General features: G+C 41.1%; 4 protein-coding genes across 4 annotated transcripts in view; 2 read left to right on the top strand and 2 right to left on the bottom strand.

Annotated features, from left to right (window-relative positions):
- Positions 1 to 833, bottom strand: part of LOC308265624 (specifically androgen-regulated gene protein) — a gene marked incomplete at both ends in the record, with an annotated part of 6,262 nt that extends 5,429 nt beyond the window's left edge. The window contains one exon of the mRNA XM_080699418.1: positions 729 to 833. Within this exon, the coding sequence (XP_080555544.1) occupies positions 729 to 833 (105 nt within the window). The remainder of the gene's footprint in view (positions 1 to 728) is intronic.
- A 23,625-nt stretch (positions 834 to 24,458) lies between these two features.
- On the bottom strand, positions 24,459 to 26,497 carry YOD1 (YOD1 deubiquitinase; the record flags this gene model as incomplete). Its single annotated transcript, XM_080699419.1, has 2 exons — positions 24,459 to 25,162; positions 26,155 to 26,497. 2 exons carry the CDS (start codon positions 26,495 to 26,497, stop codon positions 24,459 to 24,461), a joined length of 1,047 nt encoding a protein of 348 aa, XP_080555545.1.
- A 3,155-nt stretch (positions 26,498 to 29,652) lies between these two features.
- Positions 29,653 to 52,788, top strand: PFKFB2 (6-phosphofructo-2-kinase/fructose-2,6-biphosphatase 2; the record flags this gene model as incomplete). The annotated part of the gene is made up of 16 exons (XM_080698977.1): positions 29,653 to 29,743; positions 36,304 to 36,429; positions 37,775 to 37,871; positions 38,265 to 38,331; positions 38,471 to 38,545; positions 38,902 to 38,958; positions 39,891 to 40,015; positions 41,728 to 41,935; positions 42,312 to 42,458; positions 43,212 to 43,316; positions 44,086 to 44,215; positions 44,975 to 45,037; positions 45,498 to 45,562; positions 46,189 to 46,380; positions 46,989 to 47,057; positions 52,723 to 52,788. 16 exons carry the CDS (start codon positions 29,653 to 29,655, stop codon positions 52,786 to 52,788), a joined length of 1,683 nt encoding a protein of 560 aa, XP_080555103.1.
- Positions 52,789 to 53,769: 981 nt separating this feature from the next.
- Positions 53,770 to 71,761, top strand: C4BPB (complement component 4 binding protein beta; the record flags this gene model as incomplete). The annotated part of the gene is given in 7 exon segments (XM_080698721.1): positions 53,770 to 53,860; positions 62,405 to 62,578; positions 63,765 to 63,898; positions 63,902 to 63,941; positions 68,788 to 68,881; positions 70,676 to 70,802; positions 71,618 to 71,761. Coding segments are annotated over 7 exon segments (804 nt in total).
- Between the last annotated feature and the right edge of the window lie 328 nt (positions 71,762 to 72,089).

Here is a 72,089-nt window from a genome sequence, read left to right as displayed (position 1 = left end):
AAGTGCTAATATTATCCCCATTTTATTTTTATTTATTTATTTATTTATTTTGGTGGTACTGGGGTTCCTGGAAGCCCTTCTACCTCCGGGCTACACTCCCAGACCTATTTTTACATTTTTTTTTTGGAAACAGGGTCTCCTAAGCCAGCGCGCGCAGCTGGCTTCGAACCTGCGCGATCCTCCTGTCTCTGCCTCCCAAGCGCGGGGATTACAAGCGTGCGCCACCACGCCCGGCATATTATCCCCATTTTAAAATGGAGGAGATTGAAGCTTAGAGAAATTATGTAATTTGCCCAAGGACATATATGGCTTATAAGTAGAGAGCAACTGTTTCTTAGGCTGTAGAACTTACGCTCAAGATTTTTCTAAATTAGATCTCTGTAAAAGACCGAAGTAATGCTGCTCATCTCAGAGAATTTCATGAATTCACCTGCCACAAGGATCTAGGTTCTAGCAGTCTCCATGACTTCAGGTCAGAGGCCTGCTCTCTGGCAACTCAAGCCCTCAACCTCGACAGACAGCCGAGGGGAAAGTCTCCTTGGTCCCATCTCTCCCTGAGGCCATCCCGCCCTGTGCTCTACAGAACCTGGGGTGACTCAGGCAGGAAGCGCCCACTGCTGTTGTGATTCACTGGCTGACAAGCAAGATGAAAGAGAAGGTGCAGTGAGGGATGGTGGGTGAAGCGCAGGGTGTGGCAGGTGTGCAGCGAGCGGGCCAGGAGTACATACAGATCCAGAGCGGGTGGAGGTGGCGCTCATCATGCTGTCGCAGCTGCTGATGCGGGTCACAGGTTCCAAGCCAGGCCTCGCTGGCCACGGCTCCCTCTCGGGCATTGCCCGAAGCAAGGTGCAGGAGTGGTGAAAGGGACTCCCAGAGGGGAAGTGAAGGGAAGCGAAGAATGTCCCAAGCTGGGCCTGAAAAGAGAAGAATCAGAGCTACGTGTGAGCCCAGGCTTCAGCAAAGCTCTGCCCAGGCCCGGGGCAGCATGACAGCAAAGACACCGAGCAAGCAGAGAGCTGGAAGGGGCCTCGCACAGCCATGGCTCGAGCCCCCGACCTGCAGGGAGGACACAAAAGCTGGCTCAAATACATGCAGAAGGACAGGCTCGGGGGTGGAGAGGCCGTCTGGTCAGAAAGGAGCATCTATCACTTTTCTTGGTTACTTTTTTTCCCCTCTGAACCAGGGAGTTCTACCTCTATTTTTGTTACTATAAACAATAGCCAGACGTGGTGGCACCCACTTGTAATCCCAGCATTTGGGAGACTGAGACAAGAGAATCGCGGTTCACGGACAGCCTCAGCTACTTAGCGAGGCCCTCTGCAACTCAGTGAGATGCTGTTTCAAAATAAAGACTAAAAATAGGGCTGGGGGTGTAGCTTGGAGGTAGAATGCCCCTGGGTTCCATCCTCAGTACCACACACACACACACACACACACACACACACACACACACAACAATAAATATTACGGGAGTTAATAAATTAGATTCTGAAGGTAGTTGAGTCTGTTTTCAAATCCTAGTTGAGCCATTTACAGTTATTTGACTTGAAGCAAATTACTGAGTCTGTTTTTCCTTATTAACTAAGGTCCATGGAAGGAGTAAATGAGAGAACAGCACAGTTCCGTTGGTAGTAAATACTCAAACACTTAAGGAATAAAATTTAAAAAAACTACTATTGTTCTTGTCATAATAAAAAAACAAGATCTGTCTAAGACCAAACTAAATTGAAGCAAAGGAGACAAGAATTCAGAAAAGAAGTGTTCTAGCCGGGCGTGGTGGCGCACGCTTGTAATCCCAGCATTTGGGAGGCTGAGACTGGAGGATCGCGGTTCACAGCCAGCCTCAGCTATTTAGTGAGGCCCTCTGCAACTTAGTGAGACCCTGTTTCAAAATAAAGAATAAAAAATAGGGCAGGGGGTGTAGCTCGGAGGTTGAATTCCCCAGGTTCCATCTCCAGGATAGAAAAAAAAAAAGAGAGAGAAAGAAAGAAAGAAAAGAAAAGAAGAATTGTGGTTAAATGAGACTATAGGCTTCAGAGAACAAATAGGGCCCTTAATTGTACTTACTTTTTAGAGTTAGTATGAAAATATAAGACAATGAAAATACTTTATGCAGTGGATGGCTCAGGAACAATCAACTGCTACAGCACCATCAGACAACTCCTGAGGACCATCCCCATACCCCTAGACTGTAAGACATGAACACCCACACCTACAGGGACTAACATAGACCCCGTTTCCCTCCTGGGCATCACCTCCTCTACTGGTGCATGTACTCCTAACAAAGTTCTCTAGCCTGTGTCATATAAGCAATATAAATGTGCTGTGTATCTTCTTTCCAACTCCTGTTCTTTAGGGGAAAACATTTCAAGGTCATTGGGACTACTGTGGTTTCAAAGGAAGGCAGTGCTACCTTCCCACTGCAAGTCCCAAGGACTTTCATAACTCTGCTTGTGGCAAATACTCCATAAGACTGGGGCAGGCCAAGAATGACACTATCTAAAGTGAAATTCTAGCAGGGCATGGTGATACATGCTTGTTATCCAAGTTCTTGGGAGGCTGAGACAGAAGGGTCACTGGTTGGAGGGCAGCCTCAGCAAGTCTCTCATTAACCTAGTGAGACCCTGTTTCAAATTTAAAAAAAATAGGGGTGAGGTTATAGCTTGGAGCCCCCTGTGCTCAATCTCTAGTACCATATATATTAATAAATTAATCATTGATTTCTACAAGAATTATGACCAAAAGACAGTTTCAAGGATAAACAGAATGTTGGGGGAGAGCTAGAATTTCAATAAAGTCTCTCTGATTCTGAATCCATATTTTTCCCATCACACCACACTATATTTTAACTATCTCCTCTACTTTACCAAAAGAACCCTAGAAATATGTGCTCTATTTGAGAGCTGTCTTTTTTTTTTTTTTTTAGAGCTGGGGCTTTGGGGATTGAATATTCCTTTAGCTTCTGCCAATAGTTGCTTCCAGTGCCAATTTCGGGTTTGGACTAGGTTGGGTGAGTCAGCCTTCCAGCCCTATGGAGCTTGGCCAAGATACGGCATGATGGAGCCACTCTTCTCTTGGGAGGAGCCCTTCAAATGGGTCAAGGCAGAGAGGTACAGGACACTGGAGAAAGAAAATGGAAGATCCCTAGTGAGCCAGACACAGTTCCTAAGGGTCCGGGGCCTCTCAGAAGATAAGGGCATCAGAGGTGACCAAAGAGACACCAAAGAAACCCCATGATATATTAACATTGGGTGTGAAAGCTCAAAGAGCATGAGAATTCATGTCAGTCATCTTGGCTATGCATCCCACAAGCCACAAATGACTGTCCAGGTTCAGAGAGTACTAACCGCTCCTCACATTCTGGAGGGTTGAGGCCAACACAGCAAAGGGCACTCATCTCTCCTAAGCTTAGGCACACAGAAGACACTCAGTACATGTTCATCTTATAGCTTGGAGGTAGAATGCCCCTGGGTTCAATCCCTACTACCACATCTTCTGTTCTAGCCATCTACTGGGTTGGGCTGTTAGGCTTCTTCTTGACTCTCATCTATTACTGTGAGACTGTTCTTAAATATTTTATTTCCCAGAGAATATATAACTCAGTAAAATCTGGGCACTGTTTTCAGTTAAGGTAAAAGGTATGAGCTCCTAATAGTCACTTGGGGCTATAAAACTGTATAAGACAAAGGCATTGTTTTAAAATATATATATATAGATAGATTAGATAGATAAATAGATAGATAGATAGATAGATAGATAGATAGATAGATAGATAGATCCAAGAGTCTAGTTTGGGGCTCCAGTTTTCTTATATGTAAAATTAGGGCAATAAATACAGACTTACTATAATTAATGTAATATTCTGTCTGAATGGATGAGCAGAAGCTTCCTCTTACTTTCAGAGAAAAATTGCTACTCCTGTTCCTCCAAGTCTGCTTCAGGATTTACAGTGGGTTGCTAGCCTCTCCTGCCGGGGAACCCACTCACACTCTCATCGTGGAACCCAAGGCAGCTAGAAGAGATACAAGAGGAGCATCTTCACTTGACAGAAGCACAGGAGTGCTGTCTCTTTCAAAGTGCTCTCAGATGTGCTAATCAGGTCTTCAGAATAGCCTGGTAACAGCGAGACTGTGACATTTTCTTCCTTTTACAGACGAGAAAGCTGGATCTCTTCCCATCATGTCTCTCTAAAGAAAAGGGGAGGGATAACTTTCACCTGCATATACAGTGCAGCCTATGGCTCTGGGCCCCTCCAGAGGGCATCTCAGAGGCCGCTGAGATGCGAGAGGATGTATGCTTAAAGAAGGGTCACTGGCCGCCCCCGATAAAATACTAACAGCCTGAAGATCACCCTCATCTTCTGCTTTATACTTTAAACCCTGGGAATTATCTGGTTCAGGCTTACATTTCCAGGCCAGTGTATTGACCCAACAACAGATACATATTTCCAGAGTAAAGAAATGACACCAAATGCCATCGAAGAGCGTGTCATCAGGCACCGTGTGATCACCGCAGAGATGACTCTGAACCTGACCCCAGCTGAGTGAGCACCTCGTCGCCACACCCAATTTTCTCACCCAAAGAGTTGAAAGAGGAAATAAATCTTCTTTCTACTTTTCCACTCTCTCAACCTGCATGCCATGTTTCCTTCTACCAACTTTACAACCTTGAAACTTGGGGGCTCCATCAGGGCAGCCATCGAAACCAGAAGTATTTTTGCTTGATAAGAAATCTGAGAAATGAGCAAAGCAGTCAAGGTGAGAGTTTGGTATCTTTTCACCCTTGACCTCTTTGCGGGCCTTAAGAGGAGGAGGGAGTGGGCTAAGAAATTTACAGGGCCTATAGTCAAGGCCACCCATCTACAGAGACATTAAATATTAACTACGCCTCTGAAGCTAGCCAAGACTTAGAAGAGAGTAAATAAACAGCATGTGGAATTCAGGCCTCTGAAGTGGGTGGGGTAGGGAAAGGGCTGGCCACATTCTAGGTTAGCTGGAACAGACCTTCTGATCAGACCCAGAGCCCCCTCCCCCTCATCATCCTGCTCTCATGAGCCCACCCTCATATCTTCCAAGAACTCAGTCTCTTTTCCCATAGTCAGAGAGGTTTTGCTCAAAAGTCTGCCTTGGGCTGGAGAACATCCTAAGAGAAATGCCAGAAAGATTGAAATTTGTACTGTATGCCTATCGCTCTCCACAGGCACATGAGCAAGTTTCTGTGTGTGTGTTTGGGCACTGCTATAAGTTCTCCTTAACCAGTGGTTTGAGAGATTAGATGAATAGAAATACCCTCTGCACAGAAGAGCTGCCCTATTAGATACTGCAGATGACTTTCGTTGCTGCCGAGGTCTCCCTCTCTGCCAGCCCTCTGGCAGTGAGTGTAGTGGGCCAGTTCTGTGTGATGAGGAAAGCTAATTTCTAAAGTTCTAGCTGCCACTGGAAACTGATATATTATTTCAGGGTTGTGTGTACCAGGCCCTGATTTCTTTCCACTGTCCCCTTCTCTGGAGCTGGAGGTAAAAGGGCAACATTAGGGTCTTGAGGGTTAATCTCCAAGATGGACAGCCAGGAGTTGGCTTGCTACTCTGACTTGGCTTCTACATCCACCTAGGACACCTAAGGAACAGGAAACAGAACCTCTGCCTTGGGCTGCTTCTCCTCTCCTTGGACTTTACCACACCACCTTGGTCAGAGCCCTACTTGGAACTCTGATCAGACTCAACATGTTGCTGCGAAGTATTAACACGGGTGAGTCCCGGCATAGCCCCAGAGCTTTCTGTATGCCAGTGTCTTAACCTACTAATAGGCAGTCACAAAATTAATGAGTTGAAACCACATAGACTTGACTTTGTAGCTAGTTTATCAGTGAGTTTTCCCAAGACAAACTGGTAGTACAAGTTAGAGTGTTCCCAATGTGCTCAAACCCCACATCTTACAAACAACCTCATACAGTTCACACCTTACACACCTATCCAGAGAGAGCTCATTATCAATCAGCATAATCGAACATACACACGCTGAACCTTTTATTTAAATAAAGATAGACAGTGAGCTGATAAAGTCATGGGAGAATTTCCTGTTACAAATGCAGTGGGAAACCAAAGCACTCTACTCGCCTGGGCAAGCCCCTTTCTGCTCTAAGTGTCCTCTTTAAAATCTAAGTGTCCTCTTTAAAAACTAATCTCAGTTGCTCAGAGATGGACATTTCCAGAACAAGCCCATTTTCTTTTCTTGTACAATATGCTTACCCGACCTAAATAGGTGAATGAAAAAGAAGATGTTTTTTCCAGTTCTGATCTCCATAAAAATAAAACTACCATCCAGGTTTGATCCCAGGCCGGACTCAAGAGAATTGAGAAACAGACAAGAAAGCCCCCAGCTGGGGTGTAAGGACACACCCATTCTACCCAAACCCTGTAGCTCTGACTTCCCCAGAAGGCCCCTCCTCTTGCTGCAGAATAAACAATAGTTGGCTAGTAATTAACTCACCTTCCTGGGTTGGGGAGCTGAAGAGAGGAACGGAATACCCTTTTCTTTCAAAGGGTAGAGATGGAGACAGAGACTGCTTCTCCGCCTCTTACTGCTTTCTTCTTTTGACCTCCTCCTGACTTACCTAGGCAGGTAAATGCTTCCTCCCAGTGCCTCACCACTCCCTCCACGGACTCTCGGCCAATCCCAGCTCCCCTCCCTACCTCTCGCTCCAGCTGTTCCTCCAGGAGGGAGTGGGAGGGGAATGATCGGGTGGCACTGTTCTCACTTAGCCAATAGCCTCCTGCCCTCCCCTTCCAACCATTTAGAGCCAATAAAGATCCCCTCACCCCGGAAAAAAAGGAGGTCTGGAACACAAAGGATCCCATCTAGAGCTACTTTAAGTTGAGAATGAAGGAAAGAACAGAGGGCTGTCAGGGAATAAGCCAAAGATATATTATTTATTTATTTATTTATTTATTTATTTATTTATTTATTTAGTGGTACTGGGGATGAAACCTAGGGGCCTTCTACCTCCTAGCCACACCCCCAACTCCATTTTTTAAATTCTTTATTTGGAAACAGCGTCTAACGAAGTTACAGAAAGCCTCACCAAATAGCTGAAGCTGGCCCTGAACCTGTGATCCTCCTGTCTCAGTCTCCCAAGTACAGGGATTACTAGCGTGCCACTATGCCTGGCTTTATTTTTAATTTTGATGTAAATGAACACAGTCCCCCTAGGAAGTGTCCTTTGTTATGGGCTTGTTTGAAACTTGATGCCCCCTCTAGAATAATTTTCCACTTGGAATAAAGTATTTCCCTGAATTCTCCAAGTGAAAAGGCTTTGTGGCCACTTTTCCAACCAGCTTTTTTAGCTGTTCGGAATAACTTTCATTGCAGGCCTTTACCAAGCAGTCCAGAACCCCATGACTCCCTGGATATCCATGGAGGAGGGTGTCCTAAGGCCAGGGATATTGTCCTTGAGAATGGGCCTCAATGCCTGCCATCGACCTTCATTTATTTCTGTGTGTGTGTGTGTGTGTGTGTGTGTGTGTGTGTGTGTGTGTGTGTGTGTGTTACTGGGGATGGAACCCTGGGACATTCTGAGCTACACCTCCAGCCCCCTTTTTATTTAATTTTTATTCTTTATTTTGAAACAGGGTCTTACTAAGTTGCGGAGGGCCTCATAAATTGCTGAGGCTGGCCTCGAAGCTGCAATCCTCCTGTTGCAGCCTCCCAAAGTACTGGGGATTACAAATGTATGCCACCACACCCTGGCTCAACCTTCATATATTTCTGAGGGAAACAAAACTATTTTTTTCCCTTAAGAAGTCCCTGTCCTGATGAAAAAGCGATCCGCAGCCTGGAAGGAGAGAACTTGAACTCTGTTAATTGGGTCTCTGATCTGTCTTAGCTGTACACGGAAGGTGGTAATGAATATGAAATAAAAACAAAACAAACTACCAACCAGTTGAGCAACTGTCTCTTCATGGGCAGATTTTTGGCATCTGTAGGAAGACTAAAGTAGATAGAAGAAACCACTGCTTTCAGGAAGAAGTCTTCCTCCAGGTGTGAAGGCCACTCTTGCCAGATAGGATTTTTATTTGGAAGTTAATTTTCCTTGAGTCTAGGTTACCCTACACTATCTATCAAGTGTGTGTGTGTGTGTGTGTGTGTGTGTGTGTGTGTGTGTGTGTGGTCCTGGGGATGGAACTCAGGGCATTCTACCTCCAAGCTAAAACCCCAGCCCTAATTTTTTATTCTTTATTTTTAAATTTTATTTATTTATTTACAGGTCTGGGGATGAAACCCAGGGGCATTCAACCGCCGAGCTACAGCCCCTGCCCTATTTTTGTTCTTTATTTTTTAAAACAGGGTCTCACTAAGTTACGGAGGGCCTCACTAAATAGCTGAGGCTGTCCGTGAACTGCTACGCTCCTGTCTCAGCCTCCCAAATGCTGGGATTACAAGTGTATTCTACCAGGCCAGGCTTATCTATCAAATTTTTTTTTTTCTTTTTTGGTACTGAAGATGGAACCCAGGGGCCTTCTACCTCCGGGCTACACTCCCAGACCTACTTTATATTTTATTTGGAAACAGGGTCTCATACTAAGTTGCTGAGAGCCTCACTATGCTGCTGAGGCTGGCTTCGAACCTGTGATCCTCCCATCTCAGCCTCCCAAGTACTGGGATTACAAGTGTGCACCACCATGCCCAGCTCTCAATCAATTTTTAAGGTATTACATTTACTAGCATTAATAAAAGAGCAGGACAAAAAACTAAAATCAAAACACATAATAATCGCCTGCTATGTGCTAGGTAATGTTCTAAGCATTTTCATGTAACATTTAATTTTTATTTCAACTTCAAAAGATAGGCAGTTTGACTAAATTTTACAGGGAAGCCAGGTGTGGTGGACCATACCTGTGATCACAGTGCTTGGGATGCTAAGACAGGAGGACCCCTGGTTCAAGACCAACCTCAGCAACTTAGCGAGACTCTCAGCAACCTACCAAGATTGTTTCAAAAAATTTTTTTTAAAGGCTGGAAGTCTAGCTCAGAGGTAGAATGCCTCTGGGTTCAATTCCCAGTAACACACACATGTACACACACACTAAAAATAAATTTCACAGGGAGGTTATGTAACTTGCCCAAGATCTTGTCCCAGAAGTGGCAAAGAAGGGATTTTAATTCGGGCAGTATGATCTCCAGGTTGTCATGTATTAGCATGATGCCAATCTGTCTCAATTTTAGAGAAGTATGGTATCACAGACAATTGGTAGGTTTAATAGTAGCAATTATATTCGCCCTTTCCCATTTCATTTCTGACTTGGCTATTCATATGTTTTATAAGAAGATGACACATGGCTTTCATCTTTTCTCTTTCTGTGATCATTGTGCAGGAAATAAAAAGTGCAGTGATCCTGGGCCAAGGTGAGGAAGAGGTGGGGCAGGGCTAGTGAGTAGGAAGGAAGTCTGAAGATAACCCAGCACTGTACTGGCAGCAGATGGATAGCAGAGCTGACTGAGTCCTTCAGGGCTGTAGCCTCTCTTCCTGATGTGTCATTCAAACATATGTGATGTCATAATACTAACAAGACAGGAAGGGCATCTCTAAATCAGAAGCCCAATGCAACTAGAGTGACACCCGAGGATGGAGTCACTGAAGTGGATCCGGCTTCATAGGTGTGTGATTAGAACATTTGCTAAAAATTGAATTGACTTATGGGCATTAACCTAAAAGGGGAGAATGGGCGCAGTCTTGTCTTAAATAGACGCAGTTCTTCAGTTTATAAGACAGGATAACAGGAAGGGCTCCTATCTTTTTCCAAGTAGAAGTGAGACTTAGAAAAAATCATCCTTCTCTTTTTCTTTTCAGACATTTCATCTTGAAAATTACAAAATATTTCAGATGTCTTGGCCTCATGCCACTGTACTTCACACCCAGTTCAAGAAATAGAACATTAACAGGGCCTTACAAGCCTCAGCTCCTCTTCCTGCCCTTTAAAGCACACATATTTCCTAGCTGAAATAAATCACTGTCCTGACTTTAGGGCTTTCTACTCTCCACATCTTTGAGTGTTTTACCTGGAATTGACCTTGGTTTTTCTTTGCTTTATTTTTGCTTTTAAAAACTAAGTCTGAAAGGTTTCAAGAGGATTGGGAAAGGTGGCCTGGACTAAAGAAAAGACAGGATTCCCTAAGTCAGAGATACCTAAAATAATAATAATAATAAGACCCCTTTCGTGATGTAGGTCATCAGTTGGGGGGGGCAGTGTGTGTTGCTCTTTGTATATGAATTGTTGTTTGATGACCTGACTCTGAAATCTAATTACATACTAAGCTGCTGCTCACCTGACTCATCTGTTTCCACACTCCTGTCCTTCATTGCATACTTTTGGTGTGCAGTCATCTCTTTTATTGTCAGAGGCTGCTTTACTATTTCTTTTTCGTGTGATGTCCCCAGTGTGGCACTCATTTCTGCTACACACACACAACTCTAAAACCAAAATACACAAGACAGTCATTGGTCAATCTTTCCTCCTTACAAAATTGGAGCCTGAAAAATTGTTGTGGTTATCTCCATTCAAAGCATTCATGATAAGTATTCACCATACAGTTGCATTTATCAGTGTCTTTATTCTCTCTTTCCTCCTCAAAGAAAAAATGTAGTTACTTTGAACATATGCTATCACCATTCTAGGCAATACTTAGTGCCATGTTCATGATTCTATATGCTGGGGCTTTAAGTGTGACCTCTAAAATACTGGGGGACAGGAAGTTTTTATTATTCAAGTAGGAGCTAGGGAACCAAGAGATTGATTCCAAGAGAACATAGCTAGGGAAGGATTCAGATGAGGGGAATTATAATTTGTCTAAAAATCATAAGATTGATAAACCAGATTAAGACATCCGATAGATGACCAAATTCTCACCAAAGTAATATTCGTGTTAAGCCTTAAATAACTAAATGGGAATGAAGGGGTGTAATTAAGTAGAGTTAGATGAAGGAGTTCTGACATTACTTAATCATTGAGTAATTTCTGGGAGTATGTTGGTTTTTTCCCTTTCCTTTTGAAAGCAGTGTTTCTTTGGCTCGTCTACTGTGGACATTTGAAGGATGTTTTCTTTCCAGTGCTTATGAAAATCTGAGGGCTGAGGGAGTCCATTATCATCAAAGAATTTAAAAGGAAACCAAATCTTAACATGTTCAAAATTGGACTTGTATTGTCCATGTCCACACCACTCAGGTCTGTCCTCTCTCCTTTATCCCCATGCCAGTAATTGCATCGTAATACATCCCTATTCTCAGCAATCCTCGAATCTCTCATACAAGGCGGCATATCCATTTCTAATTCTTCATCCTCCCTACTCTGGTTCAGGACGTCACTATGGGTAGAAATATAGAGCATCAGAGATGGAAGAGACTACAGAAATTACTTGTTCTACATCATCCTTGTGTGTGTGTGTGTGTGTGTGTGTGTGTGTGTGTGTGTGTGTAACTGGGGATAAAACCCAGGGTCTATGCCCAGGCTATACTTTCAGACCTCTTTTTTATAATTTTTATTTGGAGACCAGGTCCAAGCTGTTGAGAGCCTCACTAAGTAGCTGAGGCTGGCTTAGAACCTGCATGATCCTCCTGTCTTAGCCTCCCAAGTACTGGGCTTACAGGCCTGTGCCACCACACCCAGCCAAACATCATCCATTTTTTTATATACCGTGTGAGTTATTTCTCTCCTTAGGATACTTTGATGGAAGCCAAGCATGGTGGCAGGGCCCCAGGACCCATCTATACCACGACAGCAGGTAAACTGATGAGATTAGGCTTACACACCTGGAATCCTAGTACTTGGGAGGCTGAGACAGAAGGACAGCAGTTTGAGACCAGCCTCAGGAACTTAGCAAGGCCCTCAGAGACTTAGTGAGGCTCCGTTTTAAAATAAAACAATACAAATTAAAAATAAAAATGCTGGGGGTGTAGCCTCATCAGATTTTTCTGAAGCTGCCATGCTTTCTAGCTTCTGGGTCCTTGCACATGCTGTACCCTTTCTTTAAGACTCAGCTCCAGCATCGCCTTATTTTAGAACAGAGCGTCAAATGCTACTTCGCTGTAATCTCTTAACACAATGGACATGGACATATCTGTGAATTTAACTCACTAGGGCATGACTGTCGTTTTTCTTTCCTTGTAAATTCTGAATTCACTAAGGGCATCAAATTTTCCAATGTTTAATTCTTCTATTAATTATATATTAATGCCTAAACTGATGATAAGCTTTTTGGCAGATGAAGTCCTTTACTTAACAAACCTGCTTTTTAAAAATCCATTCTTAAGCCGGGCATGGTGGCGCACACTTGCAGTTCCAGCATTTGGGAGGCTGAGACCAGAGGATCACATTTCGTGGACAGCCTCAGCTACTTATGAGGCCCTCTGAAACTTAGTGAGACCCTGTTTCAAAATAAAGAATAAAAAGGGCAGAGGGTATAGCTCAGAGGTTTAATGCTCCTGGGTTCCATCCCCAGACTCGCAAAAAAAAAAAAAAAAAAAAAAATCAATTTTTAGCTGGGAGTGGTGGCGCATGCTTGTAATCCCAGCATTTGGAAGGCTGAGACAGGAAGATTGTATAAGTTTGAAGCTAGTCTTATCGACTTAGTGAGGCCCTCTGCAACTCAGTGAGACCTTGTTTCAAAATAAAGAATAAAAAATAGGGCTGGAGGTGTTGCTCAGAGGTAGAATGCCCTGGGTTCCATCTCCAGTACCATAATAAATAAATAAATAAATAAATAAATAAATAAATAAATAAATAAATATCAATTCTTTAAACCAGGCATGGGGATGCATGCTTGTAATCCCAGCATTTGGGAGGTTGAGACAGGAGGGTCGTGGTCCACGGACAGTCTCAGTTAATTAGTGAGGCCCTTTGCAACTCAGTAAAACCCTGATTCAAAATAAAAGAATTAAAAAAAGAGCTGGGGTGCAGTTCAGAGGTAGAATGCCCTGGTTTTTGTCCTCAGTATTGCAAAAAAAGAAAAAAAAATCCATTCTTTAGCGGGGTGTGGTGGTGCATACCTCTAATCCCATTACTTGTGAGGCTGAGACAGGAGGATTGCAGGTTTGAGCACAACTTCCGCAACTTAGAGCGAGACTTTCAGCAACCTAGTGAGACCCTGTTTCAAAACAAAAAGTAAAAAGGGCTGGAGCGCTAACTTAGAGGTAGAATGTCCTTGGGTTCCATCCCCAGTACCATAAAACTACCCATTCTTTGAGATTGTGTTTATAGATAATCCATGTTCTACTACAATTTTGCTTACTTTTTCTTAAATTGTATCCTTTGACATACTGTTAAGCATCTGTTGTTCTTGGAAGTAATGGGCATTGGAATACCAGAATTGTTTTCAGAGCTATATGATTGCATCTGCATTATTTTTTGTTTCTATCATGAAGCACATGAGAACTCACGAAGAAGAGAGGTCTATTTAGCTCACAGTCTTGGAGGATAAAAGTCCCCCTACTAGGCCCCAGCTCTTAAAGGTCTATCCCCACTTATCATCATCACACTGGGGCAACATCCCAACACATGAGTCCTCGGGGAACGTAATTAAAATATGTCCCAACCAGCACAATACCTGAGTCTGAGCTACTTATGAAGGCCTCTAGTTGTTGTTTTACAGAGCAATGATTTAATACACGTCTAATGATGAGCTGACTGATTATCTTTCTTAAAATGCTTCTAATATTATCTTTACTCATTATTATAGTAAATTTGATTAATAAATAAAAATATCATGTTTAATAGTACTTACAAAGAACTGTAAACTTATAGCAAGGATTCAAATAGTGGAAATGTCAGGGAACATTATCAGGTCTCCTAGCAAGCTTCTAATATCTCTACACAAAATCACTTACTGAAATTACCAACCTAATAACTTTTTGTGTGTGTATGTGTGGTACTGGGGATTAAACTCGGGGTCATTCTAGCTCTGAATTATACTCACAGCATTATTTTTAATTTTTATTTTTTGAAACAAAGTCTTACTAGGTTGAGAGTCTCACTACATTGCTGAGGCTGTCTTTGAACTTGCAATCTTCCTATATACAACATATATATATATATATATATAGTATACATATTATATATAGTATACATATTATATATAGTATATATAATATTGTATATATAGTATATTGTGTATATATTGTATATATATGCATATATATATACAAATTGTATATGTTTGTATATAAAATATACAATCCTCCTCTCAAGTGGCATGTGCCACCACACTGGCTAATAAATTTATTTTGCTTCCCAAATTTGTTATTTCATGGACCACTCTTCATAAAATTTACATTAAAATATTTGATCTGTATAAATTTATTAATACTTTGTGATCATGACTCATCTTTAGCAGTAGACACACCTAGCACAGCCGCAGGTAAACTAATGAGACTGTAACCACCACTCCTCTACCCACTAGCATCCTGGATTTCAGAAATGTCAACTTAAAGCATCTATTCCACATGCTCGCCTCTCCTGCTCTCACTTTCGATCTCATATTGTCGGATCTCCTTGGGCCACTAGCATTTGAGTGGATGGATTCCATTAAGATTCATAGGTAACAGTCTCAAATGAGCACTGCCAGACAATTGCCACATTTCCTAAGAAGCGGAATTGCCCATGTCTGAGTACAATTGTTCTCTATTCTCAAACTTTTCACCTCTCTTTATGTTCAGATAACTTTTTCACAGATTAAAAAAAATAGAAAAAAGCAGTCAAGTGGCAACTACACCACATACCCATCATCAAATTTACAAACCTACCTTCCTTTAACACTCATTTTTTTCTTTTTGGCATAACAGAAAAATGTTCTTCCTATGAAATCCCATCAGTTATACATGCTCTGGATCTCATCTTACCAACTATCTCTGCAACTTTCTTTCCTACACCATCTTTTAGATCTTTCTGATGCAGTAATTTCCAGGAGCATTTAAATGCACTGTGCTATAGTGTGGTGTCTCTGGAACTCAACTGCCAGATTTGATTCCCTGCTTTTCTACTTACTGTGCAGTCTTGGGCAACTTATTTAACCTTGCTGAGCCTTAGTCACCCCGTCTATTATTTGGGTTGGTGCTCTTACTAATAGTAAATTAGTTAATATATATATAGTACTTAGAAGTGTCTGGCACATAGTAAACGCAATATATATGAGCTGCTTGCAGCTTGACGCTTAACTCTTGTTTCCTCTGAGCTCATCTCTCTGTCTGTCCTGTATCTGTTGGCTGCCCGTTTTCCATCACATTTCTTGGGTTGCCCACATATGGTGAGTCCATTTTCTTACCTTTCATTCACTCTTTTTAAAATTATTTACTTTTTAATTTCACCAAAGTTATACTCCCATACATAGAACCAAGTAGTTCTAAAAGACTTGCTGCAAAACAGTAATAATGGATAATTCACAAATACATGACTTCCTTCTTTCCAAATTCTTTTAGTATCCATGTTCATTTAACATGCCTATATGCTATCTTGATATTTTCTCCCTTCTACCATGCAAAATGAGGACTTTGCTCTTTCTCATGATCTGTTCTTATAATACTTATATCCACATCCTTACTCCATACTTTCTTGTATTATAATATTCAACATATAGTACATATATTGTATATATTGTTTCCTTGTGATTAAATGTTTTTGACAGTTGTATCATAAAATATACTACGCTACTTTCTTTCCTACACATTGTTTAGCTCCTCATCCCGCTGCATTATGTCTCTCTGTAAATTCAAATATATTAACTATCCTATCAATGCCATCTGGAAAAAATATTCCTGATTCTATTTGGATAGGTTGTTCAGTAACTGTCACTTTTGGGGGGGTTTGTTGAATTCATATACCTTCCTTTCTTGCATTAGTTTTCTTTTGGTAGAACATACTCTCTGGTAGTTTGCTGGGAAAGAATGCATAAGATCTTGTATATCTGAAAATACTTTTATTCTATCCAGAGGTGTGATTGGCAGTATGGCTGGGTATAGTTTGGGGTTACTATCTCACAGTGTTGTTAAAAAATCCAAAGCATGTCTGATTCTAAATTTTAGGACTTTTCTTTGTCCCTGGTATCCTGAAATTTCCATGATGATGATGTTTTTAAGTCTTAAAGACTTTAAACTTTTGGTTCTAGTCAGGTCAAAAAGCTCTTGGGTCTCAGTTACAAGAGCTAATAAAATTTCTTTGAGAAACATACATCTGACGTTTCCTTAAACTGCTTTGATTTAATGATGTCAAGGTCATTGAGTATCTCCTTATACTTTGACTTCATTTATTTATAAGTTCATTCAAATACATACATCAAATACCTATCATGTGATCGGTATTTTATTAAGTGCTAAGAATACAATAATAAATGATAGAACTAGTTTCTACCCCTTCACAGTTTAAAAATGAGTTGGAGATACAAATATAAATAAATCAGCAAGCTGGCCACGGTGGCACAACTTGTAATCCCAATACTTGGGGGCTGAGACAAGAGGATCACAGGATTGTGGGCCAGCCTCAGAAACTTAACAAATATTTACCAACTTTGTGAGACCCTATTTCTAGGACTGGGGGGTATAGCTTGGAGGTAGAAGGTCCCAAGGTTCAATCTCTAACACATGCAAATTAGCAAATACATCTGGCAAATATGAAGTGGGGTAAGTAGCTAAAGGCACTGAAAATCTGAATCCTTGTCCATTTCATCTTGAGCCCCTTTCTTTCTTTTCCACACCATGGTCAGACTTGTTTGGAAAGTACTTTATTTCCTCCTGCAACATTGTGTTTGCAAATGTTATACCTCCTGCTTGGGATGTTCTTTTTCTTTTCTTTTTTGCAGGTACGGGGGATGGAACTCAGGGGCATTATACCTCGGAGCTACACTCCCAGCCCTAGTTTTTAGCCTTTAAACTGTGCTTGGTACTCTCTCCACCCCCTATTCCCCCCCCCCCCAACAATGAGTTACATCCGAGTATCTGTAAAAGTATGAATACTTTTTTTATTTCTTTGAAACAGGGTCTCACTGAGTTACGAAGGGCCTAAGTAGCTGAGGCTATCTGCAAACTGCCGTCCTTTGGTCTCCGACTCCTAAATGCTGGGATTACAGGCATGCGCCACTATGTTTGGCGAATGTTCTTACTTTTTAACCAACTCTTTTTCCTTGTTATAGGTTTCAACTTATACGTTACTTTCTCAAAAAGGCTTTCTCAGATTTACCAATTTTGATTTGGTTCTCCCACTCTCTTCTGCTCCTAAATTGTATTTCTTTAATAGTATTGTGTATGGATGTTTCCCATCTGATGTATACTCAGCACCTATGGTAGTTCTTGGCACAAGAGTAGCATTAAAAAAAATGCTTACTGAATGAATGATCTTTGTAATCCTGGGGTATTTTCCCTATTATCTTGCAACAAGCAGAAACTAAGAATTTGTCCTAAAAGCTTATTTGAGATAAATTAGTTTCTTGTATCCAGATTCAGAATCATGGTCTGTTTTCAATTTAGGAGTAAGAAAAACAAAACTAGATCTTTAGATGTTAAAGGATGGATCTAATGGGAGAATTATTTTGGCAGGCCAATGTAATTTTGTAGGTTTAAATGTGATTTGATCAGTTAAATCCCTTCCTTATCCTGAGAAAAACCACCTTTCTTATTTCATTACCTGGATCTCATACCTTCCTTTTAAAGCTCTGGGAGAAATAATCAATTCAATAAAATTGAGAGAAATTGATTAGCCCCAATGCAAAGCAGTTGTCATAATAGGAGAAAAATTTGGAGTTCTAATAGCTGTTAAACTCTGGCCACAATTAAGATGAATTTTGTAAAATATATCCTGAATTAGTGGATGAAAATGAATTCCATGAAGCCAAGAACACAGGACTAATATAAGCCCTCAGAAGTATTTCCACTGATTAATGATTTAAAATACAATTGTTGGGCTTCATCAATTTCTGATAGTTTTCATTTCTAACAAGTTTATAGGCAATGCCATTTCCTCCTTTGAGAAGCACTGCCTCATGGGAAGTTCACTATTCAGTAAGTTAGCATCAGTTAGGTAAGGTGGTACACACCTTTTGACACTTGTATTATAAAATATACTACGCTACTTTCTTTCCTACACATTGTTTAGCTCCTCATCCCGCTGCATTATGTCTCTCTGTAAATTCAAATATATTAACTATCCTATCAATGCCATCTGGAAAAAATATTCCTGATTCTATTTGGATAGGTTGTTCAGTAACTGTCACTTTTGGGGGTTTGTTGAATTCATATACCTTCCTTTCTTGCATTAGTTTTCTTTTGGTAGAACATACTCTCTGGTAGTTTGCTGGGAAAGAATGCATAAGATCTTGTATATCTGAAAATACTTTTATTCTATCCAGAGGTGTGATTGGCAGTATGGCTGGGTATAGTTTGGGGTTACTATCTCACAGTGTTTTTTGCGGGGGCTGAGACAGGATTGCCAGTTTGAGGATAGTCTCAGCAAGTAGTGAAACTCTTATCAACCTAGTATGACCCTGTTTCAAAATAAAAATAAAATAGGGTTAGGGGTATAGCCTGAAGGTAAAATGCACCTGCGTTCAATCCCCAGTACCCCCACCACCCCACACACACGGTTACCATCACACAGAAACTTAAAAACCTTTAACAGTAGGTCTGGCTCAGCTCACTACGTTGAATTTATGCTGACCTCCAGTGATGTATTTTATTCTGGTGCACAGGTTGATTAGATTACATTACCATAGTTTTAATTTGTAGTGCTAGGGATTAAATCCAGGTTTAGTCTACCTCTAAGCCACATCCCAGCCCTATTTTTTATTCTGTATTTTTAATAGGGTCTCACTAATTGTGGAGGGCCAACATAGCTGAGGCTGGCCATGAACCTGTGATCCTCCTGTCTCAGACTCTCAAACATTTTTAAACTTTCAGTAAGGTTAAAATCCCAATTGTCAAACATGGAATAAATTCTTCTACAGAAAGGCTGTTTTCAAACAAATCTAAGGCCTATTATAAATTATAAATGAACAGGAACATTCAGCCTTCCCACTTTGACAATTTGTCAGCAAAGGGCACTGATTTACAACTTTCAGGAACAGATTTAGAAAAAATGATTTCGTGAGTGAAATTTCAAATGCCCTCTGGTGTTAGAGGAGGAGAAATACTCTTTGCTGTTAAGAGTCCACCTGAAGGGTAAGATGCAGCGTATTTGGGTACACGAATCAGTTGTGGCCTGATTTGATCATATAGAACACTGTTGTAGCTGTTTTCTGGCCCTTCACCCTGATCCCAAAACATGCTCAAACAACAATGTTTTCACTTCATTTATTCCTTTGAAACAAGTCACTTCATACAGCATTGAGATATTTAGTCAAACACCTCAGAAATATGATGCATCTTAAACACAATGGCAGAATCACATGAGTTGAGCAAAATGAATTTATGCATCTTCCAGGTAGCAGCATTGCATTATCTTTGAAAAAAAAATGCTGGCAAACAGACAAAAGAACATTTTGAAAACAAAGCACTGTCCACCTTCATTAGAAAAAAATATTTATGCCAAGAAAAACAACCTTGTTCTGTTTGTCCTTCCCTAGTACTTTTTCGTTCATGTTCTAAAGCTCTAGATTTGACACTTTTACTTGTGGTTTTCTTCTTGCTTCAGGAACCTCTGCCTCTACTGTGTTCATACAGGGACTACAGGACTATTGTTATTTTCTATCCCTCTGGACAAGCTTTACATATTTATTCTGCATTTGAAGCTAAGTTCAAGTTTTTTAAAAGGAAAAATTTCTTTGCTCCAAGTATGTATATCCTGTAAACAACTTGAGCCCTGAATGGCACCAATGTGATTAAGAAACTGATGAGAATTAGGTCCCTTGGTCCTAATGGGTTATAATTAACTTAGGGGTTACAATTAACTACATAGCCTATTGCAGGTCAGACCCATGTAATCTTAGAAATTCCAAACCTTTTTGAGCTTACCCTTTCTGTTTACCTGTAACTTAGCCAAAAACCTATCTTCACTATCCCTAAACTACATGTAGGTTAGCATTTAAAAAAAAAAAAAAGCATAAAAGGCATCACAACAAAACACTTATATTCATGGTTTTATACTTTAATAACCAACTTTTTCACCTATGACTCTGCTACAATCTATGCCAAGAAACAGAGGAAAAGAGACAGGCGTGATGGTGCACACTTGTAATCTCAGTACATGGAAGGCTAAGATAGGAGGATCACAGGTTTGAGGAAGGCCTCAGCAACCTAGTGAGACCCTGTTTCAGAAAAATAAAAATAAGGGCTGGGTGTATAGCTGAGAGGTAGAATGCCCCTGGGTTCAATCTCTAATATCACACACACACAAAAAGAGGCAAAGTGTTGTGGTGACAGAGGCAATACTTAAAAAATGTTCTGGAAAGCACAATTTATCATGAGGAATGCATCCATGTGACAATCTCTTCCTTTTTAGTGGCACTCTTCTCCTTCCTCCTCTCTAAAATACCATGGGAGGGTTGTCAACCTCCTTCAGATATGTGTGAATCAAGACCTAAGTCAGCACCCCATAATTCAGTATCAATGTAATACTTGTTTCCAAGTCAAATATTCAAAGCACAATAACAAAATGTTATCTTTTTAAAGAAAAACAAAAGAAAAAACACATCTTCCCTCAAAGAAGTTTCTTTTCATGTTGGATGAAATGTACTGAAGTAGTAAATGTTTAATAAGAGCACATCTTTATTAATAAACTTGCTTATTCAAATTAAGTGTTTCACCTTAGACTTAAAAATGATGTCGCCTGCAGAACACTTTTATGGCTTCTGACTCAAAAACCAGCTTCCTTAAAATAAGTTTGCTTAGAAATAAATGAAGAGCTTTAAGAATATAATCTTTTAAAAATTGTTAGTCATCTTTGTACGATAAGTACAAATTTGAATACTGCATTGTACAACAAATGATAAATTATAATCACATTATAGTAATAAGTAACATTTTAAATGCTAGGGCACAGACCATGCTTCTAAAAGTTACTGAAATTGAGTTCTGTTATCAAAACACCAGAATGTTGTATTCAATACACTAAATACCCATGACAATAGTTGATCCAAGAGCAGCTGGTGGTTAGCAGCTCAAGAATTTTATTTTAATGTTCTCAACAGGATCCCTTGGTTAGTTAACATGTAAACTTTTATATTTTTTAAAGTGCTGTACATAATGTGTCTTAACACATGAAAGAACGTTAACTTTTAATCTATGTAAGTTTAAGAAGGCCACCTGATTTATCAAAAAGAAAATCACTCTGCTGCTTAATTGTACATATACCCTATTGCAATTTTTTTCTCAAAAAGACATGGGAAGCTATGTGTAACTAGGGCAACTTGCAACATCCACATTTTAATTCCTACACAGGACACAAGAATAAGCTAAATATGCAAGTCAGGCATGGGCACTTAAGGGCCTAGATAGATTAGTGTTAATAATTCCTGATTATGATTTTGCTGGGACTTGAACTTCATGGAATACGTAAATGGCATGATTAGTTCTTAAAGACAGAGTCAGGCTGACCAGCAGCCAAGCTTCTCATTTCTCATTCATGGGAAATAATTAAAAACCAACCACAAACTACTAGCAAAAGATGTAACATACTGATGTCTTCATATGACCACCACATCAGAAAGTTCTCAGGGACATTAATTTTAACTTTTGAAGTCACTCCATCTACGAGTGCACCTTCAGAGCCTATATTTAATCTTTAATCTATGATTAAGGAAGAGAAGAAGGAAGGGTGGGAAAGCACGGTCCTCATTGATTCCACCACTAATGTAAACTGTTCTCATTTTAATAATAATAAAAAATTCTTGTATGACAGGCAAAAACTGAATTCAAAGATGGGTTTCAAACTGAAGATACAGTTTTAATTCTGATGCAAACACTTAATCCAGGTTTCCAAAATTCTCAAGATGAGTATTTACTCAGATTAATAGCTAGTTTCAAGAATTTAGTAAGTGCAAGGGGAAAAAAAAAAAACACCCTTAAATTCTGTGAGCCTCATCAGCTTGAATTTAGAATGAACAGAAACTTAGGCTTTTAATCCTTAATCATTGAATTATCTCCAAATAATGCTTCATCTTGGATTTTTCATGACTAAAAAACTCCTTTAAAGTACTAGTGCTGAATTTCAGAAAATGATTGGGGAATCATTTTAGATAGCATTTTGAGCATCAGTGTCCACCTGGTGAATGAACAACCTAGATAGAAGGTAAAAGTGAGTAAGAGCTAATAATAAATATTTGATAATATATAAACAAAACAATTATAATGAAGGGGTTTAATTTTGTAAAACATCATCACTGTTCTATTTCTTCCCATTTATTAAATTAATCCACTGTAGATAATATATACTCAATTTTAGCTTGATAAAAATTTATGCTGGAAAACATTCTCAAAACATGCCTGGCACACTGTAAATTACTCAATAAATATTTGCTGCATGAATAAACTTCTAGATCTAAAATTCCAGTAAGCAAATGTCAACTTTGGCTCTTGGAGTGGCAAAGAAAGAAAGACAAGCTTTATGAATAATGATGTGTAAAGGTCAATTTGATGGATGCTACCCAATGGTACATTCGTAACAGTTTTAAGGTTAATATTTTCTGGAAGAAATAAAGGATACAAAACCACCCAGACCAGATGCCAGGTTTGAAGAGATTTCTATATCCAATCATTCATACTATGATTGCCAAACATTTTTATAGTTCACAAAGCACTATTTTTAAGGCTCAGTAAAAAAGAAAATTAAATACTTTTAACTCATACTGACCATAATAATTTATAATGCCTAAAACAGCTTTGCATACATACAAAAGGTACTCAAGAAATGTCATCTGATCACTGGAAGCATACTTTGTGAAGTTCCTTAAAGGAACTTTCCCCCTACACTGTCCACCTCAATGTTCCTAAATTTTACAGACCACCTTCACCAAGTGAAAGCGCCAAAGGTAAACCTCAATTCTGAAACATTTGCTAAGAAGATATATGGAAAGAGTTATAAGTGCTTTAAAGTATAGCATTGGTCTTCTAAGTGAGATACTTAAAAATGAGAACAAGATAACATTTAGCCTCTTCATACTGTGAGATAATTCATAACAAATTATAATTTAGCATCCCTGATCAGAAGAATTAAGAGGTAGGAGACTTTATCTGGAAGATCCTATAGTGAAGCCAAGTTTTAGAGGGTGTGCCTTAAGGATTTGTCCACCGAGCAAATGGCTACACATCTGATATAAGGAAGGAGCAAAATTCTAAGAAAGCTGAGTAAGGCAAGATTTTAAGACTTTCCTATTTTGGAAGTGAAACAAATTCATTCAACAGTATAATACCAATTACTTTAAAACTAAAAGTCAAAGAAAAATCAGATCAAAGATAAGCAAAGTGCTAACTTGCAGACAAGTAGAATACGCAAAAGAGCATTAGTGGAAGGATACAGCTAACCCCCCAAAAACAAAAAAAAAAAAGAAAAATACTGTTTAGATATGTGAAAGACCTTACGAAAAACAAACCAAAGCATATAACATCTAATACTTTAGATAAAGACTTCTTTTAGAAACGTGCTCTAACACAAAACTGAGGAAATTAAAGCCCTCCAGAAAAATCTACATATTAAAAAAGCAAAAACTGAACACTTAGATTTCATGGAACGTTAACTAAAAAAGCATACCCTGCTTAATTTAACTTTTTATCCAATGTGACAAACACCAATACATAAATTGCATTAAAACATGAGGCTAATGGTCTTTTAAAGCTTCAATAAGCTGTTTCAGGCACCTTTCCCTCATACATTCTACTTGTATATACTAGAAGTCTTAAACAGGACTCTATCAGTTCCTGTTTTAGTTAACATTCTCAACATTATCCCTGTAAAAATTGCTTGTTGTGTACTTTTAAGTGGTTAAGTACATACTTATAAAGTCTAACAAATTGCAGTATAAAATCAGTTTTGACAATTCTGGATATCTTCATTTGATGAATTCATAATTTAGAAACTAACTCACTCAGTTATTCAAAGGAACCAATTATTGGATAGATTGTAGTTTATGTCCAGTGACCTCATAAGAGGCCTTCCACATTACCCAAAACGGGATGTTTTCTTCTACAGGTTAGAGCTGCTGGGTGCTAGTTTCTATTACTAAAATCCAATCTTCAGGTTAGTGTCAGTAGGTGACCAAGGACCACCTATTGTCACCCCAGCAGAAAGAGGGCATGTATCACCACTGTGGACACACATCTGTAAACTTGCACACCAATTTTAATCTTAACAAGGAATTTCAGTGTCTTAGTGGTTTAAGTTAAAAGGATGGTTCAAGCATGTGTCCTTGTTCCTTACGGTTAAGAATAGCTTATTAGAAAACCCAGAACCTTCTGGGTCTGTGAGGTAGTAGGCTTCAACCCTCATCATGCATAGATCATACTTCTCCAAAGTTGGTATGGCCTGTCTCCTTGGCATGCTCCCTTGCTTCTGCTTGTCCAGTTAATCCCTTCTGACACACCATGCATCTCAGGGTGAAGCGGTTGACATCTGTAAATTGTCTCTTTCTTCTAGCTTCATCTGCTAATTCCAGTGCTTGTACAAGAACAATATCATCATTAGAGGAGAAAATGGTCAGAGGAGGGGTATCTGGATCAGGGAAGTTACGCTGAAGTGGATCATAGTGGATGCCATCATAAATGAGCAGAACTCGTTTGGTATATCCTGCATCTTCACCAAAACGATCAATTCTTACTGTCTGTGTATCTACTACACATATTTCACATTGATAAAACTTAGACAAAATCGATATCTCAATCGCTCCCCCCCAAGTATCATCTCTTTTGATCCAGTCACAGTACTCTTGATTTGTTTTTCCCAGTACTGCCTCACTATAGAAGTCTGGATCACTCGCTACAATCTGTGCTATGAGGCGTCTCATCTCAGGGGCACAAGCTGGATTCAAGACTCCTCCTTCAACGACATAGTACACACTGGTAAAGAGGCAAGAGTTGTCTGCTGGGACCACTGTTCTGGTAAGCACAGGCAATGTTTCCCTGACATAACTAGGAGCACCATGTTTTGCAAATGCAGGTGAAGTTCTGGGTCTGGTTTGGTCTTCTTCAACGATCAGCATGTCTCCTGTTAAAAATAAAACAAATCCAGAACTGCAGAGAAATGATAGATGGAATAGGGTGTTCACTAGCCGAGTTCATAAATTACAAACACTAGGGGTTAAAGCACAAACGGGTTACTAAACAGAATACAACTTTGGAAGCTAGTGATTAGTAACATTTTTTGTTCAACTAATCTTTAAGAAAATGAAACCAGAGCACTTAAGTTTGCAATCTGTGAAGGGGCCTGGGGTATACATCTTTATACAAACTTATTTCCAAATGCAAAAGATACATTTAGAAAACAAACTTTCCTTATAAACTCTCTGTATTTAAAACCACCATCTTCCAGGTGTTCACTACACACTAGGCCACTAGGGGGTTCTCCCTCCTTCGGAAACTTAACATATCTACCCTATTTAGTGTTTACAGGATCTTGGCACAACCAAGGAGTTTTTTTTTCTTTTTTCTTTTTCTTTACATCAACATTAAAGCTCAAGTTTTAATATACTGGCAAAAATAACTGCCGTTGGTTACAACTTGAAAGGGCTTTGAGTGGATGTTTAAACGCTAACTTAAAAATCAATAATCTTATGGTCAAACTAAGTATATATGAAGGGTTTTGCAAAAATTAACCTGAAAAAGGAAAAAGTATCCCGCCTCTTTCAGACCTGCGGATCAATGATATAAGGGGAGGCGGACTCCGTCAGGACAGAGAAAATAGATCCTACATTTTTATACTTTTGTGAATGCAGAGAAAAACAGAATGAATGCGATAGTTTCAAGGTAGTTTTGAAAGCAGGGTGGGGAACTGGGACTCGGGGCGTCTGCCTGCTCTCGCAATCATGTGCAAACAAAGGAGTTGCTGGACTCTGGCCCCGGGGCTCGGCCAGACGTCTGCTCCTCGCTCTCCCCTCACCCTCGTTCCCAAAGCCCCCAGCCACCCCCAGCCACCTCGCCCAGACTCGTTCTCTCCCCCTCCGCGTCTTCCCAGGACCTCCGCGGCCCCGATTCCCTTACCTGATTGGATAGGCAAGTCCCCCAGAATAGTATCCCCGTTGCTGAGATCTAGGCACTCGGGCGGGTATCCAACGAGGATTCGCTGACCGCCGGGAGAGATCCCGGTGATGGCGGCAATTTGGCCCTGGAGTTCCCGCAACCGGGTCCGGCTGGACAGGCCCTGCAAAACATGGGTGCCATCTTTGGCCTTGCAGCGGAGCCGCCACATCGTGTCCGTGTGGCAGCCCACCGGCCAGACACCCGCGGGGCCAGCTTTGGTCCCGGCTGCAGGTTGGGAGACGCCGCCGGGGCAACCAGCCGCGGGATGGACTCCAAAATGGCCACCCTTTGCGGGGCCAAACATCGCGAGAAGTTGACGAAGTTCTCGCGAAACTTCGCTCCGGCTCCGGCCTCGGGGCTTTAAAAAGCGCGAACGCTCTTAAAGTGACGACTGATTTCTCCGTCCACTCTCGAGAGCCGAAGAACAAAGGCTGGTCGGCATCCCCAAAGCACAGCTGTTCTTGCTACCTGTAGAGCGAGTGAGGTGTCCTCCGCGTCGGTGACATATATGCTCAAAGGAAGAGGGCGGGGAAGGAGATCCTCGAATCAAATAGAGTGGAATGTAACCTTGCACTCAGGTCGGAAATTATTAAGTCGGGGCCTCTTAACTACACCAGGAGAGACAGAATCATAGTTCATAACTCAGAAGAATGCCAAGTATGGTCAGTGAGTCAAAGGACCGGTCAAAAACAATCAGAGGCTCGTGACTACAGTTATGGCTGGACGAAACATTGACTCATTGGGGTTAAGAGGGCCGGCCTACTGGGCCTTCCACCTTTATGGGACTGACACTTGAAAACGTCCATTTGCCACCCCAGAAAGCACAGTATGCGGTCAGCTGTGTCTGGGCGATAGCCTCATTCAAAGTGCTGGCAGTATAAGGAGGAGATTGGAAGACTAACGCCGGTCCAGTTGAGATCCGGAGTCCAGTTGAGTTCCTGGAGCATACAATATGAGGAAGACTTCATGCTTGTCTCGGTGTAACAAGCACTGTAGTTGAGCGAGAAGGGAGGGCATAAGAGACATAACCAGTGAATTTTACAGCAATGTGATAATACTAGGTAACATGGCCGTTTTCAACCCTGTGTGCCTAGAGCCTAACACTGTGCCTTGCAAAAGAAACTGTTCAATAAATACTAACTGAATGTATAAAGAAAAAGGTTTTGTAGGCTCAGAGAGGGCAACCACAACACCGTGAGGGTTGTAAAAAAAAAAAAAAACCCTCAGAGGAAATAAGTACGTATTAACTGTGTTGTAGGACCCAGGTAAAGGAGGAATAGACATCCTTGAATTTCTGTATTTTCCAAGAAATCTATTCTCATTGTTCTTAATTCATTCTGAAACCAGAGCATCAATTCTACCCTGCTTAAAGTGGACTTGTCAGTAGAATTAAACTTCAAAAGGCCCTGCTGGGGCAATGTGAAAAGAGCTGCTCACTCTAAAAGTCTCCACCTGTGAGTGAATTATATGAAATGTTTGCATCTCTTCACGCTATGCGCGACTCAGTATTTTTTGTCTTGTTTTTTGGTGTGTGTGTGTGTGTGTGTGTGTGTGTGTGTGTGTGTGTGTGCTGGGACAGATCCCAGGGCCTCAGGCATGCTAGGCAAGCGCTCTACCTATGACCTAGGTCCCCCAGCCCCCTCGGGTTTCTGCTGGTGCAATTTGTTTTCTTCGTTTTTCATGATGACCAAAACAGAAGATATATCGTGGCAGGTAAGAGGGTGAGGAAAGGGAAGGTGGTTATAAGTCTACTGGAGTATGTGGATGTGTCCAGGGAAGCTACTGGTTTAGAGCGAAGCTGACTTAGGTTTTAGTGTCTGACCTTTGCGTAGGGAGGGTGTGTAAACACCCTAACCTGTAATCAGCCCAAGTACTGTGGTAACTAGCAAAGTGCGTTTTAAAGCTTATGTCCTCATCTATGGATCTAACAAGGTCTAGCTAGAATTTTTAGGAATGAAAGCGTTAACAATCGCAATGTTTTCACCAGAAAGTCACACCCTCTCAAGACGTCTACTTAATAGTTCATTCTCGCGAGAGTATGGGTGTGTGCGTGTGTGGGGGGGGAGCAAGGCCTTTTATTAACCCCGCCCCCAGCCTTATTAGTTTCCAAGCAACGAAGCAACCAACCTCCACAGTGCAGAGACTTGGGCACTGGCGGTCTTTCTTCTACGCGGTTCCATCCTCTTTTCAGCAGCCGGGGCCTGTGATTCCGCCTGCAGCCCCGCCCCTGGGTCCTGCAGGTGCTCGATTGGCTGATGATTCTCTCCAGGTGAGGGCTGACGCGGAGGTGGGCGGAGCCCAGGCGGGCCGCGTGATTTGTTGGGGACTGGCGTGCCGGGACCCCGGCTACTGTCTGTCAGCTCGGGTCTGCAGCGTTACTGGGGAAGCGCGGGGGCCACTGCCTGGAGGGATCGTAGGAGAGATCACAGGGTGAGCGACAGCTGCGCAGCGCCCGGGAGTGTCTGGGTGTGCAGGACCCGGGCTGCGTGTGCCGGGAAGAGGTGCAGAGCAAAGATGCCTCACCCTTTCGGGAAGTGCCGGCCCCGGGACAGTGCCCAGCGTGCGAACCTTTCGGGACCGGAGCGGCAGCTGCTGTTTGTGTTGGAGGATTTGCGCTGTCAATTAAGGATCAGTGCAAGGGCTTTGAAGTAGCAGGACCTTAGGTCTCACGAGTTCCTTGGTATCTGAGATGGATTGGGGAGTGAGCTCGGGGCTCCCCCACCCCAGTTCGTATCGGAATTTCTTATCTTGCAGGCAACCTTGGGGAAGTCATTTACCTCTTCTGAGCACCAGTGTGCCTTCGGATTTATAGGAATAGGGTACGCAGGAGGGGCAGGGGTTGGGAATAAGAACGCTAGAGTAGAATTAGCGACATGTGTTGACTGTCACAGGTTCCGTTTATATGTTTTGTTTCAGGGAAAGTGTTTGAGACCCCTCCATTTTTTTCCTCCTTCAGGACTGAGTCTTAATCTTTGAATTGGGGTTACTTTTTTGGAAATGAATTTAATCTATTCCTACCCCCAACCCAAGTCCCACCGCTGTCATCCCCTAATTCTTAAAAGTAGAAATCTGAGGCCAGGAAGAAACGTGGACAAGCCCCTTAATTCGATTAACCTGTTTTTCAACCTGTAAAAGGGGAAGAAGTAATGATGGTAGCAAAATCTGCCTTAATAAAGGATTATTGGAAGAACTGCACGAGATAAGGTATGTGCATGTAAACTTCAGAGTCAGCAAATAAATGCAGTGTCCCAGTGCAACTCTCTTGATAAGTGAGGAGCAAGGGAGTTCACGTCTTATCCAAGGACAAGTAGCTTAAACTGGGAGAAAGTGAGATGAACTTGACTCTTGGCCCAGGTTCTTTGACTTATTTCATGCCGATCCTCTGCACTTTTCTGAGGAACATCTCCTTCCTTCCTAGCATTCTTTTTCTCCCTCCCAGGTGTCTCCTGAAGAGCTACCATGTCTGGGAATGTTGCATCTTCCACCGAACACTGCAAGAACAGCCACGAACCCAAAACTACAAGCCTTCGAATGACAGATAAAAAATGTTGTGAGTTCTGGGAAACATAACTTCTTGGGAACTTAATTGTAATTCTAGACTCTGCTGTTTGGTGGGAATGAGAAATAATTCTTTGACACGGGAATTTAGAAGTCTCCAGGGGCCAGTTTCGAGTCAGAAACAAATAGACTCTGTCCTTGGGGCTAGACTGCTAGTGTGGCCCAACTGTTCTCTTTCTTGATGCTGGAAGTTCTAGCAAGCGTGGTACCTATGGTGAGTATGGCAGAGTGCCAGGGTTCAGGAATTAGTTGGGGCTGTTACTGTCTCAGTTTCCCATTATCTATTGGGCTAAGTTCTAGAAAGGTGCTGCCCACTGCAGAAATCGTAGGTAGCATCTAGTACTGCATTCCTACAGGTCTCAGGGGAATGAGCCCTGACATGTGACTTCTCATGCTATCTTGGGCACCTTATTTTCCTACAGGGTTAGCTTTGGCACATCAGAAGGGGCTATAGCAAATCAGAAGGGAAGCATTATTTCCCGTCTCCTTGCACATGAATTTCTAAGCATCATTACAGGCTGCATAGTTTTTCAAACATCAGGGACACTGGTCCCCAGATGTTTCTAGGAACCTCAAGGTATACTAAATTTTGCCTCTGCATCGATTGCACCTTTCCCTTGGAGTTCTGTCAGTTCTTCTCAGTTCCATGGTTATATATATATCAGCAGGTAGAAACAGCCAACCAGTATGAGACTGGAAATTAAGGTCAAGCTTTCCCCGGAGGCTTGACCTTAATGTCATGCTCTTTTTAGTTTCATGAATAACAATGATAATCTCTTTTCACCTAGTACCCGTGGAGCCTGCTGGGCAGAAGCGGCTGGTTTAGATGTGATACTGAGGTTGGCATGCATCTAAGATTAAGGGTCTTCTTTCTCTGCCAGGATGGGAAGCCAGGTACCAAGGGTAAATGCCCCATGAGAGATAACTAGTGGAGCATGGTACCTAAGTGTAATCTCTAGAGTCAGACTGCCTGAATTTGAATACTGGTTTTAGTATTTCCTAGCTGTATGACCTTGAACAAGTCACTTGTCTGCTCCATGCCTCAGTTTACTCCTTCTTAAAGCGAGGATCCTAGTAGTATCTCCATCAAGAGTGAAGTGAGGATAAATGAGTAAATACAGGGAAGCACTTAGAAGAATGTTAGGTGTAGCTAATGAGTGTTCTTTTTCATAGGCGATTCTGACTGCCTCTTGAATTTAATTCTAAAGCATCTTATATAAATCAAGTTACACTCAAATGCTGTGTACTGGGAACTCACCATTTAAAAGAGCCCTGTGAAGAATTATTTTTTCCAATATAGAATGTTATCTTGACAACCATGGTAGCACACACCTGTAATCTTAATACTTGGAAGGCCAAGACAAGAAGATCTCAGGTTCAGCGCCAGCCTTTGCAACTTATCAAGATGCTCAGCAACCTAGCTAGATCCTATTCCAAATTAAAAAAAAAAAAAAGAAAAGAAAAAAGAGAGGGGAGTGTTGCTTGGAGGTAATAGGCCACAGGTTCAATCCCTAGTACCAAAAAATAAAAGATTTTCCCTCTACTTTGACAATATTGTAACCAGATCTAGGATGTGACTTTTGAAGGAGAAACACTAGTGTTACTAGGTCACTGGATGCTGATCATCATGGGCATTTGTGACTCCGCAAGACGCCCAGTATGTCTCTTCTACCTCCCTTGCTGTCTCTTCTGCAGTTATTCTGCTTTGAGAGATCTAAATCAAGGAGCAGCGATTCCAGGTCTCTCTCCTGATTTCTAGACTCACACTCCTGCTCCGGGCTCTCCATTTCTCCCTTCTGAGCACTCCCCTCTTCTCCGAACTGCTGTTTGCTTCCCAACTGGGACTCTGGGTTGTCCCGATGCCACTCATTCCTGTGTCTCACTTTGCTTACTTCACAGTTGGGCTGAGACACTGTGGCAGCCATTCTTAAAGCAGAGTATACAATTATGAGTGTGTGTTATTTTTCTTTTCCTCTACTATGTACAGAGACACATGTAAGTTTGATGTTTTTAGACATCTTATTCTGGTATATTCTATTCATGAAAGTGGGTTCATACTCTTAAGTATTCTGTTCTGCCACCATGTTCTTTTAAACAAACTTACTATATTGTAGACTGTTTACCAACATGGGAGTATCTCTCCCATGCTGGTAAATCCAGATGTACCTCATTCTTCATTGTGGAGAATGTACCTTGTTAGAGGTTCCTTGGCTGCTTAGCATTCACACCAGCAGTTGCTTTATTAATAGCTCTGCTGTTTTCCCCTTGCTGCTAATTATACCTGTGTTAGCTAACTTTGAGTCTGGGAAGTGACCGGGCCTGAGGACTTAAGGGCTGAAGAATGACTTGAGGGAGCCAGAACCTCCAAGGGAACATTGTTGGGACTTCAGTCGCTCCAGGGAAAAGGCAAAAGGGAGTAGTGGTTTAGGTGTCTTTAAGGTGCTCAAAAGACTACCCCTATTCTTGATCCCCTATTCCTGCTTTCAGGGGAGTCTATGTGCTTTCTTTTCTCTCTCTCTCTCTCTCTCTCTCTCTCTCTTTGATCGATTAGTCTCTCTCTCTCCCTCCCTCCCCCTCTCTCTGAGAGATACAGAGCAGGCAATTCTTATATGTGCCTTAAACACAAAAGGCAGTACATGTTCATGAAAACTTTAAACAATACAGATAAATCTCATAATCTTTTTCATCTCTGCTAAGCTCAATTCTTCTAGACGTCTTATCCTATTAATAAAAATAGATTCATACGCTACATATTTTCTCACTGATGGACATGTAAACTGTTTCCAAGTTTTCAGTATCACAAGAATGCTGCAATGTGCATCTTTCTGCCCTTGACATTTGTGTCAGCAATCTCTCCTAGAGAAATAATAGGAGAAAGGATAGACACATTGGAACTATTCATCAGTATTACTAATTTTCTCTCTGAAGAAATTATATATCATAAACTGTTTCCAGTATTACAAGATAGTATTTCAAGATATTTGGTGGAAGTGAGCATTATCATCGTAGCCGCACTGGTTAACTAAAACGTCAGCTTCCTTCGTGTTTGGCTACAGTTATATAAACTTGGTTATTTTATGCCTATCAATCAAATAGTAGGAGGTAATCAGTTCTTATAAATTCTGATTAATAAAAATAAGGTATTACTAGAGAAACATGCTTTATGGGCTACATATTATTTCAAAATACTGGACTTGTTTAGAGTGAATAGTAGAAGACCTTGGCAATGGAAAAGTCGGGAGCCATCCCCTTCACCGATGTTCTTCCTGATTAGGATGGAGAAAGGAGTTTTATTTACCACAGGAGTCGTATAGTGAAGTGCTGACATGAGGTCCGAGAGTCAGCAGCTGGGTGTGAATGGGCAGTTATGAAACTAGAAGTCTGGTCAAGAGCCCTGACCTTGACTTTCTCTTGTGGGACTGTGGGCAAAGCTCTTCTTTGGGCTTGAATTTTTTCATTTGTATGAGGAAAGTCTTCAAGATCATCTTCATTTCATCTAATCATGCTTATGAAGAGAAAATGAGCTAAAGATTGAGAAAGCTAGTTAGCCTTGCCTAAAGAAGATAGAAGAGCATTTCAACATTGAAATAGTTTTTCATTGTATGTCAAGAGATGGCATGACTGACATTAATCAGTGTGAAGTATTTTCCATTTAAATTAAGGTGGTGGAGCATGGTTTTGTTTTTTTAAAAAACAGGACAGAATGTTCCCAGTTCTGCCAATGTGGCAGTTTGAGATGGAAAGTGTGATGGTTTTGTATTTTACTCTGGAAGATGAGAAGCCCTGAGTGCACAGATGTGTGGGTGTGTTCTGGGCAGAGGCAGGTGGCGTGGTGCTGGAGGGCAGGGTGTGGGGTTCCAAGTGGCCCATGTTTTCTTTTGTTCTTAGTATTCTCTGTCCAGTGTGATAAACACAGAGCAGCTGGCTCCCTGGTTGCCTTCAGAGCAGCTCCTAAGTATCTTTTCACTTTAACTTCAGGGAGGGTAACAGGACCTTTGGGGGAAGTGCCTAATGGGCTGGAAGATGTGAACCGAGCAGGCCTACAAGTGCAGGTAATGAGCCAAATCACCAGGGACCGAGAAGAGCCTGCACTCAGCTGGAAAAAGTGAAGACCCAGGAGATGTTATTGCTTGAACCTGAGGCAGCTGATGCCAGGCAGGGTATATCTGCCCCTGAGGAGTCAGCAATCCAGCAATCGGGGATTAATGCCCACTGAGGCTGCAGAGTGTGTTTGCTTGCTTTGGGGCTCCCTGTTTAGACAGAAATGCAAAGTACTTATGTTGCTTCATTTCCTACTTAGAAGGGGCTCCTGCCTGGTGTGGAACTTCTCACCTGCACAGGGGGTAAAGGATGAAAAGTCCAACCCAGCCCTCTGGCCACTCCTCCTCCACCACAAGGGCCTATTCTTGCCAAACATCCCAATGAAACTCTTCCTTCCGGGGTCAGTTTCCTCCTTGAGCCTTTCTGCCCACTTCTTCCTTTTTTTTTTTTTTTTTTTTTTTTTTTTTTTTTTTGTGTGTGTGTGTGTGTGTGTGTGTGGTACTGGAGATTGAACCCAGAAGGATTCTACCTTTGAATTACACCCCTGGCCCTATTTTATTTTGAAATAGGGTCTAAGTTGCTTAGGCTGCCCATGAACCTCCCAAGTACCAGGATTATAGACATACACCACCACACCCAGCTCCTCTGCCCATTTTCTTTCTTTCTTTCTTTCTTTCTTTCTTTCTTTCTTTCTTTCTTCCTTCCTTCCTTCCTTCCTTCCTTTCTTTCTTTCTTGTACTGGGGATTGAACCCAGGGACATTCTGCCTCTAAGCTACAACCACAGCCCTATTTTTTATCCTTTATTTTGAAACAGGGTCTCACTAAGTTGCAGAGGTCTCACTAAGTAGCTGACCCTGGTCACGAACCTGCAATCTTCCTATCTTAGCCTCCCAAATACTGGTATTACAAGTGTGCACCACCACATCCAGCTGTCCACTTCTTAATTAAGATTTTTGTAGACATTTAGTTCTCAAAAGATTAAAGACAAATTTCCCATGCAAGTACCTTCATTTTACTGAATAGTTTGAGTCTTACAAGATTACCTTGTTCTTGCAGAGAAGGTGACCACAATTTGCAGGGTCACCTCTGCAAAGTAGTGCCGGGAAGTGGAAGGTCAGGGTCTTTCTTTTTCCTGTTCCTATGTAGGGAAGACCCTACACAGAGTGGACAGAGCCTGAGACCTCCCTGATGACCCTGTTTGGGTCTTCGTCTCAGGAAAAATACCTGTGGCAGTGTGGATCACTCCCCCATCTCTTCTGTGTAGGAGAAACTAACCACGGTACCTTTCTTATCATAAAACTGCTTAATAACACAAAGTGGTATAGCTGTGATTCCATAAGGGCCCACCTGAGCTCCCCACTTCTCCTGAAGCATAATGAGCAGGAAGGAGCCAGCCCTCTGAGAAAGCTGTGGAGGCTTGGAGTCTGGATTCCAGTGCCAGCTCTACTCTAGACTCAAGATGTGCCCTTAGACCAGTCTGAGCACTTAGAATGGCCCCACCTATAGACTTACCTCTGTAAATGAGCATTCCTGAATTAAGTTAATTTACTGAGGATGGGTTGACCAGCAATTGTTCCTACTTTTCCGTTGTCTTGCTTTCGTGTGGGCCATTGAGGCAGGCTGGTGCCATGCCTTGCAAGTTAACTCTACCATGAAGCTTCCTGAAGTCTATTCAAACCTATATCAAGCAGCCTTTACTGACTAAATATCACTGTGGCTTAAAAACTCCCTTTTAAGGAGGAACACATGGTCTCAGTGCAGAGGCCAAAACAGCTTGAAGCAAAGTTCTTTTGGCAGTGGGCAAGCTAATTTTTGCCTGTGGCTCTGAAGAGATTGATAGGATCCTCAAGGTGCAAACCCTTTTGAACCTATCATAGAAGCCAGCTCAGTTGGGTACTGATGGGATCACAGCGATATCACTTTCATATTAGGCATTTTCATGGTAAGTGCTGTGAGCCAGGTATGGTGGCCCATGCCCGTAATCCTAGTCCTTGAGACACTGAGATAGGAGAATTGTAGGTTCAAGGCAAGCCTCAGCAACTTAGGTCCTCCGCCACTTAGCAAGACCCTGTTTATGAATAAAAAATAAAGGGCTGGAGGTATGACCCAGAGGTAAAATGCCCCTGGATTCAATTCCCAGTGCAGGCAGGCAGGCAGGCCGAAAAAGAAAGAAAGAAAAAAGAGGAAGAAAGGAAAGGAAGAGAAAGTGAGTAAGCCACGGTTTCTTTTTTTCAGTTCTTGGCACTTTTCTCGTCTCTTTCATCTTGGGTACCTCTGAAGACCTAGGCATATAGGAAAGACATGCCTTAGTTGAGGGTACTTTCTGGAAGTCTCTGTGACCCTTTAACTCTCTTTCAGAAGGATCTGCCTTAGTTTGCCTTTCCACTCGCCTTAGACTTTTGCCCCAAAGGTTCATGAGGATTAAACAAGGTTATGACTGTGAAGTTCCTAGCCCAGTGCATACACTGGGCCTATAGTAATTTTGTTATATTTGTTTCATTTCCTTCTAGCATGGGCCTCCTACATGACCAACTCCCCAACTCTGATTGTTATGATTGGTTTGCCAGCCCGGGGTAAAACCTATGTGTCCAAGAAACTAACACGCTACCTCAATTGGATTGGGGTGCCCACCAAAGGTAGGTGTGAGTCATTCCTTGAGAAGGAAACGCTGGATTCCCAGGCCCTCATGGGCCTCTGGGAGACTTAATCTCCCTGGCATCAAGGCAATTGGCAGGAATAGTCATTGTATCCTCATTTACTGGATTATCCCCATCCCCAGACTTACCTCCTTTTAGCCTGTGTGAACTGGCCTATTTTTGAGGGAATGCCTTTGATGGGAGTATTAAGAATTAAATTAGAGAGCTAGGCATCTTGGTACAAGTCTGTGATCCCAGTACTTGGGAGGCTGAGATAGGATCAGAGATTTGAGGCCAGTTTTGAGAAACTTAATGGGACCCTGTTTCAAAATAAAACTAAAATAGGGCTGGTGAGTGTAGCTCAGAGGTAGAAGGCCCCTGTGGATTCAATCCCTAGCATCATACACACACACACACACACACACACACACACACACACACACAAAGTTAAATTAGAATAGTGCTTTACATTTTTAAAACTCTTATCCACGCATCATGTTATCTAGCCCTAGTGGCAGCCTTGTGTGATAGACAAGAGACTCAAATGATTGAAACTCAGCTTAAAAACATGTGTACGTTCTCATTAAGTTAGGCCTTGAAGCTGGCAGTAGTGGCGCATGCAACCTCTCTGTGGAAGAATTTATTTCATGTTTGACAATGTCAACATTTAAACTAGTTGCGTGTGGTGGCACAGGCTTGTAATCCCAGCTTTCTAGAGGCTGAGACAGGAGGACCACGGTTCCTGGACAGCCTCAGCTACTTAGTGAGGCCCTTTGCAACTCAGTGAGACCCTGTTTCAAAATAAAGAATAAAAAAATAGGGCTGGGAGTATAGCTTGGAGGTAGAATGCCCCTGGGTTCCATCTCAAGTACCGGAAAAAAATAAAAATAAAAATATAAACTAAACACTAGGATAATTAGAATTGGAAAGGGTTTCGCTCTCTAAATTGGAATTTTAACCATACTGAAAGTGTTAAAAAAAAAAATGTTTGAGAGGCTGAGACAGGAGGATCACAGGTTCAGGGCCAGCATCAGCTACTTAGTGAGAACCTCTGCAACTTAGTGAGACCCTGTTTCAAAATAATAAAAAACGGGTGGGGGTGTAGCTCAGAGGTAGAATCCCCCTGGGTTCAATCCCTAGTACCACAAAGAAAAAAAATAAGGACTTGAACCCAACTCTTTTGGCTCTTAATCTGGTATTGTCCCCAACACACCATGGTCCTTTTTTTTTTTTTAACTTTATTTAACTTTGGCCACTCAGACATTAGGCCAAGAAGTCCCCTCTGGTGGGGCCATCATATATATATATATTTTTTGCTGCTGAAAGATTTGCATATCTCTTGCAGTATTTAATCTTGGGGTTTACCGGCGAGAAGCCGTCAAGTCCTATAAATCCTACGACTTCTTTCGGCATGACAACAAGGAGGCCATGATGATCCGCAGGTGAGTCTTTCCAATGCCGGGCCTCTAGCTTGGCTCTTTTGGGGACATCATGAGACTGAATGTGTTAGGGTCTTGTATTTCTCAGTAAATATCTTGTAGGGACTTTAAGTGGAAGTTATCAGATGGGCAGTTCACCCTGGGCGTGGGTGGGTGGAAGAACAGGTTTCAGAGAGCTGCTTGTATGCTTGTGGGTTCATCCAAACTGGGATAAGATATATATGCATTGAGGCGAAGGAAGGTATAAGTGTGAACACCTCAATGGGAAAGTTGAAAGATCTAATTAAGGAGACATTTTGAACAGTGAGAAACCAAATGGGTAGGGATGTGATATCTGTGTCTCTGGTTTTATTTGAGCTTCACTCCTCCTGCTGATTTCCTTTGCTCTCATGGCAGACATTGTGCTCTTGTGGCCCTGGAAGATGTGAAGGCATACCTCACTGAGGAGAATGGGCAGATTGCGGTAAGCCTTGTCTGCTTCCTTCCCATCATGGTCTTTACCTTTGCGGCAGCTGAGCTACTCCGTCCCACCTTGGGTCTGCCTTGGTGTAGGGTTCCATCTCTCCATCCGCATTCATTTACCCTGTGTGCTTTGTGCCAAGGTGTTTGATGCCACCAATACCACCCGGGAGAGGAGAGACATGATTCTGAACTTTGCCAAGGAGAATTCTTTCAAGGTGGGATCTGATTCCACGCTAGAGGAAAGGGATGAGTAGAGATGTGGGGAGTAAGGAAGGGGGTAGGGATCCATTTGACTCTGGTGAGGACGGGATTGGATGTCTGATTCTCTTCTCTTGGGGTGTACCCCCAGTCCTTGAGTGTTTTCTTTCAGGTCCTTTCTCAGACCTTTAGCCTGTATGTTTGAGACCCAGGGGATGTGGTAAGAGGTATTTTTAAATGAGAAGACCTTGAAGGCACTTTCTTGATGAGAATCCTGGGAGATGCGGTGGCTGGGTGGGGTTGGTGAGCATGTGCTCTTAATTACCAGCCTGGCATTTTTGACTTGCTATAACTACCTTCTCTCCATGGCCAGGTATTCTTTGTGGAATCTGTCTGTGATGATCCTGATGTCATTGCTGCTAATATCCTGGTGGGTGACATCTCTATGTATCACCTCCTTCTCACCTTGTGTCCTGTGTATATGTGTGCGCATATGTGTGAGAAGGGGTTCTGGCTAATGAAAGGGAGAAATAGACATGTTTAACATCACAGACAGATATTTTCTCTCTGCCAGAGCACCATCTTGTACTTCCATATCCTTCCCTTGGGAGAAGAAACTGAGGCTTTAAGGAACAAAATAAAAATTAGCTGTAGAATAGAGATTATGACTTACACTGTTGGAGTCCTGGCTTTGTGTTCTGTTGTTATCTGGGTACTGAGACCTAGATATTGTACCAGATCGTACTCCTCATCATCTTTCAGAGCAGCCTTAAGGAATGTCATCTGCCTAGCAGTGATCAAATATTCTAGTTAGCATTGTCTCTATTGAGTTCTCATGCCTTGAAGGTCAAAGTTTAAGACAGTCCCCACACAGTGGGTTATGCTGTGCAATACCAAGTAGACCTCTGTACATGGTCTCATGGAGCTGCGTTGTCAGCAATGTAGGCACTGGGGTCATCTGAGGAAGAGGCATTGATCCCAAGTCAGGCATTGAGCCACATACCCTATTCTGAGTGGGGAAAAATTGGAGCCCATGCTGTTTTCCCAGAAAAGTACATAAAGGGATTGGGGCCCAGAAGCTGCATCAGCTGCACCACTGGCTCTGTCCTTCAGCCAAGGGCAGGCACATGACTCCCTAGTTGTCTTTCCCTTCTTGGTTGCCAGGGTCACAGAATGGGAGAAAGGGTGCTTAATGAATGGGGAGGACACCACTCCAGGGAAAGGCTACTTTTTGGGGCTTCGTTTTTCTTCTTTTCTTTTTCTTTTTCTTTTTTTTTATTTTTATTTTTAGCAGTGGCTATTTGCAGGAGGGCTGTTAAGGGCAGACCTCTGAGCAAGCCCTTATTGTTCCTATGATTCCAGGAGGTGAAGGTGTCGAGCCCTGACTACCCTGAAAGGAACAGAGAGAATGTGATGGAGGACTTCCTGAAGAGGATCGAGTGCTACAAAGTCACCTACCGACCGCTTGACCCAGATGACTATGACAAGTAAGACTTAAGGCCACAGTTTGAAGGGACTAAGCAGGGGTCTCATCTGGGAAAGTGCCTTTCTCCTCCCTCCCCCTAACTTATTTCTGGTAATGTAGACCTATGAAGGCTATATTCTTCCAAAGAAACAAGTGGATTTGTGGCTCTTACGTGGGTTGTCTCTTAAAATCAAAGTTTTTTTGTCATCGATTTTTTCTCCCTATTCTCCAGAGTTAAAATTTTTCCATCTCAGCATTATTGACATTTTGAATTAGGTAGTTCTTTGTTGTGGGATTTGTCCTGTGTATTGTGGGATGGTTCAGCAGCATCCCTGGTTTCTGCTCACTAGATGCCAGTAAATATCTTCAGGCTCTAACAACAAAAAAATGTTTTCACAGCTGGGTGTGATGGTGTACACCTATAATCCCAGTACTTGGGAGGCTGAGCTAGGAGGATTGTAGGCTTGCAGCCAGCCTTAGCAATTTAGCAAGGCCTTCCAAAACTTGGTGACACCCTGTTTTAAAATAGAAATACAATAGGGCTGGGAGTATAGATTGAAGGCAGAATGCCCCGGGTTCAATCCCTTGTACCATTAAAACAACAACCAAAAAATGATCACACATTACACATTACCAAATATCCCTTGGGAGGCAAAATCACCCTCATTTAAGAACCACTGCTCTATATCATAGTTTCTGAACAAAGGTGTTATTGGATACCACTTGAAGATGTCTTCAGTTTTATCGATTTTTAAAGTTTATATATTGCATCTATATATTATATAATATGTATATGAGTACATGACCTTGTGAAAGAGTGTGCATTCAGGGCAGTTAACAGCTCTATCCAATTAAGGATACATCGCTATAGCCGTATAGTGTGTATTATTAAGGATACACACTGGCATGGCCAGTGTGCCTCACACACCATTAATTTGCTACAGTGGTCTATATAACCTCTTGACCCCTTTATTTTCTTCAAATGGGTTGCCCAGAATGCCACTATTTGGAAGTATTCTCAATACAATTTGAAAACTGTCCTATACATGACATAATAGAATATTCCTCACCTTAAGTCCTACAAAGAAAATCACTCTAGAAAAATATTTACATATGTGCTTATAGGTGTTTATCTCTGGTCATAGGATGATGGGTGATTTGTATCATTCTGCCCCTTTTCTTAGTTTTTAAAAAATAACCCCTTATTTTATACTGAGAAAAATCCTATAATTGCCATAAAGCTGGCAGGTTCCAGAAGTACCTTTGGAAGAGGCCCAGTTAGGTAGATGCAAGGGGAGGGTGGGCCTCCCGGCCTGTGGTTCTGCTACCCCCTCCCCTTATACCATTGCTGGTGGTGCTGTAGCGTCTCCAGGCCTTGACCACCTCAGATAGGGGCCTGTGCTTCTCACCAAATTTTGGGCTTAACAAAATCATCAGATCGTATGGCCCAGCCTTGACAGAAGCCTGAATTCTGCTCACTATACTTCCCTACATTGCATGGCGCAGTATGGGCACTGAGAAAAGGTACAGACTGACGAGAAGTTAAGGAAATTGTACTTCATCTTGGATTTGAGGAATAATCATTTCTTACATTTGGTTCCATCAATGTGGAATGACAGGAAGAAGGAGAAAGAGCTGCTATGGGCCTGTTAAGTTACTATAGAAATCCTGTATGTTCTTACTCTTATTCTATGGTTTTCTTAACCTTGATTTTGTTTTCCCGCCCTGTCCTAGGGATCTTTCTTTCATCAAGGTAATAAATGTGGGCCAGCGATTTTTAGTCAACAAAGTCCAGGACTACATCCAGAGCAAGATTGTCTACTACCTCATGAATATCCACGTCCAGCCTCGTACCATTTACCTTTGCCGGCATGGGGAGAGCGAGTTCAATCTCTTGGGGAAGATTGGGGGTGACTCTGGCCTCTCAGCTCGGGGAAAGCAGGTGAGTAGTTAGCCAGCAGGCTGGATTTCCTAGGCTTAGAGTTAGAAGGGCTTGGTAGAGGTCATCTATTTTATCCCCTTCTACCTAAATCCCATTTGGGCTTAGGCTATGGTGTTAGATTGTCAGGCAAGCGCTAAAGATGTTTTCTTGCTTCCTGCCCCTAGCTCTGTGTTTGAATCATTCCTGCTGTAATCATTCAACCTTCAGATATTTATTGGGCATGACTTGTGTTCCTAGCTTAGTACGGGGTGCTCTGGTTCAAGTTCATTTCCTCTTGGGTTTGTATTTTGACCCTGGGTAGACAGAGTTCCCATGATTGTGTGTGTATTTCTTTTTTTCTTCCTTTCTTTATTTGATTTGTATTTTTAAACCCCAGTTTTCCCTGGCTCTAAGGAAGTTTCTGGAGGAACAGGAGATAACAGACCTCAAAGTGTGGACCAGCCAGTTGAAGAGGACTATCCAGACTGCTGAAAGTCTTGGGGTGACCTATGAACAGTGGAAGATTCTAAATGAGATTGATGCTGTGAGTGGGAGTCTCGGGTGCAGGCAGACACTCACAGAAGTCATGATTTGGGCGCTTCTATCTAGGAAACGAGGACCACTAAGTAGGAACTGGGGAAGCTAAATCTGTGGCTACTTGGGAGGAAGTGGGGACAACGGTACCCAGTCAGGGCCTCCTGCCTGCTTTAATGCCTGTGCCAGTGATGGGGCCCTAAGCAGTTTTTGGCTAGCCACTCTGGCACCTGGGTAGAGTGGAGCCCGCAAGGACTCATTTTGTACATTTGTACATTTTCCTCCTGGTAAAAAGAAATAGCTAACAGCCAAATTCTTCCATTTCTGCTTAGATCATTTGATCAGCTGTGCTGGAAAGGTCTTTCCCTCAATTCTTTGTGGCTTTCTCTATCCCAAAGCACACAAATAGACATTTCTATTTTTTCCTTCCCTCCTCCCTGCCATTGTATTCCACCTGCAACTTCTCTAATCCCCTCAGTTTCCCTCCCTCCTTGCTTCCTGCCCCACAAGGCGTGTTGATGCTTCCTGACCTTTAAGTTTCCCACAGTGTTAGGAGGCAGAGTCAGCTTAAGCTAGAGAAGCCATCTCCTCTGTGCATCAGCTCTTACCCGTGATACCCTGGTCACAGTCAGTTGCCATACCTGAAAGGACCCAGCACGGGGCCTGGAATGTAGTGAGCAATTAGTCTTCATTAGTGTCATTCTCCTGTGTGATGGGGCGGGCCTGGCTAGTCTGCCTCCTCAGCCAGTGTGGCTCCTTGCAGGGCGTGTGCGAGGAGATGACTTACTCAGAGATCGAGAAGCGGTACCCAGAGGAGTTTGCACTTCGAGATCAAGAGAAGTATCTGTATCGCTATCCTGGTGGGGAGGTGAGACTCTGCCAGTGGAGTAACTGCCTAGCCTCCCCCGGGGGTTAGCTTTAATTTAGGGGAAGGATTGATGTGATCTTGGAGAGCATAAAAAGGATGGGGTAGGCTTCATTTATCTTCTTATCTTTGGGTCCTACTGTCTTTAATTCAGCCGAGGCAGCCAAACGCCTTATTAATTTAAGATCTCTAGAGAAAACGGTTACAAAATGTTTGAGAATGTTATAGAATCAACATGATGTTTTTTTACTTTTTTTCTTTCTTTCTACTCCTTCATTCCCACCTCTGCCCAAATATATATGGTCACCAAGAAAATATATGGGGCATGACTTACTTTGCTATCATCTTTAGACTTTTAGGACATTTCTTTGTCTAAGTGACTTCATGTTCAAAGCAAAAGTAAATAGACCAGAATGGCAGAGATCCAGGAAACTTCTAGGAGTCTCTTGTTGCCTTAACATATTGCCTATTAATCTGTGGGAAGAAAAAAACCCACACATATACAAGTTGAATTCAGATATACTTTTCTTGACCTCTGCTTTTTTTTTTTTCTTTTTCTTTTTGGTTTGAATGTGCTCTTGAAAGATCTGAATACTCTTAAGACATCAGGCCTATGAACTGGGGCAGTTTGTAGGCGCCATAGAGTTGCCGAGCCTCTAGGAAGGAAGCCAGCCTGGAGAGAAAGTGGCCTCTTGACTCTGGGATTCAGCCACCAACTTAGCTGCCAGCTTGTACCTGGCCAACTACCAGCCTCCTCCACTTCCCCCCACAGTCATACCAGGACCTGGTACAGCGGCTGGAGCCCGTCATCATGGAGTTGGAGCGGCAGGGCAATGTCCTCGTCATCTCCCATCAGGCTGTCATGCGCTGCCTTCTGGCCTACTTCTTGGATAATAGCGCAGGTGCTCTTTGAGGGAAAGGCCGAGGGATACATGTGTGGGGAGTGGGCTGGACTTACAGTGACAGTACAACTCCTGGAAACCTGACCTCCCCTCTTCCACTCAAATTAGAATACATTCTTCAGGCAGCTGTGTGGTGCTCTCAGCAGCCATTGGGTCAACTACTTGCTGAATTCACCCCGCTGCTACAAAAGCTCCCAGGGGAAAGTAGCTGCTGCTGGTGCTGCTTGGTCTTGTCTGGCTAAAGGGCCAGCATCAAGCTGACCCTCTTGGTAGCATCAGGAAAGTCATTGTGTGGTCCCAGGCTGGCTACTAGGAAGGTGGTATCTTAGAAACATCTTCATCCTCTGAGATGAGGGCATGTGGGCAGCTGTTTCCAGGTAAAAGCAGTGAGGAAACACTGTTGCCTTCTCTAATCCTCCCCACATCTCTTTGAGCCCCCCAGGGCCTGCAGATTAGCCTTTGGTACCCAGGTGGACCATTGTCTATGATCCCTCCCAATGGGGCCCTGGCGATGCCCTTTACTCCTTTTTTTTTCCTTAGAGAAAAGTCTGAAATGGCCACATTTCCTTCCCTCCCACTCAGAAGCTTAGGTGACTTCTTTAGTCCTGTTAATTTTCTGGGACTTAGGAAGGGGCTGTATAACTCTAGGTGGTAGCCATGTAAAGAAGACAAATTACAAGCTTAGATTTTCTCTTCCACTAGCTTGACCTTACTCCATGTTACTAAGAGACTTCTTTTATCTGGTCTTTCTGCTTTCAGATGAGCTACCATACCTGAAGTGCCCTCTCCATACCATCTTCAAATTAACTCCCGTGGCCTATGGTAACTATGAGCCCAGGGGATTGAGGAAGGTCAGGGCATTTGGGTTTTCTCTGAAAGTTGTATAGAAGATTGACTGCATCATCCCAGTATACCAGGGACTTTCCATGAATGATTTCCATTGTGTGTGTGTGTGTGTGTGTGTGTGTGTGTGTGTGTGTGTGTTTAAAAGTTTATTTAATGTAAATTACATTTTTACCACTATAAGTACTTGAATTTTAGGATTCATAGGCACACAAACACATGAACATGAAAACATACATACATGCATATACACATATACACATTAATGTATTTTAACAATTGATGTATTTTAATAATATGTTTGTTTGGGGATATAGGAAAGTTGAATGATGGTTAGAGAAATGCATGTGTGTATGTTTGGAAGTATGCTGTCCCATCCAGAGACTGAGGCATTTCTGCTGAGTTTTTTCCTGAAAGCATTTCCTTCCTGTTTTCTCAGGGTGCAAAGTGGAAACAATTAAACTCAATGTAGATGCTGTGAACACTCACCGTGACAAGCCAACTGTGAGTATTTTCCCGTGGACAAACCTGCCAGGTTCCCACCTCCTTGAATCTTTGAAACTTTGGCATCAAGAGACTAGAATTTCTTTTATGAACAAAAGGAAAACAGATCCAGAACCCATGGCCTGTATATTCTGTTTACTTCCAAAAGGAAAATATATGGGAATGATTAATTTTTTCAATTAATTAGCATCTCTTTCATGAATTGTAACCGTGAAAGTTGGCTCCTGGAAGATCCAGTTAAATATGGAAAATGTTTGGCTAAAGTGAAATCCACATTTCCCACTAGGAAGGCCTTCCTTTAGAAAGCAGGGTCCAGAGGAGCCTGAAGGTGGGATCCGCAGGGTTAGGTTGATTCCTTGGTCTGTCCCTGGTGATCAGTGTGATCTTAAGTAACCCCCTTCTTTGTTGGGCCCCTCTCCTGTTCTGGGATGCAGTGCTTAGGGGCCTTATCTTGCTATGAACCTTTAGCCTCCTGGGGCTAGGAGAGCAGGCCACGCCCCGTGTGAGGCCCTGTGTGCAGAGGAGCATAGGAAGGAGGCTGCTGTGGTGGCAAGCATTGTTTAACCTTTGCAAGTGAGCTTTTGGCGTGGCTTTCATTTGTATGGTGTCCCTCCATTTCCAATCAGCACAACTTCCCCAAGAACCAAACCCCTGTAAGGATGAGAAGGAACAGCTTTACGCCTCTGTCCAGTTCGAATACAATAAGGCGACCAAGAAATTACAGTGTTGGGAGCCGGCCCCTCAAGCCCCTCAGCCCACTCCGTGCCTTGGACATGCAAGAAGGGGCCGACCAGCCGAAGACCCAAGTCAGCATTCCGGTGGTGTAACCGTGTGTTTCCCTTTCAGCCCTAGCCTCCTGCCCTTGTCCCTAATCTCCAAGGAGTCATTTAATGTCTGCCTCCCATGCCCCTCAACACCTCGCCGTTAATGTTAATCCAGGAGAGGAAATCATGCGTGTGCAGACCAGCTCTAGCTGTTCTCCAGTTTGAAACATGTCCTTACCCAGGGCCAAGATGGCAAGTCGGGTCTTTTAGACAGGTCCCCAGATGGGATGGTCTGGAGGAGGAGGAAAGGACACACACTCCCCTGCAGCTAAGCATGCCACATACACTCGGTCTGGGTCCCTGTTCCCTGGTGTCTAAACTCACTAACGTCCTTGTGTGGTGAAGTCGGGTGGCAGTGAGTGGAGAAAGACAAAAAAGCCCATCTTCATTCACCGCTGTCTAACGTGTGTTTTACTCACCGTCCTTACTTGAGTGTCTCTCATCTCCCTTTTGGATGGTTCAGGATAATGCATGGTGTTGTGGTGTCTGTCTAAGAAGGAAGGGTAGCTGGTGTGGGAGAATTGGAGGCCCCATTGGTGCTTTCTGCAGGGGGTCTAAGTGGAGGAGTCTTTCCTTTCCCTTCTTCCTTCCTCTCCAGCCAGGTCCTGCAAGGGTCAGCCCAGGCTGCAGAACGTCCACAGAATGCTCTGGAGCTTGCAAGTGGACATAGGGTGAGAGTTCTTGCCTCTTTTCATGAGAAACAATCCTCAGTTTTCAGTGCCCCCGGGGGAAGGTGGCTCTGAGGATTTGGGAAGTATCTTGGCTTGTATTTTTTATGTGGAAAAGCCCGGTGCAGTGTTTTGCTGATGGTGGCGTGGGGTTCGGGAGAGTGGGGTGGTCTCTAGTTCTTGCAGGGCTCTCCATTCAGCCAGATCTTTTCTCCTGTGGCTTTCAGGTTCTATGCCAATCACAGCAACTTTCCTGCCACAGCCAGTGACCTCTGGGGCTATTTAGACGGATGGAGTTAGATTCCGGAGTCACCACTGATGTCTGAATCGCTCAAAGCAAAAGGCAGAAGTTCTCTAAAGCTGTTTATTACTTTCTAGGAATTTTCAGTACATCCCTCATATTAATTTTCTTTTATGTGAGCATTTTTTTCCCAATGTTGAAAAGCTCGATGGTGAATTTAATCTCTTTTGTTGGGATTTTTTTTTTTAATAAGGAGAAATTGTCTCAATGTCCTAAGGAGTCTTATAGTATCTAGCTTTTTTTTTAAATTAGGAATTCAACCCAGGGGATTCTACATCCTCAGCCCCTTTTATTTTTTATTTTGAAAAATGGTTTTGCTAAGTTGCTGAGGGTCTGACTAAGTTACTGAGGCTAGCTTCAAAGCTGTTGTCTTCCTGCCTCCCAAGTACTGGGGAGGCAGGCTAGCTCTTGATTGTATTTGTTCATTTCTGTCATTTCAATATTTTTTTGTAGAGTTAGAAAGGAATTGTTTAGAGGAGAGACTCTTAGCCCCTTGTGGTCTATGATAGTTTACCTTCTCCCAACTTCATGTACTAAATACGTGAATATATTTGTGTACATTTTTCCGAGACAAATCTAGAGTAGTCGTGAGATTTTTAGAAGAGCTAGATGACTTCCTACCTATCAACTTATCCTTTAGAATTAACTAGTGAGAACAAGTTAGCTATGTTCCCAGGTCATTTTTGTTTTGTAGCAGAAAATCTCTCATCAAGGCTCTTATCCAGGGGGACCCATTAAAGTCCCCTTTAGAATTTCCCAAATATACACGTGCCTAGGTCTGTCTGAGTTGAGCTGAAGACTGACTCATAAATTCTGGTATCAGAGCCGGAACATGTATGTGTTTTAATAGCGTCTCTGATGATTCTGATTTTTACCCAAAGTAAAGTACACTACTTTATGAGGCCGGGTGGAAAAGTGCTGAGATAGTAGTTTCTTGGACAAAGTGTCAATCTTAGAATTCTGAATTCCTCTTTGTTCTGAAAAGACAGTTCTTTGGAGTTAGATGTTGGAGCAGAACCCAATATCAAATGAAGTACTCCCTTCCTCAAGGCAAGCTGTTGTGTTGTAGAAACTCTGGGTACTGGTCCCATCTTTTACTCTGCATATTGTAGGGTGACATAGAACAAATCACTGAATTAAATACATGTCCTTTTATTTAAAACCCCTTGGAGAGAGGTACTGATGAAGGTTTTCACCAAGGCAGCTAACTCCTGACCTTGAATCCTTTCTTCTTATATTCTAAGTAAAATGCTAGAGCCAGTTTCCAAATGCTGCTTGTCTAGGGTCTTCTCAAAATGGTGCCTATGACATAAAGGAAGCTGTTCTTCCTGTGAAGTCATCACACGTCTTTAGTATCTATGTGGGTATTTGAGCTGAGGGGCTGAAAGAAACACAGAAGTAGAAGAAAAGGCCCTTGCCCTCAAGAATGTTACTTTAAGAGACAAGACATATAATTGATGACAAATAAACGTTTAAAAAGAGCAACAGGTGGAGTCTAGAAGTGCTGACTTTGCCCTAGAGTGTAGATTACCGCTCCTGGCTGCTCTCTTGGCCTTTGTCTATGAGACCAATGGTGTTGAGGGACAGAGGTGTCTCCAACCCTCAGTGTGAGAATGAGATGTGGTTTGAGGGTGTGCATAGCACATTTATGAGTTTGTCTTGTCTAGCTTTGCTTGGATGGTGACAACTGTAGTCCAGAAGGACACCAAGTCTTTTCCTGCTGTGAGGTGAGAGTGATTCTAAGCCAATGGATGAGAAGAGGAAGAACTTTGACCCAGAGACTTGGAATTTAGGCTGTACCTCCTTAGCAAGAGGGGATGTTTCTAACTAATTAGCATTGTGTTAGCTGTTAGAAACCATTAGTAGAGTCAGGGCACTGGATATTCATGCTGGCATTCGCTCTGCTGATTATTTTTTCTGTCTTCCTGTGTTAGTTTGCTTTCCCCAGAGGAGGAGCTTAGGTGATCTTTTCCTCAGATAGGACATCAAGAGTTTCAACATCCTTCAGTTTTTAGAACCATATCTCTTCAGAGATGTATGGCAGAAGCCAGGAAAATATACAACTGAAGAGAGATATTGTTCCAAATTTTAGGGAAGTCCTACTTGGCCATCTTTACAATCCTCTTCTCCCCTCGTTACTTGAATGTATATAAGCAGTAGATACTTGTGTGTGCACCATAGTTCCTACAAAGATAGGATTAACTCTACAATACTCCTTTGCTGAAGCTTTAAGTTTTGATATGGGAGAAATGGATGATGACTTTGGCATTTGATCTACTTGTGTAAAATGGGAAGAAGAAAAAATAATAATGTATCCTGTATTTTTCTTGTTTGAAAGCTGAATGAGAAAGTCTATAATGGATTCAAAAGAGGATTTTAATGCAGATTTAGAGAGCCCGCTTCTATTCCCATCTCCTAATTTCCAAATTGGAATTTAGCTCTTATTGGTATTGTCTTTTGTTTTGGTAAAGGGATGGTTTTCCACTGAGTTGGAAAGGAGAATAAGAAAACCTTTAAAAAAATATCCACTGTGCTAGAAATTTTTCCTGTATCATCATCTCTGGCTTTTGTATTTTGTTTTTCAAAAAGAGTTAAGGATATGATATATTTGTACTCCTGGACTGAAGTGTTGAATATTTTATGTAAAGGTCTGAATAGTCCTCTTTGCAATCTACATATTCTCCCTGGTATTTGAAGAAACCTGTAATTGTTTGGAAATCATCTTAACATTTTTCTTGGGGCAGGAAAGCTGAGTTCCAGAGAAACTCATTGGTGCTTGGGATGGCTAGTGGACAAGGGAAAACACATCCAATAATTAGGTCAGTTGTATCTGGATGAGGCCATCTGACACACATTCCATTATCCTGGCCAAGCCCAGAAGCTATGTTTTACTTGTTAAAAAGTTTAATAGATATACCTAACTTTTCTTGTATGCATTTTGACTTGATTTTATGTTTAAAATTTTTTTAATTTTAAAGATGCATAGTAGTGGAGTCATGTCACGACATTAGCATGCTTGATCTTTGACTTTCTATAGAGGTGACATGAACATCAGAAGTGTGTCCAGAAATTTGATTTAGACTCATGGTATACAGAAGACTTTCTCTAATGGAATCTTTGTGCTGACTGACTCACTGGTTCTAATAGGGTCTAGAAGCGGACAGTCTGCCTGTCTTCTCATTGTAATTCTACTGATTTGGTAGTATATACACATTACTGTAATTATTTGTCTATGGCATGTGTTGTGCAAAGAAAGTAACTAAACACTCCATGTGGGTTTCCTATGGGGGAGCTCTGTCTGCTATGATTTTTCATAGACATTTTTAATATGATGGTCAAATTCTCATCATGATTCAAAAGGTGATGGCTGGACATCACTTGTATGGTATTTTGTAAACTCAGCTAACAGAATACCAGTTCAGAGCTTGAAGTTATGACCTCTACTTGAAGTACTCTCATCCAGTCCCCAGCTTTGGGGAAACACTTTGGGGAAATTAACTGTCACCATCTGTTCCTGAACATTCTGTGCCCTCAACTTACCCTGTTGAGGAAGGTAGCATTCCATGGGAGAGTGCTGCTCGTTTTAGTCTGCCATGTGTTTGGCTTCTACTCCTCATCTAATAAGTAAAAATGCAAAGGAAATTTGCATTCAAACTGATTTTGAGAGTGGAAAAAAGTATTCTTTTCAGTAAGCCTTTCACTGGATATCTGTGACCAACATTTACCTATTCACTTTTTTTTAATCTAAATTGCTTGTGTACATTTTTTTTTTACATTGAAGTAACAAAATCAGCTCTTTGTGATATGGTGATGGTTTTTAAACTTTCTTTTCCTTCTCTATTAGAGATTAAACCTAGGTATTTTCACATACTTGGCAAGTGCTTTACTACTGAACCTACGTCACCAACCCTGGTGGTGGGTTTTCTATGGCAAAAGCAAAGAACTGATCCCCAGTGGTATTCTTTAGAGCAAAGTAAAAGTGGGGCTGAGCACCACTGGTTTGAATGGAAACAGGCACAGCTCTGTTGAAAACAGGAATGTAAATCTTTAGTAGCATACTCATTTAATCTGGTGACACGGATAACAAAAATATTTTAAATATTTTACTCAGATCTGCTTAAGGTGTGTATAACTGTATTGAAAATGTGTGTGTGTGTGTGTGTGTGTGTGTGTGTGTGTGTGTGTGTGTGTTTGTATGTAGAATGTAGAATGTAGAGTGGGTAAATAAAATTGCTGAGTACCTTGAACCTATCAGAAGGCCTCTGGATTTTTTGTTTTATATTTTGGGTTGTGTCCCTACCTACTTCCCTGCCCCTAAAACTTCACCGCACACCAAGACAATGGTTGGGACTTGGGAAGGCCAGTTTAACTTCTCAGTGTAATTAAGGTCAATGGTCCAGGCATGGCTCTGTTTCACCACTTTCTGGGGAAGATGGGAAAGACATTATAAGAAGCATAGAAACTTCAGTAGTCATGTATATCTGTTGGTGCCTATACAGTAATTAAAGAAATAATTATACTTGACCATACAGTGGCATAGCTACCATTAACAACTCTTATTATATATTATTAAAAAAAAAAGATCTTTTAGAATTCTGTAGGCTGTTGCCCTGCCTGCTTCTAAAGTGATTACAGCCAATGGTATGAAATGGTAGTTAACTTGTAGTTACTTTCCTGTTCTTCTGGGACAGGAAATATACATAGAATTGTTTAATCATTCTCATGCCTTATTCCTTGTTTTTCTAACAAGGACCAGGAGCTCATTCAAAAATGCAGAATCTCAGGCCCCCTCATAGACCTGAATCAGAAGCTTAATTTTAAAAGAATCACCTGGTGATTCATGGGCACATTTAACATTTGAAAAACACTGTTTTAGGGGGAAGAATCTCTCACAAAGTAAAACCTTAAGTCCCAGCTTATGGGACAAAGTTGATCTGCTCTCATTGGTTTTAGAATGGAGTGGAGTAACCACAATGGTACGGGCCTTTCTCAGAAGCCACAAGCCTCTGGCTACAGTGACACTTTCTTGGCATGGTCTTTTGGCTGATGTAGCCTTCAAACTCTTTTTGCCACAGGGATCCTGACCACTTCTGCTTCATATCTGGGGTATGTAGTTTATGGTGCAAATCTTAAAGGAGCTCCTGGCCCAACCTGGTCATAAGGTCAGCTTCTCAGAGAAAGAAGCATATGGGTATTCTTTGAGAGTGTGTGCGCAAGCATACCAATGTGTGTGTCCACATGCGTGGACGTGGAGGAGTGGGGAGTGGCGAGCAGTGGAGGGGCCGGGGAGGGATTCTGCTCTATTTTCTTTGTTCATCCTTTGGTTGCGGTATAATGGCTTTACTTCTCTTCCTCTTTGACTCCTAGGCAGAGGATAATGTGCTGACTGGGCATAAGCACCCCTCTATGGCATCCCTCACATTGCTCTCCTGATGATGTGGAGGCTAAAGCCAGACCTCTCCAAGGGACTGGATCTACTGAAAAGCTGGGGATGTCAGCTCCACTGAGGCTAGAACCGGAAGTTAAGTGGGGATTGCACACTTGGGACCACCAAAATGAGGCCTGGAAAAACATCGTATTTCTTCCCCTCATGCCTAATGGGAACATCAGTTATACTGTGCCTCAAAACATTTAACAGCCTGAACCAATTAGTTTTTATCATCTCTTTGTTGAGTTTGGTCCAGAGTTGTGAAGTTCGTTCTGTTTAGGCATTAACACAGCCAGCATCCCTAGCTTGCTACTCTTTGCCTCGGGTGCATATGCACATCTTTAAATTCTTTAAATGTTGTTTCCAAGTGAGAGTGATGATCTCCAGGAAGCCTTTTCCATGCAGTAAGAGCTGGGCTTTGCATCCATTGCAGGCAGGCAGGCTAGAGTCCAATAAATATATACACATGCTAACAGTCATGTCTGACCACATTGGAAACAAGACAAATTGCCTGGTGAATGGAAGGTACCAGAGAAATTTAGTCTGTAAAGTGTCTCTTCTGTGGTGATGGAAGAGCAGTGTTAGAAGTACCCTTTTCATTTGGAGAACTCGTTCAAGGCCCTTCAGGGCAGGATCTGACCACAAATTCCCCAAGGGTCCCCTTCTCTCGGTTACCTTTTTGCAGCTGCTGTCATTTCAACCTGATGCACGTGCCTCTCAGAGCTAAAGAGGACTGATGCAGTTTTCCTGAGTCATTGGAATTAGGGCTGGAGAGAAAAACAGGGTACCATTCATAGCCCCTAAAGACATAAAGTTGGCTTTTTGGGAATCAACTCCACTGGGGCGGATTTTTGGCTTCAAAATAGGTAGAAGTAGATATGTCCTTTGGTGAAGTCTGTCACAGTGATGTGGTCTCCAAGAAAGCTGTGGCTGTGGCTTGGAGAGAGCAGTCTTATTATGCCTGCCTCTGAGCCGGCTGTCACATCATGATCACAGCGCAGAAGCAGAGGAGAACCAAGACTCAGTGCGCTCACCAGTTGGTTTCCCATACAGATGAGCCGGCTCACCATCTCCTAGGTCAGTGGTGGTCATGTTTACACACAGTCTCCAAAGGTCTCCATAAATGTAATCTTAATATGTCACCACTCCCAAGAAAGAATGTGGAATTCCCAAAGGATATTATATCTTACAAACAAAATCTATTATTTTAAAGGAACAGTACATTTTTAGCTTTTTCTTTTCACTGGACAGAAGTCTGAGTAACAAGGAAAGTAATGAAATGCAGCTTTATCTAAATGGTTCCTTTAAGCCGGGCATGGGGGTGCACACTTGTATTCCCCGCACTTGGGAGGCTGAGACAGGAGGATCGCACAGGTTCGAAGCTAGCCTCAGCTACTTAAGTGAGGCTCTCAGCAACCTAGTGAGACCCTGTTTTCAAATAAAATATAAAATAGGTCTGAAAGTATAGTCTGGAGGTAGAAAGCCTCTGGGTTCCACCCCTAGTACCACCAAAAATAATAATAAATAAAGCTGGGCATGGTGGCGCACGCTGGTAATCCCCGTGTTTGATAGGCGGAGACAGGAGGATCGCGCAGGTTCGAAGCCAGCAGCGCTGGCTTAAGAGACCCTGTTTCCAAATTTAAAAAGTATAAAAAATAGGTCTGGGAGTGTAGCCCAGAGGTAGAAGGGTTTCCAGGAACCCCAGTACCACAAATAATAATAATAATAATAAATAAATAAATAAATGGTTCCTTTCATACCGTGGATGGTACAGGAGACTGTTACTGAAGAGATGATGGGCTGTGGGTAGTTCAGCATCCAGCAGCTTGGGGCTTGTTTTCTACGCACGGAGCTGCCTTCAGAAGGCTGCTTACTCTGCTCTGTAGCGGATGGTTTTCATCTGGTTGCTTGTAGCATGCTGTACTGTAATGACTCTTCTGATGCAGGTTTCTTTCTGCATCTAATACACTGTCTTCTGATGATCAATGTTTTTATTTAGTTATTTATTCTACCCATGTGAGGCATTTTAAGTCCTCTTATCGATGTTTGCACGTATTTAATCAGAATGTAATGTAACTTATGGGTTTTTTTTTGTTAGAAGTCTAAGTGGTTTGAGCTTTTAAGTCTAATGTCTATAGTAGTACCTTAAACTTTTGTCTTCTATAAAAGGATAAGTATGTTAACGCACAGTGGATTTTTTTTAAATACTTTTTTTCTTACTGATTTCAATTATAAACCAAGAGATATATTTCTCTGAAGAAATGTTCATCTCCTGGACAAATAAAACCATGCTAGAATATGTGAGTAATATGTGTTGCTTTTGTAATGAAAAATACAATAAAGTTATTTTTAATTAATTTTTAGTAATATTTTACTTTTAAAGGTTCTTTATTGGTACATCATGGTTATATATAATAGTAGTATTCCTTGTTGCATATTTGTATATGCACATAACACAATTTGGTCAGTTTTATTACCATTACCTCCTCTTTCCCTCACATCCCCTCGCCTACTGGTCTCCTGCCTCTAATTTACGCTTCTGTTTTCACAAGTTTTCACACACACACACACACACACACACACACACACACACACACTTTCTTTCCTTCTTTCCAGCTTATACATAAAAGAAAAAAACCATCTGTACCTTGGATTTGAGAGTCTAGTTTATTTTGCTTTCCATTTCCATCCATTTTCCTGCAAATGACACAATTTTGTTCTTCTTTCTAGCTGAATAAAACTCCATTGCGTATATATACCTCATTTTCTTTATCCATTCATCCATTAATGAGCACCTATGGGAATGCTTTCCCTTTCATGAACTTGATCAAAATAATCATTAGATAATACTTACATAAAGAAGTATGATAAAAGAACTTGAAACACCCTCCTTGGGGCGATAGCAACAGACAGAAAATAAAATATTATTAAGAACAATGAAGCATCTTCAAATTCCCTCAGTTCAGGGGTTCTTTGGATAGAACAAAGATGATTAATGAATTCTCTAAATTTGAAAGTGAGAATGCTTGTAAGTATTGATAAATATATTGTGCTTTAATAATATAACAGAAAAAGTAAAAATAATAAGGGTGTGCTATGGAAGGTGAAAGATGTCCAGTCACTTTTCCAAGAGCTGCCTAATTCAGCCATCAAGCCATCCTTTAAAAGGCTCGGAGAGCCTGAAACCATCCTTCAGTTTTCACGCATTTAAGTGTTGCATATAATAATTTAGGAGAGTCATAACATGAAACCCATTCCTGGAGTTTGGGTAGGAAACCTAGAATTAGATGATAATTCCCTCTACTCCTTTCTCTATTTCTCTCCTTAGAAATGCTAAAAATATATTTAGTTAAAGCCAGGTGTGGTGGCACACACTTGTAATTCTCGTGCTTGGGAGGCTGAGACAGGAGGATCGCACAGGTTCGAAGCCAGCCTCAGCTACTTAGGCTCTCAGCAACTTGGTGAGACCCTGTTTTCAAATAGAATATAAAATAGGTCTGGGACCCCCAGTACCACCCCCCAAAAATATATATATATATTCAAATGACATCAATTTATCTGTAATTCTAAAATTAAAATCTTTGAAAACAGTTTTCTTCAAACTCATTTGACAGTGAAACCTGACCTGAACTACTGAGGATATTTATAGTCTCTATATAGCCCATTTAGTGTGAATAATTTTATATTTCGTGAGGAAATATTAGATAATAATGTATGCAATTTGGACTTTTTAACATTCTGATACCTCTTTACCTGAAGTGAGCCATTGAGATAAAGATGTGTTTACAATTATTTTTGTTTTATATATTGTTATGCTTTTATTAATGCATCACAGTCTCACATCATAGTGTATATCATGTTGACAATGACATACATGTACACGCTCTTGGTGCTCCTCTCCCCCTCCCCATTTTCCTCCCTCCCAATAGAGAGTACCCAGATTGACGTTGGTATATATTCACATGTATGCACATAGTCTATGGTAGTCTTTTTATTAATGAACTTGAGTCTTTCTCCACCTCTACTCTTATATCTCCTCGCTGGCTTCCCTGAGGTTTCTTCTCATCATCTGGGGTCTCTCTTGTATCCCAATTTCTCCCTATCCTGCACATATTAAAGAAAACATATGAAACTATAAAACATTAAAGAAATTGAAGACCTTGGAAGATGGAAAGATCTCCCTTGCTCATGGATAGGCAGAATAAATATCAAAATGGCCATTCTGCCAAAAGTGATCTATAGATTCAATGCAATTTCCATTAAAATATGAGCAACATTCCTCATAGACCTAGAAAAATCAGTTATGAATTTTATATGAAGAAATAAAAGACCCAGAATAGCCAAAGCAATCCTCAGCAACAAGAACCAGGCAGGAGGCATCACAATCCCGGACTTCAAATTATACTATAGAGCAATAGTAGTAAAAACAACATGGTACTGGCACAACAGGCAGACTGACCGGTGGAACAGAATAGAAGATACAGAAACAAACCCACACACCTATAGTCAATTAATCTTTGACAAAGGAGCCAAACTCATAAGCTGGAGAAAAGACAGCCTTTTCAACAAATGGTGCTGGGAGAACTAGCTATACATTTGTAGAAAGATGGAACTGAATCCTTACTTGCACTGTGCAAAGGAATCAACTCGAGATGGATCAAAGACTTAGAAATTAGACCAGAGACTGTGAAGTTATTAGAGGAGGGAATAGGCTCAACATTCCAACATACAGGCACAGGAGGTAAGTTTCTCAACAAGACCTCCAAAGCTCAGGAAATTAAAGCAAAAATTAACAAGTGGGATGGCATCAAACTAAAAAGTTTCTTCTCATCAAAAGAATCCGCCAAGAACCTAAAGAGAAAGCCTACACAATGGGAGAAGATCTTTACCAGCCACCACTCTGATAGAGGGCTAATATCTAGAATATATAAAAAGCTCAAAAGACTTCACACTAGCAAAACAAATAACCCAATCAAGAAATGGGCAACTGAGCTGAATAGACACTTCACAAAAGAAGAGATACAAATGGCCAATAGATATATGAAAAGATGTTCAACATCACTAGCCACCAGGGAGATGCAAATTAAAACAATACTGAGATTCCATTTAATAAAGAAATCAAATAACAACAAATGCTGGTGAGGATGTGGGAGAAGAGGAACCCTCTTACACTGTTGGTGGGAGTGCAAAGTAGTTCAGCCACTATGGGGATCAGTGTGGAGATTCCTTAGAAAACAGGGAATAGATCCACCATATGATCCGGCTATACTACTTCTGGGTATCTTTCCAAAGGGGTTAAAACTACAGTAACATATTCATACCCATGTTCATAGCAGCACAATTCGTAATAGCCAAAATATGGAACCAACCTAACTCTCCATCAACAGATGAATGGATTGCAAAATTATGGACCCAGTCCCAGTTTTCTAAGGACTACTCTCCACACTGATCTCCATAGTGACTTACAATTACTTTTTATAGAATATTCTATTTTATGTCCATATTTATTTAGGACTAAGTTAAATTTTTATTTTTAATCCTTTAATATATATATATATATATATATATATATATATACACATACATACATACTTCTATATGAGACAATGAAGAACATGTATTCTTTAAGAAGTTGACTGTGGTATGTTAGGAAAAATTATTCAAAACTTTGGGCTAGGCAAAAAGGTCACTGGAATAAATTTCCAGTGAGTTTTTAGGCATATTTTTCACAGGGCCTCTGGATTATCAAGCCTAGAGGAACATTAAAGTTTGAGATTCTGTTAACTAGGTTCTTTTACAACCCTCTAAGAAAGAGACTAATTTGTAGCAATTTATGAAAGTGCAATTTTTTCTTATCTGAGAATTTATGATTATTGATCATAGCAAAACAAATTTTGTCCTTTTTCATTAATTTTCATCATATAGAAAAATTTATTACAAATGTTCTGTATGATATCAACTAGTTTTGCATCTATTAAAAAAGTTATTTCTGAATGCTTTTGACTATATAAGTCTCTCAAATTCTTCTCTGAACCAGTTGTAGCGTCTTAATGCTTTCTCACAAATTAATGAACGGTTGAATAAAATCGTTGACGCATTAATTTTATATTTACAGAAATGTCATGGTGGAAATCACACTTTAGAAGGTGGTAGCACTATAGAAGTTCACATACTAGTGGAGAAAAGTTAAGATACAAAAAAGGGCAGTGTTCAACAAATGATAAGCGATCAGTATGTTTTTTTTTTTTTTTTCAGAAGGGAGGCTGTGGTTTTTATCATTTTTATTATTTTATTGTATTTTATATTTTTGCAGGTCTCGGGATGGAACCCAGGGCATTCTACCTCCAAGCTAACCCCTCCCCTATTTTTTATTCTTTATTTTGAAACAGACTCTTACTGATTTGCAAAGGGCCTCACTAAGTAGCTGAGGCTGTCAGAAATGCCATCCTCTGGTTTCAGTTTCCCAAATGCTGGGATTACAAGGGTGCACCACCACGCCCAGCAGGGGGCTGTGGTTTTTAAATGCCTGTATTGTTTGTATATGTGTGTGTTACTGGGGATTAAACCCAGGGGCAATCTACTTCCAAGCCATACCCTCAGCCCTATATTCTTTTTTATTTTGAAACAGGGTCTCACTGAGTTTGGAGGGCCTTGCTAAATTGTTGAGGTAGGTCTTGAACCTGTGATCCTCCTGTCTCAGCCTACAGAGTACTGGGATTATAGGCCTGTACCACTGCACCTGGCTGCCTGTATTCTTTTCCTTTGTTTCTACATTGTTTTTATTTGTTTAACAGACAACTCTGCCATGTAATGGGGCACAGTGGTAGGAATACACACACAAATGAAGCACAGACCCTTTCCTTCAATTCTTAACACTGTTTAGGGAAGGAAGGAATAAAACCTTTCCTCTACCCTCTTAAATTCAGTAATAGCAGGGACCTGCAAATTAAACCAAAGCCAGACTAACAAAAAAAGAATCAGAACTTACTTGCTCATGCAACTGAAATATGTGTGGGAGAGCGAGTGGTGAGTAGTTAAAGGGAGTGGGTAGAATCGGGGGTCATATACCATCTTAATTGATGGAGGGGTGGACAAAAATGTATTTAGAGGAAAATAGATGACTTTTGGAAAGATAATGGGCTTTAAGAAGAATAAACAGGAGCTAAGACAATTTGTAATAATGTTTAGCCCTTGTAGGTCTATGTGGTCTTTTTCAAGGCCATCAGCTCCTCTGGAGAAGGGATTGGGGATAGGCTATTTGCATTCTCCCTTCTGAGAGTACATCTGCAATGCAGAGGAATTTATATCTACCTTATTTTCTAGAAGTTTCTGTTTTTAGTCAAATAAGGGAAGCTCCAAGAAAGCTCCCCCAACCCCTGCCAACATCTACTGGATCTGAAATGTCTTCAGCTTAAAATAACCTTCATACCAAAGTGACATATTTGGGAATGGCAATTCTGAACTCTTTCAGATGAAGGACATAAACAGATTATCACAAAGCAATAATGAGCGGGGAGAAGAATGATATTTAAAACCTTATTGTGTTTTAAAATTTATTATTTTATTTAAACATAAAATATATGGAAATTTTATCCCAGCATTATAATTGGTGCACGAAGAACCAACTCAGTGGTGTAATAGTCATGAACAAAGCTGGACATAGTGGTGCACACTTGTAATCCCAGTACTTGGGTTCAAGGCCAGCCTTAAAACTTAGTGAGGCCCTCCACAATTCAGTAAGATCTTATTTCAAAATAAAATAGGAAGCTGGATGTGGAGGCGCATGCTTGTAATCCCAGCATTTGGGAGGCTGATACAGGAGGATCATGATTTGTGTACAGCCTCCATTACTTAGGCCCTTTGCAACCTAGTGAGACCCTGTTTCAAAATTAAGAATAAAAAATAGGGCAGGGGATATAGCACAGAGGTAGAATGCCCCTAGGTTCCATCCCCCAGTACCACAAAATACACACATACATACATACATACATACATACATACATACATAAAATAGGACTGTGGGTACAGCTAAGAGGTAGAATGCCCCCTGGGCTCACTCTCCAGCAACATTGTGTTCTACCTCTGACATACATCCCCAGCTTTATTTTTATTTATTTTGAAACAGTATCATTAGGATAATAAGTCTCACTACTTGCTTAAGGCTGTCCTCCAACCTGTGATCCTCCTGTCTCAGCCTCCCAGGTACTGGGATTACAAGCATGTGCCTCCATGCCTAACTTCAAGCAATTTAATTTGTTTTAAATCCTGAGACCAAAGCTTTCCTCTCACTTCTCTCTTCATTCCTTTGTTTAACTCTGGACCCAGGCCCAATCTGGCCCCAGGAAGAGCCACAGAATGGGAAGCTTGTCACACTCCCGGTGAGGACAATGTGTCTGTACAGGACTTTGGAGCTCTTAGGCTAGCTCCTTGCTGGGAAGCCAGAAAGCTGGAGGAACAGAAACAGGTAAGGTTAGCTTCCTTGAGCTTTTAGTCTTCTGTGCTGCTTTATCTGGTGTTTGGAAAAGGGAAAGGAGATAGTGCTCAGAGCTGGGCTTAGCTAAGTTAGCACCATTGATTGTCACCCAGTCCTCTACCCCCAGTGCTAGACAGAGTTGCAGAAAGTGGACTGTAAACACTGGCCAATATTGACAGAAATCAAGGTCATGGCAAGACCGGTAGGCCCACTGTTGGGAGAGGATAAATCTGAAGTTTAAAGGGATAGGTCAAATGGATTTGCCTTCCCAGAAACTAGGAAATTACTAAAGCCAGGTTTTAAATCAGGCAGATCTTTAACCACCTCTTTGGGCTTTTTTGCAAGGTCCCTCTCCATACCAATTTCTTTATTGCTATTTTCATTTTCGGTAGCAGGAGGATTTAACTTATTGGCAATTTTTGAGGGAAAGAAAATCAATATAACATTTTTGCTAATTTTTGCTAAGATGCAAGTAGCTAGTGGTCTGGTCTTGAGCACTGTTAGAAGATCTATTTTGATCCAAACCAGGAGCCTGGGTTGGGTTAATTTCAGCCTGGGTCAAGTAGTTGATTGCCAGATGTTCTGTCAAATCGTATGCTATCTCCTAACAGTTGCATGGCTAACTTCTGCCTCAGATGGTACGTATGCTTTCCTTAAACTCAGCTTATAAGCACTTGATGTCTAGGGTTTTAATAACATTTACCTTTATGATATTTCATTCTTTTATTGAAAAATCTCAAATTACTTCTCCTAATGCTCTGCTTTCATAAAGGGCTTATTATCTCTAATGATCATCCTGCTCTCTGAAGTAAATAGTTTCTATTGACTTCCACTTTCTTTTCTGGGAACGTAGCAAGTACCAGATTCAAAATCTTGAGACATCATACCTATTATAAGTTGTAGGACTGTTATTTGGGAATGAGGTTGTTTACTTGGGAGTGGCTAACTTGTGGCTGAATTTGAGTGAAATGCCTGTTCCTTTTGGAAATCTTTAGTAAGGGAGGGACAGGGATAAACATGGACGTGGGAAAGTTCAAAGAAATCAGGATCGTCAATCCAGTAAAATAACACTTGGAGGCAGAAATCGAGTAGGGGCTTCCTCGCAGCACATGATAAGCTAAGTGAACCTGTTTTCTTTTTCCTTCTAGGAGACAGCTGTCTGGGTCTTCCTCCAGTAGACAATAGTGTATTTGTTGCAAAGGAGGTGGAAGGACAGATTCTGGGGACATACGTTTGTATCAAGGGCTACCACCTGGTAGGAAAGAAAACCTTTCTTTGCAATGCCTCTGAAGGATGGGAGCCCTCCATTACTAAGTGCCTGTGTAAGCTGGATCTCTCCACTTTGCCCATATTGTCATACTGCTCTATTCTTTGACATCCCCTTTTCTGTAGGCCATGCTAAAATATCGTGACAAATTCTCAATTTGTATGAATCCACTTTTAAAGCAGTGTAGCGGGGGAATTTCTCTGGGAAGGTAAAAGATGGGTATTAATTTAGTTGTCTTAATAGAATCAGTTACTCTTATAGGTAGAAAATCTTTTTGGAGAGTGCTGAGGATTGAACCCAGGGCCTTATACATGCTAAGCACATGCTCTACCACTGAGCTACCCCCTCAGAAATAACTTTTGTCACATATTAAACTATTTTTATTCTCTGTAATTTTTGTAATCTTGTACTGCTTTATGAACTCTTATTATTGAAAATATATATACAAAAGTGAGAGATGTCAAATTAACATGCATCCTCATCTCACAGTTTCATCACTTATCAACATGTGGCAAATCCTGTTTCATCTGTATCCTCACTTTATTATTTTTAAGTAAGAACATTGTATTTTAGCTCGACATCATATAACTTTAAACTGGGAACAATTATGTTCTCAATTTACAAATGTGGTGAGATGAGAGTGGCCTGCTCAAGGTCACAAACTCCTTTATAGAGATCCTTTGTATTCTTTGTAGAGATGGAAATAATTAGGCCATAACCTTCTATTCTGTTTTTAAAATAGCTATATGGTTATCTATATAGCTACACCAGTATTTTTATCCCACATTCATATGAAGAAATTCACACCCCTCTGTATTCTTTCCTGGTTTTCCACACCGTGGAGAATACAACAAAATAAAACAAAAATGTAAATACATATTTCACTAGATAAAAGGGAAGGAAAGACTTGCTTAAAACATAGGTCCCAAGATTTTGAGCAATGTTTAACATAATAAGATAATGAACATACCTACTGGTGATTTCTAATTATGGCTTAATCACTCAGTTGCCAGTTCATGTAGTTTGTGTACTTGACCAAGCCCATTTCTGCCACACCTAATGGCAACCTAGACCTCTCATGCTCTATAGATACAGGCTGGTACTATGTATCTGTCCCTATTAAGAATAGATAGCTTTAAGCCCTAATTTACTATCTTCTCACTGAAGCCTGAGAAGGTCTGACTTCACTGTGACAGGCTTGAGCCTGGCCCTTTCAGATCACTGCCTGTTTTCTTCTTCAGTGGGCCACTGTCCTGCCCCCGTGTTGGTGAATGGCACGTTCAATTCTTCAGGGCCTGTGAATATAGATGACAAAATCATGTTTACATGCAATGACCACTACATCCTGAAGGGCAGCAGTTGGAGCCAGTGTCTATAAGACCACACCTGGGAGCCTCCCTTTCCCATCTGCAAGAGTAGTAAGTACTAGAGACATAATCGGGGTCCCAAGAAACCGACTAGCAGAGTCACCCTAGGCACTCCCCCATCCCTGCAATGTTCCCTTCTTTTATAGCTGGGAAAAGTTTAGGATCTAGCAGACAGTCAAGAAACAAACGGATCTCACGGAAGCAAATCTCAACTCAAGTGATATTCCAGTCAAATGAACAGCATCCAAAAAACAGCTTTTCCTAGGTTCCAGTAGGAGTCCTGTCCTACTAGGTCCAATGAAAGATAGTTTGGGGGCATTGACTATTATAATTTTTACATTTTAACTTCAAAATAGTGGCTTAAAGTTTTTATTTGAAAAATATGCAAAACAACAAATCATCCCTTGCAAAATTATATAATAAAAGGAGAAAGTTCCTCTTTGTATCACTATACTGTCTTACCTCTCAGAGGTAATTACTTGGATGTATTTATTTCATGTCTTTTTCTTACATTTATGCAAACATTTAAAACAAACGATTTACATTTAGGTGTTTTATCTATTTTGAGTTAATATTTGTATATGGTGTTAGGTAAGGGCCCAATTTTATTCTTTTGCATGTAGTTATTATTTTTCAACAATATTTAGTGAAAAGATTATTTCCTTCACCAAATGTTCTTGGAAACCTTGTAAAAAATAACTTGACCATATATGGAAGAAAAAACAAACATATCAAATTTAATCAGGAAACCAAGCATGGGGAGGAGGGAGGGAGAGGGAAGGGTTAGGGATTGGGTAGGGGCTGATTGGGTGATGTGTGCGTGTATAGCTCCATGAGTTTTTTTTTTTTTAATCCCATTAAGATGTAAGACTACAATGCACCAATAAAAATGTATTTAAAAATAAATAAATAAATAAAACATCCAAATAAAATGTTTTAAAACTAAATAAACATTAAATAATCATTGGTGTGTATATCTATAAAATTAAACCTTGCTATACATACTTTTTGAATTGCTGTTTTTCATATAGCAATACACCTGAGCACTTTTTCAAACCAGTATTATGGGTTTACCTATTGCTGTGTGTGAGTGTGTGTGTGTGTGTGTGTGTGTGTGTGTGTCTGTATGTGTGCATTTGCGTGGTACTAGAGATTGAATCCAGAAGCATTCTACCTCTGAATTACACCCCCAGCCCTATTTTATTTTTTATTTGGAAACAGAGTCTCACTAAGTTGCAGAGGGCCTCATAAAGTTGCTGAGGCTGGCTGTGAACTGAGATCTTCCTGTCTCAGCCTCTCAAAAGTACTGGAATAGGAAGAGTGTGCCACTATACTTGGCTTACGTACTGCTTTTAATAACTGCATATAAGTATATCATGATTTACTGCATATCTCTCATATTGATAAACATTTACTTTCTTTTCATATTTTTGCTATTATGAACAATGCTGAAATGAATGTTTTATACTCCCATATTCCTCCCCCCACATCCTTATGTCTATGCTATCATTTATTTAGGATGGATTAGTAGAATGATATCTGTGTTGAAGGTTGTCATTATTTCAAAATTTATGTAAAAAAAATCCAAGAAATCCTACTAAAAAGCAATACAGACTGGTATATAAAATAAATATTGGAAAATATCAAGTGGTTTTACCTTTTTATTAAGAACTATCAGTTGAATATTAAGGTATAAAAATAAAGTTAAAAATAAAAGACATCAAGCAGGATTTGAGTAAAAGAAAATATATGGCAATGTCCTGGATGGGCTGACTGAATAATACAGTGCAATCCCCACCAGCATTTTAAATAAAAAAAATAAGAAACCAAATATTAATTTAAAAGTCTTACTTGGAATAGTAAATATATAACATGGGCAGTTTATTTACTTAGTTTTGGAAAATCATGATTAATGTTCATATTTGGCTGGATCAAATGAGAGAGAACACTTGCCTTATCACATAGTAAAATGTACAACAATGTTATAAGAAAAATAGTATTAACACGTCAAATTATAGGTGCTATAAATTAGCATACTATTAAAACAGCAATGTATTGGGGACAGAGATAAGACAATTCATTTTAAACCCATGAAAACATTTGTGTTCAATGATAATGATATAATCGTCTATTTGGAAGAAGACAAAGTTGGGGCTGTAGCTCCCACCATGTTAAAAAATAGATTTCAGCTGGGTTTAAGTATATAAAAAATTATTAAGTTGTTAAAAGAAAACATGAGAACATTCATTATCTTGGGATGGGAAAGACCTCCCCAAACAGTAACATAAAACTCAGAAGTCATAAAGGGAGAATAAGGACCCATGTAACTAAAACTTAAAAATCGAAACTTAAGTATACTACAGGACATCCCGGAAATGAAAAGATAATAACAGATTTGAAGAAAATATTTGTAACATATTTGATAGGTAAATAGTATTTTAAGTATACAAAGAGGTCCTAGAAATCAGTAAGGAAAAGACAACCTGTTATAAAAATGGCAAAGTTGCCAGGCGTGGTGGCACATGCTTGTACTTTAGTAGGTGGGAGGCCGAGACAAGAGGATGGTAGGTTCCAGACCAGCCTCAGCAACTATCAAGGCCCTGTTTCAAAACAAATATACAAAAAAGGCTGAATGTATAGCTTGGAGCTATAAGAATCTAACTAGCTCTAGATTCAATCCCCAGTACAATAAATAAATAAATAAATGGCAGAGTTCTGTATGGATAGACAATTACAACATTCTGATTTCAATGGCATTTCTATTCTCCAGTTTTAGTAAACATTACTAATAAGTATGGAACTGTAATTAAAATTAGATAATTTTTTACTAAACATATTAGTAAAAATTGAAATGTTGATTTTGCCTAATATTCAGAATATGAGAAAACAGCCATTTATATCAGTGATGTGTTTTGGCAGTAGCTACTAAAATAATGGATAGGCAGTTTACAAGCATATACTACATATGCTCTTACTGAAGACAAGATGCATACATACTGTATGAAGTTGGGCTATAAACATGTAGATGATATGATTTTATGTCACTAGCTTGACACAGGTTTGAAATCTCATTTCTTCCAAACCTTTCTTATTTTCTTCTTTTAATTTAGCAATTCCTACCCTGGCTCCCAACCACAGGATTTCTACCTTTTTGTGTTACGTAATTATTCAAATCTTAGATACCTTGGTACATGTAACACACATTCTTTTCTATTTAAACCCCAGGTCCATATTACCTCCTTCAGTTCAGAACTGAACTCTTGAAAGTCACCAGAACTTTATCTAAGCTGGAATTCCTTGATCCAATTCCTTGATAGAAATTCTTTTTTATTTTCTCTACCCAGCCTTTAAATTCAGTCTTTGAGCTTTCGCAGGTTATCTTTATTTGGTGCTGGGGAGTGGACCGAGGGGCATTCTACCTCTAAGCTACACCCCAGCCCTAGTTTACTTTTTGTTTCGAAACGAGGTCTCAGTAAGTTGCTGAGGGCTTTGCTAAAGTACGGAAGCAGGCTTAAAACCTGCAATTCTCTTGCCTCAGCCTCCCAAATACTGGTATTACAGGCATGTGTTACCACTCCCAGCTTGCAGGTTCTTTATTAACTGCTTAAGCACTACATCTTTGCTGTAAATCATATATAGAAAATAAAATAAGAAAACAATTACCTACAACCTTACCATCAACAGATAATAGTTATAAGTACTCTGATATATAACTTTCCAGGCATTTTTTCTGTGCATATTTGTGTGTGACTGTGTGTGATTTTCAAAACTGGTATTATATTATACATAGTTTTATAATTTTTGTCTCTTTCTGACTTATTGTTTTTACAACCTTTATGTTTCAGTACTTATGTATCCACATAATCATTCTTAATTTAAGCTTTAACCTTGACCACTATGTTTCACCTCATACAATCTCAGAGCTGAAAAAAAAACCCTTAAAAATAATATTGAACCTGATCATCTTAAAATATTAGAAAGGAATCCAAGAGAGGTGAAATGGCTTTGGTGCCACACAGTAAGTGGGAGAGCCAGAACAAAAACTAACAACTCCGAGCCAGGCGTGGCAGGGCATGCTTGTAATCCCAATACTTGGGAGGCTGAGACAGGAGGATTGCAGGTTTACAGCCAGCTTCAGCTACTTTATGAGGCCTTCCACGACTTAGTGAGACCCTGTTTCAAAATAAAGAATAAAAGCCAGGCGTGGTGACACATGCTTGTAATCCCAGCATTTGGGAGGCTGAGACAGGAGGATCACGATTCACAGACAGCCTCAGCTACTTAGTGAGGCCTTTTGCAATTCAGTGATACCCTGTTTCAAAATAAAGAATAAAAAATAGGGCTGGAGGTGTAGCCCATCCCCAGTACTGTAAAAACAAAACAAAACAAACAAAACAAAACACCTTACAACTCCTTGTATATCACCCCTACTCTCTTTCCACAGTCCTACTGGCGTGTCCTCTTCCTTCCCAGCTCTGCTCTTCCTTATTTCTGAAGCTCTCACTTTTTACAACTTTGTTTCACAAAGGATATCGACCTCCATTTGAGCCCATGCCCTTTATCTTCTGTCCCAGGGAGCTACTTCCACCTTCTACCTTCAACTCTGGTGGTCTTGTACATTAACAATTAGCATCTTTACAATTTAAACTTTCCTTGAGTTCCTGCCAGTTAGAAAGTACTCCTGAATCCTCCATAACTCAGGGGTTGAGTCAGGGGATGGCTCCTTCCCATGGACAAATCTGGTTTTGATGAGAAGGACTTGGTTGAAGAATGTGTCCCCAGGTCGGACAGGCACTGCGCTGGAGCCTGCAGGAACGGGCACAGAAAGTTGCAGGTAGGGGGCGCTGTGCGCCGAGCACACTGGCCCTCACACCAGGCGTCTGTACTTTTCTCGCAGGAGACTGTGACCGTCCTGTGAAACCAGCTCACGGTTATTTTGAAGGAGGAAATTTCACCGCGGGATCCATCATTACTTATTACTGTAATGAGAGGTAAGTGCATTCAGCTTCAGCTTTCCAAATATGAAACCTTGCTCCTTGGAGCATTGTTTTGGGGAATGACCCAGTCTATGTCCATCTCGTCTCCTGATTTCCTACTGGTTTGAGGATTCTGGGCTCATTCTGATTTTGAGAGTTTTTTTTTTTTTTTTTTTTTTTTTAGCTCATTGATAGCTCTGTCCAATCCCTAGAAAACAGATGGATCTACTAAAGAATCTCGTTTATCCTAGTGAAAGTATCATTTTTTTCTTTCAGTTACAATCCAAGGACATTATGCTAAGTGAGATTAGTCAGTCACAAAAAATAAGAAATCAGATGCTTTCCCTAATATGTGAGAGTAAGGGAGAATTGGGTCATAGGAGGAACTCTAGATGAAAAAGAAAATTCTATGGAGGAGCAAACAAGACAACCTAAAGGAGGAGAAAGGAGGGGGGAAGAGGAAAATCTCTAAAACACACAATGTACTTAAACATATCGAAGTCAACCACTAAGCCGAGCAAGGGAGGGAAGGACGGGGAGGGAATGGGGTGGAAATTGGGTAGGGGTTAAATCAGTGATGTGTGCATGTCTCTACCCACAAGATTTTTTACCCCAATATGATGTATGAATATAATGCACCAATAAAAATTTAAAAATATATATTTTTCTAAAGAATTAAAGAACAAAACACTTAAAGAATACAAAAAATTCAGAAATATAAACATTTATTAGTATACAAATATAGACCCAGAACCAGGTGTGATGGTGCACACCTGTAATCCCAGTACTTGGGGGGCTGCAACAAGAGGATTGCAGGTTCACAGCCAGACTCAGCAATGTAAGCCATTTCAAAATAAAAATAAAACAAAATAGGGTTGGGAGGGTAGCTCAAAGGTAGAATGTCCTGGGTTCAATCCACAAAAAAGAAGAAAAAGAAGAGGAAGAAGAGGAGGAGGAGGAGGAGGAGGAGGAGGAGGAGGAAGAGGAGGCCCTTAAAGCAATTTACTAAAATTGAAGTCCAATCTTAGTTTAGCCTTCCTGGTCCTTCAGCCATGTGGGTCTCCTAGTCCTTTCTTTCCCTTACCTCAGTCTTACTGAGTCACGTGACCTCACTAACATTTCAATTTCATTATATACCTCTGTTGGACTCTTGTGTATGGGGGTGTACCAAGGGCCTTTTTCCTCTGAGCTATACCCTCAGCCCCCTTTTTAATTTTTGTATTGAAACAGAGTCTCACTAGGTTGCTGAACGTCTTACAACTAGGTTTGAAGCCTAGGTTTCTGAAGCTGTCTTTGAACCTGCGATCCTCCTGTCTCAGCCCCCCAAGTACTGGGAATACAGGTGTGTGCTACCACATCCGGCTCTCTGTTGGACTTCGAAATCAATTTTATATTTTCTGATTAGAAGCTACTGCATTTCTTTTAGCCCATTCACTAAGATTAGAAGTGTCTCTAACTCTGCTTTTTAGCGATTGATGGCAAATGCCATATTAGGTTATTGAATGACTAAGTGGTTCTTTTTTCAGTCAACTCACCCTAAAACTGTGCATAAACACGCCCATTTAGACTTTCTCACTTCTCTGTGTTTTATAGGTTGACTTGTCCCTTTCCTCTTTCTTCCCCCAGGAGAGTGGTTTTACTTTATAACTGCTTTATAGAGCTGAAATTACTTAAGCATGCATTAAGGTTCAGGGGCCGGGAGATAGATTCTATCACAGTATGAAGTACTGAAATACAACTGCCCCAAACAGCCTCAGTTTCCCCGTGGGGAAGGTGGAAAGGCTAAGTGTTATTCTAACATCTGTTCAGGTACCACTTAGTGGGCACACAGGAGCAGCAGTGCATTGATGGGGAGTGGAGTGGGGCGCTTCCAGTCTGTGAACAGATCCAGGAAGCTCCGGCACCAGCCCCACAGACTGGGTCTGAGAAGGCACTGGTAAGTATGGCTTCACATCTCTCGTTCACAGCTGTATTTCCAGCGCTTGGTATCGCTCCTGGTACATGCTCAGGAAATATCTTTTCCATTGGGATGTTTTTGAATGAGTGTGTCTTGGCCTGATTGTCAATGGCACCTCATGAACTCCCATTCATGTGTGAGGATATTCCCATTCACCACCTTTATCACCGTTGCCTCATAATGCCCTGCTGGTAGGAATCATTGTCTCATGTGCCTTAGAGTACAAGGTTCATAAATTCAATGCCTGAGATTTATAAGTATTGCTGTGAAAAGTCTCTAAATTTCTACGATCCAAAAAAAAAAAAACACTGAACTTTCCTATCAAGATGCTAAGGTCTATTTTCCTTGGGATTCTTTTAGTCCATATTTATTATTAGGAAAATATTTATAAGTATTTTTAAATCAGAAAATTGTAAATGATTCATCATGTTGAAGACCTAAATCTCTATCTACCCAAGCTCCCTGGTTCTGAGCCCCCGCCCCCTCAGAGACCTGCCTGCTACTTACTAATTTTAGAGTATAAAGCTGGATTTCAGGTCCTTTCATTTTAACTGTTAAGTTTTTGCTTTTTCACCAGCATAATGCCATATGCCTGTAATCCTAGTACTTGGGAGGCTGAAACAGGAGGATCACATGTTCAAGACCAGCTTCAGCAACTTAGCGAGGCCCTTAACAACCTGGTGATTTCCTGTTTCAAAATAAAAATGAAAAAGGTCTGGAATATGGCTCAGTGGTAGAATGCCCCCGAGTTCAATCCCCAGTAACTCTTCTCCCCCCAAAATTGCTTTCTCCAGCTTGCCTTTATGAAGAGTAAGGATCCTTGCCGTGCCATAGAGAACATTATGAAAAGATTAAATGGAAGTGGATTAACAATGGAAGAATTAAAATATTCTCTGGAGATGAAGAAAGCTGAATTGGAGGCAGACATACTCTTGTAACACCATCGCTGAGCAGACTGCTAATAGAAATATACCTATGAATAAATTTCCTTCCTGGTTCTGAAGCTGGTTTGGGATTGTCTCTTACTGAGCTGAAATGCAACGTGATAGTAGCCAACTGCAGTTGTATAATGTGTGTGTGTGTGTGTGTGTGTGTGTGTGTGTGTGTGTGTGTGAATGCATGTGTGAGTGAATTGTGGTACTTAGAATATAAAAGGCCAAACGTGGTAGTTGTCTGTTTAAGACCAGAATTGGTAACACTTAATAGACAGTGGAGAGTTTAATTTCCTGTCTGTAAGGAGAACACGGAAGCCTGGATCTTAGCTAA

The sequence above is a fragment of the Muscardinus avellanarius genome, assembly GCF_963383645.1.
Source record: "Muscardinus avellanarius genome assembly, chromosome: 7".
NCBI lineage: Eukaryota > Metazoa > Chordata > Mammalia > Rodentia > Gliridae > Muscardinus > Muscardinus avellanarius.
Note: the sequence above shows the minus strand (reverse complement) of the source record. Positions and strands in the feature narration are given on the sequence as shown.